Source organism: Coptis chinensis, chromosome 3, assembly GCF_015680905.1.
Source record: "Coptis chinensis isolate HL-2020 chromosome 3, ASM1568090v1, whole genome shotgun sequence".
In the NCBI taxonomy this organism is placed as follows: domain Eukaryota; kingdom Viridiplantae; phylum Streptophyta; class Magnoliopsida; order Ranunculales; family Ranunculaceae; genus Coptis; species Coptis chinensis.
Window position 1 is genome coordinate 23,054,013 of NC_141458.1, and position 71,876 is coordinate 23,125,888.

The 71,876-nt window shown below is 36.9% G+C and overlaps 4 protein-coding genes and 3 long non-coding RNA genes across 16 annotated transcripts; 5 read left to right on the plus strand and 2 right to left on the minus strand.

The window, feature by feature from the left end:
* The first annotated feature begins 8,165 nt into the window (after positions 1-8,165).
* On the plus strand, positions 8,166-8,549 carry LOC147508676 (uncharacterized). The gene has a single exon (XM_086597521.1). It carries the CDS (start codon positions 8,166-8,168, stop codon positions 8,547-8,549), a length of 384 nt encoding a protein of 127 aa, XP_086453647.1.
* Positions 8,550-12,940: 4,391 nt separating this feature from the next.
* LOC147508677 (glutamate receptor 2.8-like) lies at positions 12,941-19,096 on the minus strand. Of its 2 annotated transcripts, none has more exons than XM_086601071.1 (5): positions 18,684-19,096; positions 16,926-18,235; positions 16,488-16,800; positions 14,278-14,687; positions 12,941-13,749 (listed from the first exon to the last, which is right to left on the minus strand). In XM_086601071.1, the coding sequence occupies exons 1-5, from the start codon at positions 18,949-18,951 to the stop codon at positions 13,207-13,209; spliced, it is 2,844 nt and encodes a 947-aa protein (XP_086457197.1). In that variant the 5' UTR covers positions 18,952-19,096; the 3' UTR covers positions 12,941-13,206. The 2 variants fall into 2 exon arrangements, with proteins under 2 accessions (XP_086457197.1, XP_086457196.1); XM_086601070.1 differs by having other exon boundaries at positions 16,926-18,238.
* Positions 19,097-23,137: 4,041 nt separating this feature from the next.
* Positions 23,138-30,563, plus strand: LOC147508678 (RNA-binding (RRM/RBD/RNP motifs) family protein). 4 transcript variants are annotated; one of them, XM_086601074.1, is made up of 9 exons: positions 23,138-23,371; positions 23,974-24,131; positions 24,215-24,290; positions 27,841-27,970; positions 28,132-28,246; positions 29,550-29,641; positions 29,810-29,879; positions 30,034-30,116; positions 30,231-30,563. In XM_086601074.1, the coding sequence occupies exons 1-9, from the start codon at positions 23,326-23,328 to the stop codon at positions 30,325-30,327; spliced, it is 867 nt and encodes a 288-aa protein (XP_086457200.1). In that variant the 5' UTR covers positions 23,138-23,325; the 3' UTR covers positions 30,328-30,563. The 4 variants fall into 4 exon arrangements, with proteins under 4 accessions (XP_086457200.1, XP_086457201.1, XP_086457198.1 ...); XM_086601075.1 differs by having other exon boundaries at positions 23,201-23,371; positions 23,952-24,131; XM_086601072.1 differs by lacking the exon at positions 23,138-23,371 and adding an exon at positions 23,514-23,870 and having other exon boundaries at positions 23,952-24,131.
* Positions 30,564-36,704: 6,141 nt separating this feature from the next.
* On the plus strand, positions 36,705-39,461 carry LOC147508679 (uncharacterized). 4 transcript variants are annotated; one of them, XR_015216405.1, is made up of 8 exons: positions 36,705-37,047; positions 37,184-37,290; positions 38,033-38,175; positions 38,286-38,355; positions 38,437-38,553; positions 38,986-39,048; positions 39,135-39,181; positions 39,445-39,461. It is a non-coding gene; the product is annotated as an uncharacterized LOC147508679 (long non-coding RNA). The 4 variants fall into 4 exon arrangements; XR_015216406.1 differs by having other exon boundaries at positions 38,325-38,355; XR_015216407.1 differs by lacking the exons at positions 38,986-39,048; positions 39,445-39,461 and having other exon boundaries at positions 38,033-38,355; positions 39,049-39,420.
* A 28-nt stretch (positions 39,462-39,489) lies between these two features.
* LOC147508680 (uncharacterized) lies at positions 39,490-39,856 on the plus strand. The gene is made up of 3 exons (XR_015216409.1): positions 39,490-39,578; positions 39,662-39,730; positions 39,816-39,856. It is a non-coding gene; the product is annotated as an uncharacterized LOC147508680 (long non-coding RNA).
* Positions 39,857-52,586: 12,730 nt separating this feature from the next.
* LOC147508681 (uncharacterized) lies at positions 52,587-57,038 on the minus strand. 2 transcript variants are annotated; one of them, XR_015216411.1, is made up of 4 exons: positions 56,983-57,038; positions 54,251-54,542; positions 53,222-53,261; positions 52,587-53,116 (listed from the first exon to the last, which is right to left on the minus strand). It is a non-coding gene; the product is annotated as an uncharacterized LOC147508681 (long non-coding RNA). The 2 variants fall into 2 exon arrangements; XR_015216410.1 differs by lacking the exon at positions 56,983-57,038 and having other exon boundaries at positions 54,251-54,742.
* Positions 57,039-58,705: 1,667 nt separating this feature from the next.
* On the plus strand, positions 58,706-62,558 carry LOC147508682 (uncharacterized). 2 transcript variants are annotated; one of them, XM_086601078.1, is made up of 3 exons: positions 58,706-60,863; positions 60,960-61,822; positions 61,969-62,558. In XM_086601078.1, exons 1-3 carry the CDS (start codon positions 58,849-58,851, stop codon positions 62,325-62,327), a joined length of 3,237 nt encoding a protein of 1,078 aa, XP_086457204.1. In that variant the 5' UTR covers positions 58,706-58,848; the 3' UTR covers positions 62,328-62,558. The 2 variants fall into 2 exon arrangements, with proteins under 2 accessions (XP_086457204.1, XP_086457202.1); XM_086601076.1 differs by having other exon boundaries at positions 58,706-61,822.
* Positions 62,559-71,876: the final 9,318 nt, after the last annotated feature.

Consider the following 71,876-nt stretch of genomic DNA (forward strand, 5'->3'; position numbering starts at 1 on the left):
GTCTTACGCCTAGTAGTGCACAACTCTTTAAGAAACTTAGCATGGTGAGGTAACTTTTTAATCGCTTCAAGAAAAGGTAAGTTTATCGTTAGATTTTTAAAAACTTCCCTAATCTCGTCAAAATTTGTATCCTTGTTTAACATAGCTAATTTCTGAGAAAACAATGGTTTCCCTCTATATTTAGCATATGGATCAACAGGATGGTTAACCTTACTTTTCTGTTTCTTAGGCTGTAATTTAACTGGTACCTCTACAGGGGTAGGATCTTCAGTTTCTGTTTCGGTATCTAGTGTAATATCTGGTGTAGGGACTACTGGTGAGGTAACTATAGACATAATTACTTTGTTATCCACCACTCTGCCTGAACGGAGAGTGGTGATGGAATTTATCTCACCTACGTTTGCATTTTCGTTACTAGTATTACCGTTTCTTCAAAGGCTGTGTTTGGTGTTTTAGGATTAGGTATCGTTTGTCCTGGAAACACACCTTTGGGTTGTACTTTCTCTTGAGCTAACTACTGTAAAAAAAAAATTGGATGGCTTGTAAAATTTGTTGTTGAGATTGCATAAAGGTATCAAAACGATCCGGTTGTGGAGTAGTATTTGCTACTGGTTGTGTGACAGGAACTATGTCACGTTGATTATTAATGGGTGGATTTTGGTAGTTATTATTTACCGGAACAATACCTCTATTAGTATTATAATTATTATAATTACCCTGACCTTGTCCTTGTCGTGGTTGAGCTTGGTTGTTATAATTATAATTACCCTGACCTTGTCCTTACCTTGGTGGACCTTGGTTGTAATTGTTTGTTGGTCTAACATTTGGGTTAAACAACCTTAGAGGTTGTTGATTATTCCGCCAACTGAAGTTGGGTTTTGCCACCAAGCTGCGTTAGGTTCGCTATTAATGGAACAAACATTATCTTGTTGTGATTGTTGTTGTTTATAGGCGAGAGGACAATAGGAGTCAGGATGCTCTGGACTCAAACAGAAATTACATGGATTGGAGTTGACATTCATGATGGGGATAGGCATTTGTTGAACAGAAATCGCATCTACCTTTTTAGTTAGAGATTCGATTAAATTTTTAAGTTCCGGATTGGGTTTCATCTCAAACATACCGGCGGCTTTAACTGTTGTAGAAGAACTAGCGGAACGGGAGAATTCGTTACTACCCACCCCCGTTATTATTACGCTTAGTTTGATCTTCTAAAAATTTATAAGCCTCTGAGGCTCCCTTACTTAGGAAACTACCCCCATTCATTATGTCAAGGACTTCTTTATGGTGGTGTAGAAGTCCTTTGAAAAAGGCATGAACTAGCGTGTCTTTCGCGAGGTTATGGTGTGGACACTCTATAAGAAGATCGGTGAAACGATTCCAAACCTCTGAAAATGATTCATGAGGATTCTGTCGAAAGAAATGAATCTTGGAAAGCATTCCATCGGTCTTCAGTGGTAGGTAAAAATGTTCCATAAATAGTTGAACAAGTTTAGCCCACGAGTTCACAGAATTAGGCACTTGGGCAGTTAACCAAGATGCCGCCTTATCGACTAAAGTGAAAGGAAATACCCTTAATTTAATTTGTTCAGCACCAACCGTAGGATGGTGGAATGTAGTTAGGACTTGGTCAATCCTACGCATGTGCTGATAAGGCTTTTCATGGTCTAACCCATGAAAATCGGGTAACAAATTAAATATATTTGGGGGAATTCGGAAATCCCCCACTGGGTCTGATAGAACGATGCAAGATTTAGGGCTATCGTTCAAAGCTTTGTAAAAGTCAGAGAGAGGAGACTCTCTTTCTTCAGCCATTATTCCAGGTGGTGTGTGTGGTATATTAGCTAGAGGTGTAGTGAGTGGTATACTAGAAAGGTGTGTTTGTTGACGTTGCCGGTTGATTACGTTAGGCGTTTTTCTTCGGCCTGACCTTAATCTCATCCAAGGCTAAGTCAATCTTAATGAAACATAATAACACTCCAAACAATCCTGATATGCTAGTATGAACCTCTAACAGGAGATGCGAGGTATGGAAGAAAAGAGTACCTGAATGTCTCCTTGCTTCGCTTATGAATAGCGTCTTGTTTACACTGAAAACTATGAAGAAATGGAAATTTGAAACAAACCTATGGAAATTGGGCAGTTTCAACAGAGGGCGCAGGTCACGCTCAGAATGGGCCTAGGTATGGCGTAGGTCGCGCTCAGGTCAAGCTGGAGTTCCAGGCATTTGAGCGCGGGTCGCGCTCGAAGTTAGCCTTGGTAAGGCGCAGGTCGCGCTCAAGGAAAACCTCATGGTCCAGGCGCTTCAGCACAAGGGGCACTCGTGTTTTGCCTTTTGCAAAGGCTGGTCGCTACTTCAACTAAAAAGTGGAGTTCCAGCGTTTAGGCGGGTGGCGCCCAATTTAGTTTGCCCGGTATGGTCGGCTCATCCGTGTAATTCTGCAAGGAAAATTTTCAATGCTGAAATGGACAACCACAGTGAGAATCAAACAAGGGTGGGTGGGTTATGGGACTTTGGAAAACTAACAATTCTAAATAAAACAATACTAAAGGGAACTAAGATGGGAACGTCGCCATTTGATAATCCGATAAAATTGAATATAATTCTACTCCGAATAAACGATAAAATCTAAACGGAAGTAAAACTAAAACTTTTATGTATACTATTTATCAAAGATTTATACTCTCGATACTATTGAAGTAGAGTTGGAATAGAAGATTCGTTCCACTCCTAGTTCCTTAGCATTCAAGTTTTCTACGACTACCAATCCTACCAAAGTCAATGAGAGTTTTACGAATTATACTATGATGCAATTTATACTAACAAGATAATGGGATTCAACTACGAAATGCTACGGGTTGAATCTATGATAAGGAATTAGGGGGGATTGATTCCACCTTAACTCGACTTAATTTACTAACTACAAATCGTCGTAATCCGAATTGAACAGCTTTCACAAAACAATTGGTTCTTCTTAATCCCTAGTTGTTCATGGTAATCTCTACCAACTAACATCTAGCATGTGAACGATCAAACCCATTATCATGGTGAACTAATCATTTCTAAAATGGAATGGAAATTACGACTACTCTACGCTAACACAAATCAAGCTTCATCAAGGCTTCTTCAACCCCCTCTAATGGGGGTTTAGCCTAGAATCATCATGTTATCATTTCCATATGCAATTAAACAAATCATCATAAAAAGATTAGAACTTTGCTTATTTAAACTCAAATGGAAACTACTCATGCAATAATTGATTTAAACTAATAATGACAAATAAGTAAATTTAACTATGAAGCTAATAATTAATGGAAAACGAGACTAGATTATCAAGAACTAAATATTTTATTGATCTAACAACTAAATAACAATCATTCAATACTTTGAATTAAAACAAGAATAACAACTAATTAATTAATTGAAAAACTAGATCTAGAACTAGATTATTGCTATCCTAACCTAATTGATAAATATTTTTTTTCCGAGCCTTGAATCTAACAATGGTTCATCCTCTGAATGCTAAATGCAATTCTTGAATTCTAAAAAATATGTTTGTTTTTCTTTAGAATAACAATAAATCATTCGACAATTTTACTCATGCTATCTATTTTAAACACTAACTTGATTTCTTGTTAAACAAAATATATATTATATTTGAGGAGAAGAGATGGATTATCGAAAAAAAATAAATAATAAATAAATTTATTTAAAATATGCTTTCACAAATATATTTTAACGGTTTATTTTCATATTTTGTTTATTTTCAATATATATATATATATATATATATATATATATATATATATATATATATATGTAATTCTATTTTTAACAAAGTGGATATCATTCACCCAAAAATGAAAAACCATGACGCCAACATTAAATTTTGAAGAACCTATTTTGAAGCCATAAAATCAAGGTAGGAAAGTAGATGGGTTCTTGAGATTGGGTTCCTAAGAAAGGGCAAGAAGGGACTTTCTTGTTTCAAATATTAGAATTCAGCATTCAAGAAATTTTGGTTTAATAGCTGCTTGTACCAATGAATGCTTAAACTACTTAAAAAAAACAAACAAGTTTTGAGCCTCTGAATTCTTAAAACTTAAGTTTAAGAGGCTCTGAATGCTGAATTCAAAAAAAACAAACAACCCCTAAGTCTTTTATGTGGAAATGGAGGAGACCAGATCCACATTTACGTGCATGGGCTGAGGGTCCATATTTTGGGCCGGAAAATCGAGCCCAAAGCCCAATTTCTTCAGTCTACAGGGCCCTTTTCAACTGCCTTTAACTTTAATAGGCTTTTCGTCCACTTATGCTCCTCTGATTCGGTCAATGTTTAGACCATTAGAGAGCTCTTTCCAAGCCGGTCATTTTAACATAAGGTACGCCCAATTCCGAGGCCTGAGTCCAAAGATACGATCTTCTTCGGAAGTTCTCACGACTTTTATATCTTTGTTTTACGCCCGCGTTGACTCTGACTTTTCAGCTTCTGACCGGGCTTTACAATGGCTTTTTCTCCTTGAATCTTGGCCTTTAATCACAGAACTTCTTAGCAACCGACATTTACTTCTTTATATCGCCAAAGTGGCACATTTCTGCACATAATTGACTTCAATGCCTGAAATACATAAAAGCACGTAATTAGCATTAACTCTTATTTATTACTCACATAATTAGTCTAAAAGTATTATTGTTAAGGGGTTAAAACTACAATTTTAGGCTCTTATCAGTCCCCAAACATCCGTATGCACATAGTCAAGGATGCCTATTGTTGTATGCTTGCTTGACGTAAACTTGACTTTGCATTGCTTCCCATAGACGCAATGCTCACAAACCCCAGTACTTAGCTTCTTCAAGTCCTTCAAGAACCCTCGTTTGCACAACTCAGACAAACCCTTTTCACTCATATGCCACATCTTAGTGCACTCAGAATCATCACTACATGCCACCACTGCTACATCGCCTATCACCATACTACCTATCAAAGTATACAAGGTTCCATGTCTTTGACCCTTCATAACAACTAAAAAGCCACTGACAATCTTTAGGACTCCACCTTCCCCTACAAACTTGTAGCCTTTGGAATCCATGGTACCAAGAGAAATAAGGTTTTTCTTTAGCTCAGGAACATGTCTCACATCGGTTAAAATCCTTACTACACCATCATGCATCTTGACCCGTATAGTTCCAATTCCTACCGTCTTACAAGCAACGTCATTACCCATCAAAACGAAACCACCATCAATGCTCTCATAAGAAGTAAACCACTTTCTATTCAGGCACATATGGTAGGAACATCCGAAATCAAGAATCCACCTTTCGGCCATATAGTCTTGTGTGGACACACAGAGACTCAACTCGTCCCCTTCAAAGCCTAAAGCATAACTTGCCTCAATTTTTGCCTTACCTTTCTTCTTACCATCTCTCTTATTCTCTTTCTTCGAGTGAGGACAATTACTTGCGTAATGTCCCTTTTCATCGCAATTGTAGAACTTCACATGTGTCAAAGGCTTCTTTGACTTGGACCTAGACTTCTCATTACTTGTAGAAGCCTTTTCATGCGACCTTCCTCTTGCCACTAGCCCCTGACCTGCATTAATGATATTCTCTACACGTGTCTTCTTCATCAACTCATAAGAAAGAAGTGCACTCTGAACTTCATCAAGATTAACATCTTCTCTGTTCATAAATGTAGTCATTAAATGCTCATAACTTTCTGGCAAAGAGAATATTGAACATGCCGCTTGATCTTCATCATCCATTTCATTCCAACATTCAAATAATCCGTTTGGCGTCGACGGAACTCACTAACGTGCTCTTGCATCGTTGAACCATCCACCATCATGTACTGATAAAGACGCTTCTTAAGGTACATCTTGTTCGTCATGCTCTTGGTCATATACATAGATTCTAACTTGAGCCAAATACCGACAGCGGTATTTTCTCCCATCACATTATACATGACCTCATTAGCAGGACACAACCGGATTGATGAACAAGCTTGTAGATCTAACTCTTCCCAATCATCATTACTCATACTCGCAGCCTTTGAGTTAATCTCCTTTAAAGCCTTGTGCAAACCTTGTTGGATAAGGATGTTCCTAACTTGGACTCTCTAAATCCCAAAATTATTATTCTTATTAAACTTCTCTACTTCAAACTTAGCATTTGACATCTTGAGAGCCATCTTTCAAGTTACACACAATAACCCAAAAAACGATTTCACTTCGGAATTTTATCGAACACCTTGTCTACACATATTTTGAGCACTATAGTTTCTTCACCAAAACTCAAAATCCTAGGTTGTATACCGAGCTCCGATACCAATTGTTATGAATAGTACAATGCAGAAACAATGTTATTCACAACAAATAGATTAATCCTACACAAAGATCAATCCTTCTCACTAGACAAGACTTCAACACCCTCCAAGTAATATCTCAACACTTCTCAATATCAAATAACAAGCATATAAAGTAAAACAATTAATGTAAAGGAGAACAAACCACAAGACAAAGATATATCATGGTTCGACAATTTGCCTACGTCCACACTACAAGTTCCAAACTTTCCTTGATATCCGGAGTAACAGATTACAAGATATCTCAATTCACTCATAAAGAATGAACACTCAACTCACTAAGAATTGCTCTCTTACAATCTCTCTCTTTCTTGGTTTTGGTTAGGTTAATTTTTACAAAAAAAACTTATATTTTTACTGTTTCCAAAAAACTTTCAAAAATAGTCGAAGTCTACTAAAATACGGTGGAGCGTGGGTCATGCCCTTGTCCAGGCAAAGTCGAGGGCAAGGCGCGCTCAATCGCTTGGAAGTTGACCAAGATATGAGCGTAGTGCGCGCCTTTTACCAGTTAAAGTCGAGGGCGGGGTGCGCTCGATACTAAAGAGAGAAAACGTCTTTTTCTCTACAGGTTATAAGCTACTCACCAGTTGGTGCCCATTTTTCCTTAGCTAGCTCTCGCACTCTGTTGATGGAGACCTTTTGTATGTCAATTATACCTAAGAGGCAAAACTTACAGTACTATAGACCCCTTTTGTATGCTTGTTGGAATGGTGATGGCAGGATATTCCCCCATTTTTCTGGTAGTTGGAGATCTTGAAACTCCACACTTTGCTTTTGTCTTGCCGCATCTGCATAGGAAAATTTTCTCTGGTTCTTTCCATTTGCTTGCACATGAGTGGCTTGTACTTCTCCTTGTTCTTTAGTTGCCGATGGCTTGTTCACATAGACTGGATTTCAAACTTGTAGAGATCCATTCTCACCAAAACTTACTAAAAGTAGTAGCTAGAGATGAAGTTTAGAATAGATTTCTAAAGCCTTCATAAAGTTTTACTAAAGAAGCCTGTTTTCTATGGACAGACTTGACTCAAGATTTTTTTTGGTGTGAGAAAGTCAAAGCTTTGATCTCTCACTAGAAAAAAGCATTCTTGCACATGATCCATTTTGTTTTGTTATAAATTTATAATAGATAGTTTGTTGTTGTGTCAGCAGATGCATTAGCTTCTCTCCAAGTGTTGAGATCCTTACCTAATTGTATTGTCTTTTTGCACTGCTTATTATATTCCACCTCTGTTGCATCTGCCATGGTAACATATCTAAGTTAATCCTTTCTGAACTAAACTCCCTAAAAGTCATCAGCATTCATACTTCTCAAAGCTAGATGTAAGAAGAACTTAATCAACTTATCCTCCTCCCCAACCTAAAGATGACAGAATAACCACCATTCACCAATCAACTCTCTAGTGTTTATATGAGCCAATGTATTAGAAGTTGTTCTTCATGTCATAGTGAAGAGCGCGACCTGTGCTTAACCAAAGCATGATAGAGCGCGAACTGTGCCCATGCCTTGGCGAGAGTCTAGGAGATATAGCATATGCAGAGCGCGACCTGCACTTGTGCAAGGCTCAACCCGAGCGCACCCAGCGCCTCGTGTCTCTCAAGTCACACCGACTGTTTTGTTTCTATTTAATTTGTAATCTCTATTTAGAACTAGTGACCTCTATATAAACAATTGTAATCTCTTTAGAAATCAATCAAGTAAATATTCTCAAATCTCTCTCTCTCTAATTTATCATGGTATCAGCCTAATATTGATCCAAACCCTAATCCTAAACTCTATCAGCTTCCGCCTCCTCTCAATTCTCAATGGCTGGCGCCTTCACTCCCAATAATGAGTCTCCTCCAGATTATGATGATTCTTTCTATGTCCACCACTTAGATAGCTCCACGGCTATCCTCGTATCTCCTCTGTTATCAGGGGACAATTATCCAACTTGGTTACGGTCTATCTCTAGAGCCCTTCGAGCAAAAAATAAGTTTGGTTTTGTCAATGGCTCTGTAACTCCTCCCAGCACTCCCAAAGAAAAATCCAAGTGGTCGCGATGTGATGACCTTGTTCCTTCATGGATTCTCAATTCTGTTACTCCAGATATCCGTGGCAGCATCCTCTATGCCGACTCTGCATCCGAAATCTGGAAAGATCTAGGTGATCGTTTTTCACAAACCAATGCACCAAGGTTTTTCAACTGAAGGATTCCGTCACTCATCTCAAGCAAGACAATCGTCCGGTATCTGTTTATTTCACTTTGCTTAAATCTTTCTGGGATGAATTAAGTTATTTATCTACTATGCCTGCTTGTACTTGTGGTCATGCATCTATTTTTGCCAAAAAGGTTGAAGACGGTCGTTCTATGAAATTCATGCAAGGCCTAGATGCTCGTTTTCAATCCATTCGCAGTCAAATTCTCTTGATGGATCCTTTTCCTCGTATGTCCAAGATTTATTCTTTAATCCGACAAGAGGAGAAGCAACAAGAGATTCATGCACTATCTCTTCCTTCTACTCCAAATGCTGCTGCCCTGAGTACTCATTTTCAGAAGACCAACTGGGTTTCTTCTTCGAAATCAGGTCCGTCTAAACCTCCACAGCAGCCTGGTGGTTCGCAGAAACGACCTCGAAGCACGCTGCGTGCCCTCGGATCTGAGGGCCAGAGCCACCGCCACGCCGTCCATTCTGCAACCATTGTAACCGAGTTGGACATCATATTGGTACATATTACAAACTGCACGGTTATCCACCCAAGCCTGCTCAAGCTAATTCGGTTGCTATAGACTCCAATTCTCTTGTTTTCTCCATAGAACAATATAACCAACTTCTCAGTTTGCTTGATTCAGGTAGTACCTCTTCACAAGCAAACCTGACAGGTATATCTCTCTCGTGTTTTTCTAAATCCATATGGATCATTGACTTTGGTGCTACCAATCATGTTTGTTCATCATTACATCTGTTTTCTCATTATCATACTTATTTAACACATTCTACTCTTAAACTTCCGGATGGAATAGACCATTTAATTACTCATGTTGGTAGTGTTATTCTCTCTCCCCTTTTGCGTCTTGACAACGTTCTGTTTGTTCCCACCTTTCATTTTAATTTGCTTTCCATTAGTGAACTAGTCAAATCTCACCCTATCTCTGTCACGTTCACTAATGATTCTTGCCTTTTTCAAGACCAGTTAACGAAGAAGAAGATTGGATTGGGACGGCTTAATGGGGGACTCTACCATCTCCAACTAGCTTCCGTTTGCTCATCCCACAACTCCACCACAAATAATTTATGGCATTATCGCCTAGGACATCTATCTTCCACGCCTTTGGAGATTTAGCTAAGCAGTTTCCTTTCATCTCTAGTTCCAATAATGTTACTTGCACTGTATGTCCGCAAGCTAAGCAAACACGTTTATCTTTTTCTCATAGTTCAATAAAAACTATTAGACCTTTTCAAATGATTCATTGTGACATTTGGGGTCCTTTTCATTTACCATCATATTCCAATGCTCATTTTTTATTAACTATTGTCGATAATTTTAGTCGTGCTACATGGATTTATCTTATGACTGTCAAATCTGAAACTGCCATGCATTTACAATCTTTTTTTTCCATGGTTCATACTCAATTTCATTCTACAATACATTCACTCATATCTGGCCATAGCAACATTGATAATCATTTTCATGAAATCCAAGTCCTTCGATCCGACAATGGCTTTGAATTTATATCCCATAACATGCAACAATTCTTTTCAAAACATGGGGTAATCCACCAACGTAGTTGTGTTGCTACTCCCTAACAAAACGCTGTTGTTGAAAGAAAACATCGTCACTTACTCAACGTTGCACGAGCATTATGTTTTCAAGCTCATCTCCCATTATCCTTTTGAGGGTGAATACATTCTCACTGCCGGCTATCTCATTAACAAAATCCCTAGCACCTTGTTAAATGACAAATCACCTCATGAGCTTTTATTTACAACACCTCCCACTCTTGTCCATCTTCGTGTTTTTGGTTGTTTATGTTTTGTTCACAACACTTCCATTAAAAATAAGTTTGATCATTGCGGGAAACCTGGCATCTTCATTGGTTATCTTTATGCTCAAAAAGGCTATCGCATTTATGATTTATCTTCTAAGAAAATGTATACTTCCCGTGACGTGACTTTCCATGAGACGTCCCTATTAACATTTATCTTCCCTTCCATCACATCTGCCCGTTTCTCCCTTACCCATCCCAAACAATGAAACCTTCGACATTCAATCATCTCATGTAATTCCAATGGATAGAGCGCGCCCGCGCCCTGCTCCAGCCCAAATCAAGCTCGACCCACGCTCTCTTCTTCCTGACAATCTTCCCACTCATACAGCTCCGTCACCCGCACTTTTGGAAGATCCTCAGCCATCACACCTCAATCCTCCTACCTCACCTCGATCTACTAGAGTGCGACAACCCCCACCACTCCTCATCAAACATTATCACTGTCCTACTCTCACCAAGGCACCTACAGTCCCTCGTTCGGCCAATCTCCTCCAATCAGATTCTAAGGTAACATGGTCTTCCACTCCATACCCTATGGCTTTTTATGTTTCTGACACTAACTTTTCTCCTTGTCATAAAGTTTTTTTGTCTAAAGTGTCTTCTTCAGTTATTCCTACATCCTTTTCTCAAGCTGTCAAAATTCCAGAATGGAGAGCTGCTATGGCTACTGAAATTACAGCTTTGGAACAAAATAACACATGGACTCTTGTTCCGTCATCCTCTCATCATAAGCCTATTGGTTGTAAATGGGTTTTCAAGATTAAATATCATTCAGATGGTTCTATTGAACGTTACAAAGCTCGTCTTTTTACCAAGGGTTACAATCAGATTGAAGGCCAAGACTATCATGACACTTTTGCACCCGTTGCAAAATTAGTCATTGTTCGATTACTTCTCTCCATTACTGCTATCAGACATTGGGCTCTTCATCAGCTGGATGTCCACAATGCCTTTCTCCGAGGCGATTTGGATGAAACTATTTATATGATATTACCTCCTGGATTCGCCAAACAGGGGGAGAACAGGATATGTCGCCTCAATAAGTCCTTATATGGACTCAAGCAGGCTTCTCGGCAATGGTTTGCCAAACTATTTACCACTCTTATCACTGCCGGCTTCACTCAGTCTAAGTCTGACTATTCTCTATTCATTAATATTTGTGGTTCTGATTCTACATTTGTCCTTGTATATGGGGATGACATTCTGATCACGGGCAACAATCCATCTCTCATTCAGAACTTGAAGAAATTTTTAGAAGCAAAGTTCTATATCAAGGACTTGGGGCATCTAAAATATTTCTAGGGTATCGAGGTTGCTCGTTCCAAAGAAGGATTATTTCTTGTGGACATTCTGTCTGATTGTGGTACCACTAGTGGTCGTATTTCTGAGTTCCCTATGGAACAAAACATCAACCTCCATACCGATGATGGCACATTACTTCAAGATCCTACAGTCTATCGTCGCTTGATTGGGAGTCTCTTATATCTCACAGTTACACGTCTAGATATCACTTATTCTGTTAATTATCTCAGCCGCTTCATGCAGTCCCACGGACTCCACATTTAGATGATGCTCATCGTATACTCCGCTATCTTAAAGGTTCGATCAACAAAGGGATTCTCTTATCCGCTAATAGTTCTTTACACATCTCTGGTTTATGTGGCTCTAATTAGGCTGGCTGCCCTGTCAGTTGTCGTTCTACTAGTGGTTATTGCACTTTTCTTGGTTCTAGCCCTATATCCCGGAAAACAAAGAAACAGAGCACTATATCCCATTCTTCTGCTGAAGCCGAATATCGTTCCATGGCTACTCTGGCGTGTGAACTTCAATGGTTGAAGTATCTTCTCTCTGACTTCGGCATCTCGCATCCTTCTCCGATGAACATGTTCTGTGACAATCAAGCCACCCTTCATCTCTCTCAAAATCTAGTTTTTCATGAACGAACGAAGCACATCGAATTGGACTATCATTCCTTACGCGACAAGATACAGGTCAAGTTACTATCTCCTACGTTCATTTCATCCTCAGATCAGGTGGCTGACGCCTTTACTAAACCTCTCAGCAAGGACACCTTTCTAAGATTAATTCACAAGTTGGGAGTTTTTGATATTCACTCTCCAACTTGAGGGGGAGTATTAGAAGTTGTTCTTCATGTCATAGTGAAGAGCGCAACCTGCGCTCAACCAAAGCATGATAGAGCGCAACCTGCACCCATGCCTTGACGAGAGTCCAGGAGATACAGTATGTGCAGAGCGCGACCTGCGCTCGTCCAAGGCTCAACCCGAGCGCACCCCGCGCCTCATGTCTCTCAAGTCACACCGACTGTTTTGTTTCTATTTAATTTGTAATCTCTATTTAGAACTAGTAACCTCTATATAAACAATTGTAATTTCTTTATAAATCAATCAAGTAAATATTCTCAAATCTCTCTCTCTCTAATTTATCACAATGTGAGCTAATTTTGAAGGGAGAGAACCAGCAAAGACATTTTTGAAATGTATCCCAGCTTAATGGAACGTGAAAAAGGTTGATATCTGAAACTGAAGAGACTGGACACAACGCAAGACCTGGTTCAAGACTCCACACTTGAAATGTATACAACCCATCCACAATATTTTTCTTAACCAACCGAAACTGGCAAACCGCCACAACTAGGTGGAGCTGCATACTTGACAGTACAAATATTTGACAGATCAAAAACAAGAGCAATGCTTTCTTTCTGTTACATTTCTGTGTTGATACAAGTTGATGTCAGTACGTGGGACTTAGACTATTACTGGACTTGGAACAACTGTGAACTAATTGAAGTACTCAGGTCAATCTGATAGTCTTACATTTTCCATTTCTTCCAAGGCAGTCGGACTCAACCAAACGGTGTCAAGATCTATTGGTATCCTTCCTTCAAATGGCGAAGTGTTTCCATATGAGTAGGTTGATATGGTGGTGAAGCTTGGTGAAGCTTCAATGTCTCCAACCTCCACTGATCTCTGCCTCTCAATAGCAACTCTTCTGAAACCATAGGAGGGCAGGTCCTTTTGGTCATATTGTCGGAGCATTGTTTTGATTTTTGTCCAGACGGTATTATCTGAAGCAGCTGTAGTCCAAACATGTTTGTGCTTGTAGATGAAAATGACCAAGAATACAATTAAGGCAAGGCCTGAAACCGTTCCTGTGATGATAAAGAGACCCCGAAAGCTATTTAAGTTGACACTATTTGAAACAACATTATTTTTCGGATCTGAACAAGTGGTTTGCGTTCCAAACAATGCCCGGTCCAATTTCTTCATCTCACTACCATCTGATACATTCAATAGTGCTCTAGAAACATCAGCCACTAGGGGTGACCCTCTTGGAAAAGCCTGCAAATTATCCCAACAATAATCAGATGAATCAATGCAAATGTACGTATACCTTCCACTGCAAATTGAGCAATAATTAGAATCAAAACACCATTGACATCATGCACGATTCTATTTTCTTTCTCTTTGGCCATGTATGTTCTTCGTTAATAGTCAACTGAAACCATACTGTTTGAACATGCTCGTGAAAAGTAAAAGAAAAGTAACTAGAAAGGGATTGGCAGCTGAAGTAGAGTATATTTATAATTGATGACGTGCTTAACTGGTTAACATTTGACATTATTTCATCTGACGTCTGAGTGGTAATGTTCACCTTAACGTACACATAGTTGAGCTAGAACAATAGAAGCTTAAAAATCGCATGTACGAAGTTTGAGCTGAGTTTAGCAGCTAATGGTTTACTTTTTTCAAAAAGCGACATACTAAACTGAGGTAAATAAGGAATTTCGAAGATGAACAGATATCGCTCTATGCATAGATAACTTTCAGATTTAAAAGATAGTGTGGAGGGAAGAAGAGAAAACTTACAAACCCGTATCCGTCTGTCTTATTTATAGGACCAATCATCGTGTACTCATTGCAGTACTTTGCTAGAAAAGGCTTTATGTAGGGCACTGTACCAAAGAAAGCACTAATTCCACCATTATTTTGACTTCCCTTTTGTAAAGCTTTAATCATTTCCACAGGAGAGCTAAATGGCGTAATGTTAGATTCATTAAAGCTCATTTGCTTTAATATATCTGCAACAAAGGACCCTTCTTGGTAACCCACATTATCTCCATTCTGTTTAAGTTCTTCAATGCTAGCCACAACAGGTTGGAGGCTTTGCACGGTTAGCATTGACGACAAGCTAGCCGTGTAACTCGAGTTCAATATGAGCACGACAAAAATCCATACTACCACTACAAATCGAGTTAAGTTACTCATTATTCTTTCTCCTGCAATCAATGCGCACAAATTAACTGTTTATGACATATCTTAATCTAAAATTAGTTTGAATTACGTATTAAGAAAGCTAAAATTTTAATTATGGAAGAAACTTTATTTGATCTGATACAAGCTGCAAGGCAAGGCCCAAGGATGAAGAATCCACATCAATGTTTTGAAAACCAAACCGGTGATCGAACCAATTTTTTGTTAAAATGGTTCAATCATGGTTCGACTTGGTATTGATGTTTATTTAGCAAAATTTTTAATAATTACAATAATAAAGTGAATAAATACATATTTTAATTCAATATTAATTGGTATTATATATCAAAATGAATATTTTATAAAATAAACACATAGTAGTATGTTGGTTCGGAGTTTGGACTATCTTACTTAGGTGCTATGTTCAACTCCCCACATTATCAAAAAAAAAAATTATAATAAGCTTTAAACTTAGACCAAGGGTCCAACCAAAAACTCAAGTTTTAACTGATCCGAACCGAAAATTTACCAGTTCCGGTCAGACCCCGTTCAACCACGGTCCAATTTTCTAAACACTGATCCACATTTTAGATATCTATTATTTGTCATCTTCCTCTATAATGGCAATATTTTCAAATATATTAAGTACATATATGTGATTTGCAAATCAAAATAAGGTGTAAGTTCCTTAATTTACAAACTAAGCTCCCCCTTTGATGCCTCACGCAATTAACAAAATGGGTTCTCTATTTTATATGTTTTCCTATATATACTTTGATCTGTTGAAGTATTTGAAGTATGAGAGCATGCACCCCTTATTTTGCTCTTTACATGAGGGCGGGTGCCCCCTATATATTGTTTATGTATGTAAAGTCCCACGTTTCTATAAGTGTGGACTATCAATTTGGTATGCCAAACTGAACCGTATCTAGTTTTTTCTATTCTCATGTATTGGGGTACCTTAACACCCAAGGTATATATATATATATATATATATATAAAACTCTGGGTAGAGTATGAGTGAACTCTCTCTCTAACCCTATTCTTCAATGGCGCCGCTGCCCATGAATCGTATGGGCGCGTGCCTATGAATCGAGACAGAAGAACTTCAAACTTTGTTGGTCTTTTCTTATGAAAAAAATTGAAACTTGAATACTTAACTGAAAAAGAATGGATTTTTTTTTTTTTATATACTAATTTTGGGGATACCACTAAATTTAGATTTGAACCTAATGCTCTGATACCATGTTAATGGTGATGCTAGGAGAGTTGTGACATTGTTGTAATAGGGAAACCAAGAAGGAGAATGGAGAAGAGTGGAGGCTTGAAGAAGAGAGCTAGAAAGAGTTCACTCATACTCTACCCAAAGTTTCATATATATACTTAACCTACCTTGGGTGTTTAAGTACCCGAATACATGAGAATAGAAAAGACTAGATACGGTTCAGTTTGGCATACCAAACTCATACCAAACTGATAGTCCACACTTGTAGAAATGTGGGACTTTACATACGTCAACAATATATAGGTCGGGGGCGCCCGCTCTCATGTAAGGAACAAACTAAGGGGCGCATGCCCTCATACTTCAAATACTTCAACATGATCTCTTCAAACATGCATAAAGCAACATCCTAAATGCACAAAGATAAAATTAACTTGGGTGAGTTGCTAGCTAGCTAGTTGTTCTAAGACATGCATGTGGTGTATGTACTAGATGTGTGGTAAATATTAAAATGCATCAACCATCTTCTTTATGTATAAGTAGGCAGTTGCAGAGGTTTCTATTCTGAATATGCATTTTGAGTTCATGAGTTTATTTACTGAACTGTGTGCAAAAACGAGAGTTGACATTGGAAACCAGAAGATCATGCCAACTTGTTCAGAAGGCGAGCCTCTAAAATCATCATTTATCGGATGTTCAAGAACCCAAACCACAAACCCGGTGAGAATGAAGAATGCTCCACTAGTTAGCCATAAATCCGTTGTAAGAGGCTTCAAGAAGATCCAGGTGTTCTTTTTCGAATCATCTTTCAATGCTACCATCATTGAAACTCCTCCTTCCGTGTATGGCAATGTGAAGTCTGCATACATGGATCGTTTAGATGTTATTGTTGTATCCCCCACAACAGCATCAAATCTCTGTTTCCAGATATCACAAAGAAGAAGAAGAATAAGCATCAACGTTTTCAAAGAGAACGAATGAAAAATGAAATATGCCACTGTTTGAAATAATCGATTTGAGATGATACATGCGGGGGGGTTACCTCAGTATGGAGCTGATAGACCAATTCATCATTACTCCCAGAACTAGAACCATCGGCATTCATGAAGGGCACAAATTCATATGCTACAAAATATGGTAATGCTGCCATAACCAAATTGAAAACATCTATAGCATACCCTGTGATGGCTGTTTTGTTAGTGTACATATCTCGCTCCACTTTGACAATTTCATTAAAACCGGCTTTCACTGGAACTCCGACCCTGAGTTTCTTACCTCTTGTTGGAATCACCCAACCCTTGGGAACAGTCACTGACTCTCCTGGCCAAATGATAGCTCTAAAATTAGCCATTGACGTCGTATACATTTGATGACTTGGCAAGTTCAAATCCTTTGAAATTCCATGTTCAGGTATCCAGAATCCAATCTCCCTTTCTCCATTTCCAATTACATTGAGTATCTGGAGTACAGGTGACTGGAGTTGCCCGTTAATGAAATAGAAATCACCACTTAGTCCTTTGAATCTAGTTTTTGAAATAGCATCCAGAAGTTCTGGTCCTGTTCCAGAGGTCTTAATGCTTGTAATGTCTGTGAGGTTGCTTTTGGTTCTTGGCTTTTCGAACAGGGACTTTGTTGCACCAACTCGCTCGGCAGCCATAGCAAGAGTTGAGATAGTATCATATGCTCGAAGCCCATAAATGTTAAGATCCTGGTGAAACATCTTTTTCCATCTGTTTGTGAAATAATACAATTCCAGTGATGCATTAATATATGGTTTTATGCCCAAGACGCCTTGCATAGATGCAATGACGGTAGTATCCATTGATTCCAAGAGATTCGTAAGTCGGTCTGTGATAATCCACACATACCCCTCGCTCACCATTCCTATCTCGTTTGCAATTAGAAAGAGCCGAGAACCTAAAGAATCTGACATATCAACAATGAACACCCTATTTTGCATGTTCATCAGCTTATAAAGCTCTAAACGGATTTCGTCATTCGTAGCGGAAACAGAAATGACACTCTTATAGGGAACTCTTATTTGTTCTTCTTGCAAGGCGTCAATTAGATAAGGTGTGATTCCATTCCCATAGTCAGAGTTGTCATAGATAATGACGACTTCCCTCCATCTGAAAGCTTGTATGATGGAAGTAATTGCATTTACTTGAGCAGAGTCATTTTGAGTTGCTCGGATAAAATAAGGTGATCTGGAAGACACGGATAGACTTGTAGCAGAGAAAGAAATGATGGGCACATGTGCTTTGTCTCCAAGATCTATCACAATATCTTCCTCGGATGATTTTTGAATGCCAATTAAGGCTTGTACCTCTACATTCTGTAACAAGTCTATAACTGCTTTGACAATTTATAAAAAAAAATCAAAATCAAAATTCATCATTCAATAGAAAAAATCAGCAATTTCTAGTGATTATACAATTATTACGTACAAATATAAGCGCCAGAAGTCGTGCACTGCAATTGGATTGGCTTTAGAACTTTATTTACTTGATGCACTAACCAGAATTTATTGGTGGACGAGAAACTAAACACAGTGGGCACATGCTAGTTCCAACATTTTGCTAATCATTTCAAACTAATGGATGTGATTTCTGAATTTCAAAGGACCCTATATTCGCGAGATCATTTTTGTCACAGGCCGGGGTCAGGGCCTTTAACTTTTATGGTGCTATATACTAGATACAGAAAGGCTCACGACTCTTACTGCAGAATCTCTGCGGAGATATTATATACCAAAATACAAAAACTAACTATATATTAAGTCAGGAAAATAAATGAATACCAGAAAGCACAGCTTTGGCATTGTCTCCTTGAGAATCTCTCAAATGAAGGGACAGCCTAGTTCTGTAGTCAGCATTTGTGGTATAGAAATCGGAGAGTGCCATTTCCATGCAGTTCCACCCAACTCTGCCAATGGTTGAATCCATATCAAGAACCACACCAACGTGGAAATCAGATACCCCTCCGCCGTGACTAATATTCCTACCTGCTACGAAATTAGCAAGCAGAGAACAGAAAATAGAGAAGATACAGAGAATTTGAAGGGTCATCTCTGGTTTGTATTATTGAGTAATTTGAACTGCCATGTTATTATAGGAGAACTGAGGCATGGTAAGGAAGTTTACAACATTGAAGAATCTCTGACCAAGTATCAGAAAGCTGTTCTATGCTTTCTGGAGGTTTTCTTAGGTGCTAAATATCTTAGTACATATACTGCAAGTCAACCAGTGAATGAGTCCGCCATATGGTATTTTAATCGAGATTATTCAGAACGATGGATGAGTTTTCTCCCGATATATTAGTGAGTTAAGAGTTAACTATTTCACTAGTTGTCTAAAATGTGCCCGACTAGCTGATAACTGACAGCTTTGCAGACTTTGTGCATGACTGGGTGTGGTTGACTACGTGCGTGTGTAATTTAATGTGTTTGAGTCCATCTTTGTGCGAGGTTGTTTGTTCATGGGTGTGCCAATTTTCATGTGTATCTGCAAGTGATTCAGATTTTTTGTAATGCCAAAGTCAGCACATCAGAAGCTGAATACATTTATATCATTTTTAAAACATTGGCGATCTCATCTATTGACTTCTCGACCATTTGAATACACTCTTCAATAGAAAGCCAAATCCGTAATATTTTTTGGACACAGGATCCGGAATCCGGATACATGCCATATTCCAAGGAAACATGCAGACTAAAAAAATTTGATCCTTTGGAATTGATATTGTAAGAGTAATCGTTACATCTTTAAGGATTTTTGGCAAAAGTCACCCTTGAACTTGCCCTGATAACCACTTACCTCCCTAAACTTATTTCTAAGCGAAAAAAAACCCTCAACTTGCTAATGCCAAACGCAGCTGTTAGTTGGGTTGCTACCGTTAGTAAGATATGACGTATTTCGTTCGATAGATTACGTCATATTTAATTTTTCTAGAGTGGTGTGTGCCCCTTGATGAGTTGGATAGTCAATGCAAACTCAGATTAGTCAAGTTAAAATTCCCAAATTGAAACCCTAGTTCTCATTTCTCAAGTCAAAATTCTCACGCCCACAAAATTAAAACCAAGCCCAGCCCAATAGCCAATAGCTTCAGACGAACTCTTCTCTTCTCCAACTCCAAACCCTATCACAAATTCCAAACCCTAGTTTTACATATTACAAGAGGGATTCTAACATAAAAATAGATTATATACTGCAGTATGGTAGTTAGAGATATATAACTTAAGTTGTCATATGCATAAATGGTATTGTTCGGCTCTATGTTTCCAAACAGAAAGTTTGAGTAGTCTGTAGATGTATGTTGTAAAAAGTGACATAACATATAAGTATGACAGTTATAATGTCATATATACTCGTAAAGTTTATATACGACAAGAGTATGAACATTCATTGTTCATAGTCTAAAATTGGACTATGAACAATGAACAATGAATGTTCATAGTCCTATGCTCTTGTTGGACTATGAACATTCAGTGTTCATAGTCTAACTGAATGTTCATACTCTATTGGACTATGAACAATGAATGTTCATACTCTTGTCGTATATAAGCTTTACAAGAAAATATGATACTATAACTGTCATACTTATATGTTATGTCACTTTTTACAACATATATCTGCAGACTACTCAAACCTTATGTTTGGAAACATAGAGCCGAACAATACCATTTATGCATATGACAACTTAAGTTACATATCTCTAACTATCATACTGCAGTATATAATATATTTTTATGTTAGGACCCCCCCCCCCCCTCCTGTAATATGTAAAACTAGGGTTTGGAATTTGTGATAGGGTTTGGAGTTGGAGAAGAGAAGAGTTCGTCTGAAGCTATTGGCTATTGGCTATTGGGTTGGGCTTGATTTTAATTTTGTAAGCGTGGAAATTTTGACTTGAGAAATGAAAACTAGGGTTTCAATTGGGGAGTTTAACTTGACTAATTTGAGTTAGCATTGACTATCCAACTCATCAAGGGGCACACACCACTCCAGAAAAAATAAATATGACGTAATCTACCGAACGAAATACGTCATATCTTACTAACGGTAGCAACCCAACTAACAACTGCGTTTGACATTAGCAAATTGAGGGTTTTTTTCGCTTAGAAATAAGTTTAGTGGGTAAGTGGTTATCGGGGGCAAGTTCACGGGTGACTTTTTCCAAAAATCCGAATTATCCCATCTTTCATTAATATTGCAATCTACAGCTTAAAATTGCAATCAGTCACATGGATATATGTTATTTGTGTAGTCTACTATGACTTTTACTAGAGACGGGGAGTTGATAAACTACTATGCAAAGTCTACTATATGGCCATGAATTAAGTGGGCTTTGCCTGAAGTTTCTTCTAAGGCTCAGTGGATTTTGGGCTCAGGTGAGAAGGTAGATCTATAGAGAGACTGCTAGATTGGGGAGCAATCAATTCAACAGAGGCTGCAATTACAACCAGAGGTTCTCAAGGGATGTAAAGCTAAGGTTAGCAGTATTATCTCTGATGGTGCATGGTCTATCCCTCGAGCTCTTCAAGTCATTCTTATGATTGCAGGGTTTAACTTAAATCCTGCATCTCAGGATATGTTTTGTTTTCCCTCGAGGTGATATAGAGTTTCAGTCGAGACAAAGTTATTTGTATTTTCATTTGTAAATTTTTGTAATGAAGAGGACATTTGTTTAATTGAAAATTTTATTGGTTTTTTTATTATCCGCATATTTAAACTATTTATGGGTTTTTGGAAGTGGAGAGTGCGTCACACCTCGGAAATCGAAGAGTCGGGAACAAATAATGTTTTTCCGAATTCTGTCGAAATTCGGGGTGTGACAATCAATGGGGCAGACCATGTGATTTGGAAGCCTGACCAACAAGGTCAATTTTCGGTTCAATCTGCATTTGAGACAATTAGAAGGAGAGCACCAGGCTCTTGGTAGTGCAAACATTTGTGGCACAATTGGTTGCAACCAAAAATCTCGGGTACACTGCTTGGAAGCTATTGAGGAACTATGCTGCCACTGATGAGTCTCTCCAAAAAAGAGGTGTTAAACTAGTTTCCAGATGCTACATGGGATGTAATGCGGCTGATACACTCCAACATATTTTGTGGGATTGTACAGAGGCAAAGAAGTTATGGGAATGGGCTGGATTTCAATTTGGATGTAACGACAATTTTACAAATTTTTCGGAGACACTTAGGCTACATAGAAGAAGCAGTTCTCTCGTTAAGCAGTTGTGGGTGTCAACGGTATTAGCAGGCATGGTCATCAACTAGAGAAGTAGAAATCGATGCATCTTTGAAGGGAAATAGCTGAGTCCATGTCAAAGAAAAGCTCAATTGAGGACTAATATCCAATTTTCTTACTGCCTTGCTATAGGTCAGATGAAAAGAGGGGGTAGTGAGTCTCGTATCTTGAAGAATTGGGGTTTGCAAGACAAGCTAGGGAGGGCACCTAGGATTAAGGATTGCAAATGGTACCCACCCGAGGGTGATATCATAAAAGCTAATGTCGATGGGGCTTCTTGTGGTAATTCTGGCCCTTCAGGCTATGGTGTGTGCTTTAGAAATTATGAATGTCTGTTCCTAGCGTGTCTTTGCAGGAATATTGGTCATCAGACGAATTTCATAGCTGAATGTAATGTTTAGCAATTCTAGAGGCGGTGGAGTATGTTATTAAGAGAAATTGGAGGAAGGTATGGGTGGAGTCAGACTCGACATCTGCAGTTAATGTTTTTGGAACTTCAAGTGTACCTTGGTATATGAAGCAGAGATGACAAAGATGCATAACTCTTTTAGACTATTGCAAATTGACTCCAGTTTGGAGAGAAGCTAATTTCACAGCAGATCAATTGGCAAAGTACTTGGTCAGTTTGCAAGACAATGATCAAGTTGTTTTTATTGTAAAACCCTCATAGATAACCAAATGGGAGGTTCCAGAATATGTTTATTATAGGTTTTGTTAAGTTCTTATAGTGCTACTGTGTGAGTAGACTGTAAGTAACTCCTCATGTACTCTCCTCCCCCCACCCCCACCCCCACAACCTTTCATCAATACAAAACCCCCCCCCTACACAACCACCTTTCATCAATACAAATTTTTGCTTACTAAGAAAAAAAAATGTTATTTGTATAGTGTACGCCCCCAACCAACCACCTTTCATCAATCCAAATTTTTGCTTATGGAGAAAAAAAAAATAAAAAAAAATAAAAAAAATGTTATTTGTGTAGTGTACGTAAGAGCACATTTAACGATCGTAGTGAGAAAAACAAATAAAAAAATTGAAATACCCTTTGAGCGACTATATCAAAGTTTAGATATAGTTAAGGAAAGAAGTACAATTGTGCAACCTCATTTTTTTCCCCTCCCTTACTGGAATAAAATCTAATTTACTCGGTCAATCAAGCACAACAGACGGCGGTCGTTCAGTTATACATGTGATGGTGAATTTTCTTTTCAGGCATCATCAAATTGCAAAAGTAAATGGTATTGCTTCTAAACTTCAAATTAATGTCAACGCGATCTAATGACGTACTGTATTTAAAATGCTAATGGATATTAAAATATCTCTATTGTCTATTTCTTATAAATGTTATAATATTAGTAAAAAAAAAAAAAAAAAAAAACTATTCTCAACTCCCCCATAATAGCAGTGACCAACCTTCCTGGGCTCCTTTGCAGCCAACCTGGTATGAGTGGTATGACCATTCTAGCCTTTATCATTAGTTACGAGATGGGCTTTATTCTTAACCTGTCTTACGTAAGATACTTTTAAGGTTTAAAAACACCCGTGTCCTAAAATTGAATTGAAGAAGAACAATAACCAAATATTAAAAATAAAATAAAATAATTCCCAACACTAAAAATAAAAAAACCCGCCATGGCAGGAACTGGTATTCATCCATTCCATCACCAATGGCAACAACAACCACAACCACAACCACAACAAATCCCACCTCAAATACCAACTCCCACTACAGACGAGGTAAACGAAATAATCTTTTTTTTTTTTTTTTTTCTCTATCCTTAAATTACTGACTTTGTGTTTTATTTTTGATTTTTTAAGCTGCGTACAATATTTATATCAGGTTTACCGGGAGATGTAAAAGAAAGAGAGTTGCAAAACTTGTTAAGATGGTTACCAGGTTATGAAGCTTCACAAGTTAACTTTAAAGTAGAACCACCAATGGGCTTCGCTTTATTTTCTTCTTCTCATTTTGCTATTGCTGCTAGAGATGCTCTTCAGGTATAACTATTCTTTTATTATTAATTTTGCTTTTTGTGTTTTTTATAGTTAAGTTTATTTTATTGTTGTGTTGGGCATTTTAGGATATGGTTTTTGACGCGGAGTCTAAGGCAGTGTTGCATACTGAAATGGCGAAGAAGAATCTTTTTGTGAAAAGAGGTAAGGTTTTGTTTTTGATATATATAGTACAATGTATAGAACATGTCTTATATTGTTTGTGTGTTGATTGCGTTCTATGTTGAGAAATAAAGAAACGATTGTGAGAAATGTGTGTAAGTGAAAATTTAGTGAGAGGAATGTGTTTTAAAATATCCATTTGGAAGCAAAGGAAATATGGCTAGAAATAAAGAACGAGTTACGAGGTTTTCAAGGAGGGATATATTGGAATTGAAGAGGAAAGCAAGAAATATCTATGATTTCTCTGTACGCATTTTGTGTATAATCCGTAGAGAGATGGAATTGAAGACATGAATGTTTTAAGAGATAATGGGTTTGGATTTCATTCAAATAGAATTGTCATAGTCTATCTGATGTTATTTAAACATGCTAGGTTACAGTTTCAGAAGGGGTATGTATGTTTGATATTAAGTGTTATCCAATGCTGTACTTGATTTATATTAAATCATCACACACAAATGGTTTACACAACAAGTTATAGTAAATTTTATCTTAAAATTCCAAATTAAGTGAATTCCACATCCCCCCCACCCCCACCTCGGGTTAGAGAAATTTATTAGAGCCAAACGTAAGATAACGTACATATAAAAATAATTAGTATGTAATAAATATTTTTTGTATCCAAGATCTATGATAGCTTCTTAACTGATATCAGACTAGACCTTGGCTCTATCATGAAGACTCATGAACTAGGTGCCTTTCCAGCACACCCCATTGGGCTTTACACACAGGGTGTCACAGTCCCACCACCACTGGAAGGAGTCATTCTTGTCCGAGTTTTTTGTCCCCTCTAGCTTACATAGTACTCGAAAGGTATGTCTCCGAAGTCCTTAAAAATCTAATCCCTCTGATGAGTCCTTTTAGCGACAACATGACCTCCTAGTGCTATTGTTTGGATATTGTGGAAAGAGAGAAATAGTAGGGTCTTTGAGCAAGTGGAAAGGGATTTGCACAGTGTTCGAAAGGGAACAAAGTGGAGTTGCATCATTGGGCATGCACTAATCCTAGTTTCAAAGGGGTGACTTATCAAAAATTTATTTGTAATTGGAACACTCTTGTATTGTGAAATGGGATTGTAAATGGGATGGGGTACTTGCGGTACCTTGTAGAATCTTGCTACAATAACCAATAGTTGTAAACTCGTGTAAATTATGAAATCTTAATGAATGAATTTTATCGATAAAAAAAAGCTACTAAATGACCTCCTCATGATCAGCCTGATGCTATCAAAGTGAAGTCAGCTCCGGTTTACCATATAAACAATAATTAATGTCTGTTTTTACTGAAATGGTGAAGAAGCTTTTTATGAAATGACTCAAATGAGGTGGGGCTTTATTCTATTTAAGCATAGTACACTATAATGTAATATTTATATTAGGCATATAGAGAACTTTAATTGAAGAGGAACGAGGGAAGAGACAATGGCGTCAAGTTGTCTAAATGAAAATTTTTCCTCGGTGAAATTTATTAAAATACAAGGATGAAGAAAGCATACAGCGAAACATTTGTCAACTAGCTTGTTACCCATCCCCATATGGAAATGTTGATACTGTCCCAACATAGCCAACGATGGTTTCAAGCCCATCATGGGTGTTGGTTTTTCCTCAAAAGGCCTGGACATTCATATGTGATAGATCATTACTGTTATCAAGATCTAGGATAGCTTCCTAAGTCCTAACTGATATGGGACTAGACCTTGGCGCTACTGTCAAGACCCATGAGCTAGGTGCCTTTTGAACATACCCCATTGGGATAAGAGACAGGGTATGACAGTTCCACCACCATAGGAAGGAGTCGTCCTCTCGTCCCTGTCTCAAATTGTTACCCTTCTAACTTACAAAGTATTCAAAAGGTATGCCATCAAAGTGAAGCCAGCTCTCTTCAAGCTGAATACCCAGATCCCATGCTGATTGCCTATTGAGGAGATTGGGTCTGTATAATTACCTGTGAAGATAGATTGCTTTGAACTTGAAATTTCTCTCGGGAGATTGGACTCCAAGTATACTCTTTGATCTTCCAAAAGAATGGAGAACAGACATGAAATTGTTAATTGAGTTATCGTTTCTATCACAGACTATCGGAAATGTTCTTTGTCCCGATATTAACCAGGAAAGGCAAAGGCAGGGATAGAGTCTGCATCAGTGTTTTGGATGCATTTGGACATAGATATATGAAAAGCTACTGATGAGAATATGCATTACTACTAGAGAAAAGGGTATAGGATAACAGAAATATTAAGGAATAATAGATGACCTTGCTCCTTTATGAATGACATGATCAATGTACATCTACTGGGCCGATGTCTGTTGCATCAGTAAGTCCAAATTGTTGAATTATGTGTCTTGATCATTCTAGTTTGTCAAATATCTTGTATTTGAATCCAGTTCCCATTTAGTCTTCTTGCATCTGGATGGAATCACGTTTAATCCACTTGGTTCTGAACCGAGCCAGACCTGTTTTATAGTTAAGTCAACCTAGAAGGTCCCACCGATATGTGCCATTGTCTTTTAACCATTTTTTTTTATCAAGTCTGACTCCTCTAAAACAGGGTACAGGGATTCAATCTCTGCAACTGTTACAAAAATAAGACACCTGTCCCACTTTAACAACCCGACTAACTCTGTTTGACTTTTTTTCTTGTCAGTTTGCATTGTTAGTTTTATTACCCTTTTAACTCTGTAGAAAAAGTTCATGTATCAAAAGAAACTTTCTTCCTCCTTTAAATCTCCATCTCCATCTCCTACCCCCCTCAAACTGTGACTCACCGATTTCATCCAACAAGCATGGCCAATTAATTCATTTGGTCATGTGGCAAATGATGGAATTAGAAGTGTAAAGTTTTTTATCTGGAAATTTAAATCTGAAGAAGCTTTAGGTAAAAAAACGAAAGGAAATCTAAATGATGAAAATCCAAGGAACTTGAATTCCAAAATCACAATCTCCACTAGAAATTATCTCCGACAATGACATTTACAAATGGAACAAGGTATATAGAGAAAGAAAACCATGTAGGAGAACAGTTGGGTTTAGAGAAAGACAAAGAAAAGCTTCAAGTTTGGTTAAGTGACATTGACACGGATACGCGTGTCACATCCGTCACTGATAAGAAGTGTCTGACACAGTGAAATATAAAAAATTGAGGTATATCACATACAATATGTGTCCGTGGTGTGTCCGATATGGACATGTGGATACATATCGGACACGGATTATATTTAAAATATGGTGTCTCCCTCTAAACTAGAAGTTTGGGGATTTGTCGTTGTTTTTCTTTAGAGTTTGACAGGCATAACAGAGGAAGACGAAGGGTTAAGGGGCTTTTACTTTATACGTGAAATCTTTGGTGTTAATACAAAGTTAAATGCACAAAAATAACAAAATAGCACACTAATTAATGGAGTTAATGGTGTTGTTAAAGTGAACAGGTAGCTTGATTTGAAAAGCAGTTATAAAGATGTACCCAGATTTAGAGGACCCGGACTCTTATTTATCATTTAGGTTATGCTTAGTTTTGTGCTAATGCTTATTGTAGGAGTTGTAGCTGATCCGAACTCCATCGATCAAAGTAAGCGCTTGAGAACTGGTGGTGACTATACGCATACAGGCTTCCCAAGTCCATCTCCTTTCCACCCTCCGCCAGCACCTGTTTGGGGCCACCAAGCGTAAGAATCTACTTCATGTGTTATCCTAAATTTCAGCAGTTAGTTTTGTAGTGAGTTAGTGGCATATCTTTTAGAATGCTTGATATTATTGAAGATAGTTTATAAATTCACTTAAAAAAACTTGTCCTTCAGTTAACAGTGTATCCTTGGAATTGATTCAGGTACATCACTCCACCTCCTCCTCAATATGATCCATATGCAGCCTACCCAGTTGCTCCGGTTCCAATGCCAACACCTGCTCCATTACCAGCCCCTAGCGGATATGCACCTGTTCAGGTGACGACTGTAGTCTATTTTTCTTCTGTACAATTCTAGTGCTTCTGTTCATGTTTTTGTGCTGTTTTCATATATTCTTTGAGGAACTCATGATTTATAAGTAACTGCCAAGATGTTAAGTAACTTAGCAAGTTAGCAACTAGCAAGCATTTTTTGAGGAGCTCAAAAAAAAATTACTTGCTGAACTGTTAGATATTCAAATTGAAGTTCAAGCTTTTTTTTTTTTGTATTTTCTAATTTAGTTGATATTTTGATGTGAGGTTTATCATTTAATTCAGTTGTATTTTCTTCCTGACAATTTGATATTTTGATGTGAGGTTTATCATGTGATTATTTTTTGAAAACGAGCAACTTGGGGAAAAAGGCGCTGCTCAAATATTTAGTGTCGTTTGCCTTTGATTTCCATGGGCAAACAAAACTCAATCTTGCTTTGTATGTTGCCTTTTGCCTTATTGGAGAGAGGTGTGAAGAATTGTTGTGAAAAATGCATTTTAGTATTAAAATCAATTTTTTCATAGGTTTTTGACTGTCCATTTTTTAGGAAAAAACACTTTATTCTCATTGTCAATGTTACCTCGAGCGTGGATCGCTAGGGTAATGCAGAGCCGGAAATGGAATATGAAAGTGATAAGTTTTCCGGAACACTGAACAATGGGGATATGATTATACCGATAGTGTTATTTGGAAAAGAATACTGTAATTTTTTTCAAGATCATTTAATTAGTATCATGCATGTTTATATTTTCAGGAAAAATGTAGGAATTCATAATTAATTATTAATTATTCTGTATGTCCATAAAGAATTATAGTTAAACAAATTAACCCTGCATTGTTCTTACCACTTAATCTTACCATAAAAAAATTTCTACCCTTGTTTGTAGTGTCACTGGATCACCTCTCTTTTACCCACTAACTCTCTTCTTAGCTATCTTATCCAAGTGACAAAGTCCATAGACTGCAACATTTTTACGAGTAGAAAGATATAGAAACGACTGGAGCAAATCATTGAGTAATCTTCTTTTTTCTTTCGGTTTATATTCCACATCGATTGGCTTACATTCCACATCGATTGGTTTACATTCTGATAAAAAACGCACCACAATTGGGAATGTGCAATGTAGATAAAACTGCTCTTGTGTGGTTGAAGTCTTGTAAAACTGCTCATTGTAACGTCAATATTCTTTTGTGACATCTGTTTGTGTCTGATTTCTTGCTTAATACTCATCTCACATTCGTGCTTGATCGCTTTATGATTTGGACAACAGAACTTGATTATCATTTTTCTTTTATCTTTTTTTTGCAGAACAGTAAAGATAATCCTCCTTGCAACACCTTATTTATTGGGAATCTTGGTGAGAATGTAATTGAGGAAGAACTGAGGAACCTTTTCAGTGGGTATAGTACTCTCTTTTAAATTCACTCCCTATATTTCCATATCTGGTGTCTGGCACCATCAAATTCACATGGCCTGGTGTATTAAAAAGTTTGCAAGTCCGAACGACTTTCTGTCTCTTTAAATCATTTATGTACTACTTTTTGAATCTGTATTTTATGGTGTCACAGACAGCCTGGTTTTAAGCAAATGAAGCTCTTGAGGCAGGAAAGAAATACTGTTTGTTTCATCGAATTTGATGTAAGTAGTAGTTTTCTTGTGAGTTTGTAGATAGACTGGTTGTGTTGTTGCAGATGATTAAACGCCATGTATTTACGCCTTGGTGAATGGAGATGTTCTTTTTCTTGCAAACCCATTTCCTTATTAGTGGAAACGTTTGTGGTTTTTGATGCAGGACATGAGCAGTGCTACAATGGTCCACCAAAATTTGCAGGGAGCTGTTATTCCCAGTTCTGGACGTGGTGGGATGCGGATACAATATCCTTTGATATACTATGCAATTTTATTTCTCATTCTAGTGACTTTGAAATAGTTAATTTAGAACTACTCACCTTTGATTTGTTTCATATGCCTTCCTTGACCTATGATTACATACTCGAAGAATCCTTTTGGAAGGCGCAAGGATGGGTTCAACACTGCTGGAGGCCCTGAAGCCAATGGAGCTCCACTACAGACTACATTTAAGTAGTTTGAAAGGGATGCACTCTGCTTTATATACTACTACATGTATAGGGTGCATCATGCTGTCGTTGCATGCATCCATTTCATATTGTCATCAGGCATCATTAGCATGTTTATGTGTGGATTATTGCACATGATAAAAACATGATGTACCGTTTGGCCATGTTGCATGCGGATATTTATTGATGGCATGCATCTGTTGGCATCTGCGAGTCCTTGATGAAAGTAACTCATAGCCCTTCATTGTATCTTATTTGGAAGTGATTGTGCATGGGTCTGTAGATCTGTTGGATGTTATGGTCTTGTGGAGGTGTTCCATCTTCCCATGTTTAGCATCAACATTAGGATGGTGCCATTAGTCATATCATCTTTTTTAGTTCGTTTCTTGTATGATATCATGATGTGCAAGGCAGTATACACGTTCGACCATGTCATGGCATATCATGGTGTATTCAATTATATAGAGACATCCCTGGTTGGCGTTTGTTGTCTGTGTCCACATCTTGACCAAACTTTTACCAATTTCACCCATTATCGTAACTCATTTCTACAATTCCACATCTATATCCTCTGGCCTTTATGACTCTGCACCTTTATTGCATTGTGAATTCAAAAATCCTCCAATAAATGATCCATATTACTCCATTTCAGATTTCACCTTTCCATCTCTATTTTGTTTTCATGATGCATAAATTTTCTTCATCTTGGCCTGTCGTTCGTTTCATGACATAACTATGACTATCAATTCATATTCTTGTTCCCCATGACCATCGTCTTCATTAGTTTCATCCACATTGATCTATCAATTTATCATTAATCCATATTCCATATCCAATCCTTTAATTATAGTAGGGAACTGGCTAAGATGCTTATGACATTGAGGGTATTTCGAATTCGTCACATCCCTATTATGCTAAAGATTGTTCGGAAACATGCTGCTTTCTTATGCAGGGTTTCTCGTTCTGAAGGATGAAGAGCTGCTGCCCCTTAGAAGGTTCGTATGCTGAAGCTTTTATACTGCATCATCTCTACTTCGAGATGGTCATATTCTAGCCATGGGAGAAAGTCCGTCACCAACCAAAAAAAATAAAAAAATAAAAAAAGTTGCAGTCACCCTTGAGTCCTGAACGGATAGTTAACTCCATTTTTGACATTGGTAAAACGTGCAGTACCCGGTGCCATACTCAAAATGTTATGTTAAACTAGCTCTACTGATACTACTATTCTGCAATTCGTTTTATTGCCGAAGTACATTCTGCGTTTTGGTTATTATATGATGTTCTGGTTTCTTGATGTGGTGATGTGGTTCTCTTATCACAAGGACAGAAATGAGAAGAAAAATTAAAGTAATGCCATGCTCAAAGATGAATTATATGTTGGAAGATACTTACGTGCTTCTCAAGTTCTGCAAAATCGTGCTTACTAGAACTCAAAGGTCTGATGATGAATTAACCTTCCAGTTGAATATCTAGGATGAATAAATGAAATCGAGCCATGGGTTCATGATTTTATCGTGTGTTAGCTTATGAATTGGAAATGCTAATGGTCACTTGGACATTAAGTTTTCAAAACTCAACCTGGACGAAACCTACGCATTCTCATACTAGAGTTTCTTCTCTGGCATATATACTCTGGTGCTACCCTTTTTGGTTTTGTTTTTCATTATTATGAGTTCACCACAACATCCCCTATTGTTAGGGGAAGCTTCCACCTCAACAGCAGCAAAATTAGAATTACTTCAACAAAAAATGAAGAACCTCTTTACATCAAAAAAACAAGTGGTGATTGAATGTCATAATGCTTAAGAACATGCTGATGAAAAACGGATGGTGGTGGGGAAAATGTATGGAGGTTATCCAATCATAGTAGCTGATATGGGGGGAGACTTTCACCAAATATGGCAAACTAGACGGCAAATTGCCATGTAACTCATCACCAAAGAGCACATCAAGATCACCTTTGAACAAGAGGATGAATTACGGCATGTAACCAGCAATGGGCCTTACCTGATACATGGCCACATTCTCTCCATCATGAAATGGGTAAGGACTCAGCACATTGAAGACTATAATTTTGATATGGTCAATTTATGGGTTCAAATATGGGGCCTTCCAAGAGAACGCATTAACAAAGAAAATGTCAGAATTATTGGAGCGGAATTGGGAAAGGTTTCTGAGAATGTATCCTGTCTACTTGAGTTCAACAAACCAATAGCAAGGGTCCAAGTCCTATTGGATATTAAGGAGAAACTCACTAAGGATCTAACAATCATGCTTGAAACAAGAACTTCCTTCCATGTTAACTTCAAATATGAAAAATTGGGTATTTTCTGCTACTTTTGTGGGGTTATATGACATGATCATTATGCTTGCCGAATCATAGCACAGTATAGATACGATTTGATTAAATGTGGAGGTTCAGGCAAAGATGTGAAACCAAACTTCGCAAGCATGATGAAGGCCAACAAATTCTTCAATGGGATAGCATGTAAGGAAAAACATATCGTAGTCATCTCTAGTTCACCAAAGCAACCTCGGGTTGATGAGATTTTGGCTCCAGAATTGGATGGGTTTTTCAGTCATGGGAGATCGGCGGTGACACGTGGATGTTCAGAAAGATAGCATTCTAACATGGCACCGAGAACCAACCTTGAAAACAGGAATAGAACAGTTGGAAATTCTAAAGGGGCATAGAAGATGGGCCCATCTGGAACTGTAATGGTAACAAACATAGAGATGTCTATGGAGGTGGACTCAAGGCCTTGCTCGATTGGGCCTGAAGGGTCAGAGAATAAAAAAACAAGTTGGGCCCATCTTGTCCTCAGAGAGTATAGGTTTGGTATCAGGAAGCACTCATTTTATGCTGGTCCAAGCCCAGGACAATCCCAATGGACCTCAGATAATGGGGAATAGAGATGTGGATCTACCCACAATTCCCAGCCCACCCAACTCCATCCAGAAGGAGCTGGAATCCCCAAGCACAAATCATCACACGCAGACACCTTATCATAATTGCAGAGATCCTTTGGAAAACCAACCTGAGTTAATCTTACCCATTGTAGAAGATGGAAAGCAAGGTATGGGGACTGTATTTGCACACTGTGTTGACCAATCCATTATTTTTCAACACACAATACTGGTTAGAAAAGATGGAAAAGCTTTTAAGCAGCTGGCGGTTTGAAACCCTAGAATTGCTAGGAGAAATAAAGTTAGATCGACCTATCCCTTTTTGTAAACCATACCCACAATATTCAAGTTTCTGTCTCTCAAGCCCAGATAGTAGTAACAAAAGAAAGATCTCACACTTAGGTCTCCCTATGGCTGATAGATCGAAGAAACAAGAGGAAATGTTGGGCAGAGGGGTAGAAATGCAGTCAATAAATCAAAGAAAGCTAAAATCTTGGCTGAGGAGATGAGGAGGAAAGGCAAAGGAAATGATCTCATTCCACGAAATGCTCACATTATATCCATTTCAAGTGAATCCACTGAAACATATGGAGATCAGGAGACGAGGATGATCCCATATCAGCAAGAGATAGAGCAGTATGACTCGGATGAGAGTGTCTCACGAGACCACCCCTTTGGCCATATATGATTCTACTATGAGAAACCCCCTTGCTAGGAGGTTGAACTTCCAAGGTCAAGGAACTGCTCTAGATCCAAAAGAAAATGAGGATAGTATTTGGGAACACTATGCAAGGTCAGATGGTTAGTCTATGGACATGTCAATCTCAAGTGGCTCCATCAGCATAACTCACAAAGGCTCCAATTATGCAAATGCTTTAGAAGGGTTCGCGGTGACTATCCCTACACAATTACCTTCACTTCAATGACGATCTATGCCTAGAATTGCCGGGGTATTGGTTCCACCACAGCGGTTCAACATATAAAGAACCAAATGTGGGTTTATTTTGGGAGTAGATATAGTTTGTTTGTCTGAAACTAAGGCGGATCGTAGGCGCATATTAGCTGTTAGTAAGATGTTAAAGCTGGGATGATGTTTTTCTATACGTGCTGAAGGATTGAGTGGTGGATTTTTTGCAATCATGTGGAAAGAGGATGTGGACCTGGAAATACTTGGGGCTACAAAGAACCAAGTAATAGGTAAAATTTCAAACTATTACAATAAGGTTTCATTTTTCTTCTTTTTTTTCTATGGGGACCATGTTCCATGCCACTAAGGAAGGGTTTGGGCTGAGTTGATGGACATTGCTCCCATAGTGCCTGGTCCTTGGTGCCTTTTTAGGGATTTTAATGCCATTTCATGTTTAAATGAGAAAGTGGGTGGTCGTAGCAACTTGACTAAATACATGCTGGATTTTAATAGCTTGATCAATGATCTTGGTTTGGTAGTGAGTTTAGGTTTCAAGGGACCAAATTTCACTTGGAACAATAATAGAACTCTAGGTGCACATGTACAGGAGAGACTTGATCGTGCTATGGCCACCCCTCAATAGCTAACTTGTTTCCCACATGCATATGTTAAGACTAATCCATCTTTTGACCATTTAGCTTTGTATATTTCTCTTAATAGTCCTGAGGAAAGGTGTTTCAAACCTTTTAGATTTTTTTAGTATGTGGTTATCAGATATTTCATGTAAACCTTGTATTGATGATGCATGGAAGTCTGTTATGCATGATCTGTCTGATGTAAATGTGATAAATAGATTGCATGCTACTAAGGATATCTTACCCTACTGGAATAAGAATGCCTTTGGGAATTTCTTTCAAAATATTTAAAAAAAACCCAAAGAAAACTGGAAAATGTCTTATCAAAGCATTTTACTACTGCTAATCATAATAGGGCTAAGGCTCTCAAAGCCAACTTTCTTGAGTGGTATGTGAAAGAAGAATCCTACTGGAAACAAAAATCAACAAATCATTGGATAAAGGAAGGGGGAAAAAATACTAGATTCTTCCACCTATCCACCATATATAGGAGGAGAAACAACAAGATTGAAAGGATTAAAGATAATGATGTAGGTATCTAGCATTTTGGTAGAGCTGTTGTAGGTGAGGCTGTAAATGATTATTTTTCGATATATTTTCTTCTGATTGCCCTGATGTTAATAGTAACATTTTGGATTTGTTTCATCATGTTATTTCTGATAGAGAAAATGACCTTCTCACTGCTATTCCATCTTATGATGACACATGGCAAGTGGTTAGGAAGTATGGGAAGCTTAAGGCTCCTAGGCCTGATGGTTTCCAAGGAGTTTTTTTATCAGAATTGTTGGGATATTATAGGGGATTGCATTACTGCTTTTGTTCAAGACTTTTTCTCTTCTGAGAAGTGAATCCTAGTTTCAATGAAACTTATGTAGCTTTGATCCCTAAAGTTTCAAGTTCAGGCCTATTAGCCTATGCAACTTTAGTTACAAGATTATCTCTAAGATCCTGGCTAATAGACTTAAATGTCATATAAACAAGATTGTTTCACCCTTCCAAGGAGCCTTTATAAAGGGGAAGAGCATAGGGGACAACATTGGTTTGGCATGTGAGGCTTTTCATAACCTGAAAAAAAAAAATAATAATAATAAAAAAAAAAAATAAAAAGGTGGATGCCTTTAAAAATGGATATGCCTTTAAAAATGGATATGGACTATAGGGTGGAGTGGTCCTTCCTTGATGACATATTTGAAAAACTGGGTTTTAGTGAGCTTTGGAGGAACTTGATTTAACAATGTCTTACAACTTGATTTAACAATCTCCTTCAAGGTTTTATTAAATGGATCCCCTCTTGAAAAGATCATCCCTGAAAGAGAGCTTAGGTAGGGAGATCCCTTATCTCCCTACCTGTTTATTTTGGTCTCTGAGGCTCTGTTAAGGATGCTAGTACAAGCTGAGAATAAGGGAGAGATTCAGGGTATTAAGATCAAGAGAAACTCTCCTGCTATCACTCACCTTTTGTATGCATGCACTACTACAGAAATACATATATACCACGGTAGGTATGAATTTATATACCACTGTTTTTGTAATAACAGTGGCTAATATTTGTATACCACGGTAGATATTCATCTGATTTTTTGGATCTTAGTTTGTACCACTAATTTACAAAACCGTGACATCACAGTTAGTTTATACCACGGCACATTCATTTTTCATTTTTCAGTTATGGAGTATCCCACGGTTTCCTAGCAAACAGTGGTTTATATTTCGACAAATTATAATCCCGAAAGGATAGAACTTGAAGTTTATCAAAACAGAAAAAGAAAAGAAAAAATAAAAAGAAAGAAAGAAGTTCCACTACCAAAAAAATGACTTTACCCGACAGAGTCCAGAAAGATTACCCGACGGTTTATAACCATAGGAAGTTAGTTACCAACACCTTTTATCCGTCAGGTATTAGTTGGCCATCCGTCTACTGATATTTCGGGGGTATTCCAATTGTTTTATTCTATCCGATGGTTGCACGAGAGTTTTTAGCTATCGGCTAGTTCGACGGGCTTTAACCATTGTTTGTTTCGAACGGTGGCAGTACTTTTTAACCGTCGGCATATCTATTCAATTATCAGGCGGCAAAGATTTCACTTCCCACGCCAAAATTTCATGAAAATTTAAACTACCCTAAAATTAAAATAATAAAGTCGACTCTAAAACTGCCGAGTTTTCAGCTTCTCCTTCTTCTACTACTATTTGCTTCTACAATAGCTGCTGATTATGTTACCATTACCTCGTGAAACTCTTGAATTTCATTGCTCGTATTACAAAATCTAAGGCAATGTGTAAGACGATAGTACTTGTTTTCTTTGTTCATCTCATCCTTTTCCTCATGTTGATATATTTATTTACTACTGCGAGTCCTGCTCTGATTTATCGTCTAGTAATTTGTTTGTCAAAATTCATAATAATGTTTTGTAGGCTGTTTGCTCGATACAACAAATCTGTCGGAATATTTGACATACACCGCCCTGGTCGAGATTTTGAACAGTATTCAACTCTTCAAGGCAACAAAGAGGGGCAGTCAGGTACTTAGGCTCAAATTGATTCCTCAGGATTAAATTTTCTTTATTTTGTTACTTTTTTGGTAAAGGTTAGATTTATTAATTAGTGAAAATAGAACAAAAATGATGTAGTAGGACTTAAACATGTTGAGACACAGCAGGGGCATCACAAGCAATTCATCTTTGGTTGTCACCTCATCTTCGTATACCCAACTGGTCGAACTGTGTTGCATTACTGGCATCTTGTTTCACCTGTTAACTTTATCGAGCTATGGGTGATTGAGTGATTCAGGTCCTCTAGGATTAAAGAAAGCTTTTTTAGCATTTTGTGCATTGTCAACTCAGACTACATTGTTTGGTTCCTTTTAGATAATAACAACAGCATTAGATAGATTCGTGCATACCAAATAAATAAAATATGGATTCAGAAGTAAGAAATGAAAATGGGAGATTTTTTTTTATAAAGAAGTAAAGATTTCTCTGCTGGAATAAGTTAATACCAAATACAGCAAGACTCAAGAGCACTGTACTATTTAGTTTTCATGCACTTTGTGATGAGGTGGATATCATTCTCACCTCTGTAATATAGACAGGAACAAGTATGTAGTCTGTTGGTGTCTGAGGGAGGTACTAAGTGGGGGGATATTCTGACCCTACGACAAATTTTTTTTTCCTTCATTTAACTTTTATAGATACAATTGTTTTCTTACACGTGTTTCTAAGATGAATTACATGAAATCACGATGAGTATTTATTCTTGTTCCAGGTATCATATCTACAATTGCCTTTTGTCCGTCAAATACTGGAATGCTTGCTGCTGGTTCTTATAGTCAGACAACTGCAATATATTCTGAGGGCAATGTGAAGCTTTTATACGTTTTGCATGGACAAGAAGGTGGAGTTACACATGTAAGTGAATACTATCATCCTTTCCCCCTGATATTCATCATATATGTGCTGCCTATGTTTTTTTCCCTTCTGGTGGATGCATTTTTGAAATTTGATTGTATGGTTCTGAGGTGTATATTGGTGGTATTCCGCATGATGCTTCTGAGAAGGATCTGAAGGGCTTTTGTGAGTCAGTAGGAGGTAATGTTTATGGTTTTTATGGTGGTTTTACCTCTCTTCATTACGCCTAAAGATTTAAGATTGACATTTTTGCTATTGCAGGTCGGGATGATGAAAGGCAAAGACTCACAGGAGAATAAGGGTTATGCGTTTGTTACCTTTAGGACTAAAGATTTGGCTGCTAAGGCCATTGAAGATCTGAATAATACTGAATTTCAGGTAATATTTTCACTTCAATGACTAAATATTTCTTTCTCTGAATCTGCCACATCTTTTTTTTTTTCCAGGTTTTTGTTTTTTCTATCTATATGTAAGTAGCATGGATACTTCATATTTTTAAAAAAAAATGTGTTCAAGTCTTCCAGATGGCTTCCAGTCTTCCAGATGGCTTCAAGTCTTCCAGATGGCTTTATCAATGTCTTGTATCAACTCTGTCTCTTCATCTGTGTCTTTGTCCTTTACTAATGAAGTTTTAGTTGCAATATACATACAATGTGATGAATTTTTGTGAGTGCTACTTAGAGAAATATGCTATGCAATCAATCTGGTTTGTTTACTGGTTTTGTTCTGAATACCTACTTTGATTACTTGTTCGACTTTGTTTACTTATGCTTGTGTGACCACTTTTTCTTACATCTTGGTTCTTTCCAGGCAATATTTAGTAGCATAAAATCTCCAATCACTAAGGATATGAGACCCATTCTACCCCCACAGGTGCATTCATTTTTCTCAGAATGTTGATCTGGTTTGTTCTTGTGTTTTTGCTCTCGCTTCTAAAGCTCCACATTACAAAACTGCAGACAAGAAGCTCCAACATCCAATTTCAGAAGGAGTTGTACGAGACTGTGTAAGCAAACATCTCTACTCATCTGCAATTTTGTTGGCAGATAAAGTTGTCGCATTCACATCTGACCTAGCTGACATTTACATGCAAGCCCAAGCTCTTTTCCTCAGTCATCATTACCATCTCCCTTTCCATCTCTTAAACGCCTTCCAAATTGTCCTCCGCGATATCCGCTTTCACTATCTTGCCACCAAATGCCTAGTAAAATATAATATTATTTTAATTAGTATATAATTATGCGTGTCATTTTAATTGGATGTGTTTAGGAAGAATTGAAGGAGGGGACCCGGGGTTTGGATGTTGGGTGATCACGAAAGTTGATGAATATGGGAATGCTATTGGTTTGAAAGATAGTAATGTTATGTACTTGGATAATGATGGGGAAGACCGTGAAATCAATGTAAGGGCTTTCTTTATTTTGAGTCTTGAGTTTACTATTCAGTTGATTATGACAATGTTTGTTTTTCTTGGTTTACAAATTAGTTCAGCAATATGTTTTTTACGAGGAAAGGGAAATGAGGAACTGGAAAATCGTGCCGAGGCTCCCAAATGGTGAGCTGTTGTCATGCTATCTTGTTCTTTGTATTTGATATACATAAAGGAACTAATACAATTTTGAATTATGATGCTCTATAAGGTACAAAGCTGTTATCAAGGCTGATCCATTATGTTACGAGGTATATAGATGTTAAGATTAAGCTGCGTTGAGTCTTTTCAATCATGACTAGAAAATATAATAATTGATTTTTATTTTCATAGTTGATGTCACATCTTTCTAATGATTATGCACTTTATGATGTTATCTTATATTCCTTGGTGTATTTCGGGCTTTGGAACGCCTCAATCACATGCTTAAATCAAGAAGGGTAATGTCGCTCTGTGGACTTCGCTACGGTTTATGATATATTGCCCATCTTTCTACTCATTGGAATTTGTATCCTACATCCTTCTACACCTTAGAACTTGTGAGAATAACAACGCCACGGTTTAGCTTGCACCTTGAAAAACAACACGTCCGTTGGCCCTCAAAAGAAAAAGATCAAAGTGGAGAATTTCAAAAATATTTTGAAATGACTTCGTAAGTTAGTAAAATATTTGCATAGAGAGATTTAATTGGTAAGATGTTACTTAGAGCCTTGGATGACGTAGCTTTTCTATTTATTTATACTTTGTTAATTTCAAATTACTTGAAAGAGACCCTTTCCATTTGAAAAACACATTGGTGCATCTAACAAATTGCTATGGAGCTTGGCCATTCAAATGAACTCTATCTAATGGCTTGTAATTTGGTGAAGGATTATTCTCAAAAAGTGGGTAACCTATCTCTACTATGCAATTTTGCTTGTTTTGCTCCCCATGAAATTTTCATTTTGTTTTCTCTTTCTTTACATCGATCTTTCACTAATATCCACTTCACCATTTTCAAAGCATTATCATATGGTTTGTTGTTGGTTGATATTACTATTATATTAAGAAATATGGTGAATCGTGATGGTTTTTCAGTGACAACTTTTCCTTAACAAATTGATCTCTAGACCCTTTATAATTGTCTTAGAATTTTGGGATGCTAGTTTGCGAAGAAAGTAAGGGCGATTACTTATGATATCTCCTTATACTTGTTAGTTGAGTTGGGGATCCCATTCCCATCCCACCACTTGGGGCAAATTTGAGAAGGTTCATCTTCACTCCAATGTCTTTACCAACAGCCTCGATAATAGACCTCATCCCAAAACGAAGGTTTAGCGGTTTGAGATCCTCCACTAGATGTGCATCCACAATTCCGGGATCCCCAATTCCTTGTAGATGATGGTGGCTTCACCTAGTGAGACAAGCTCGTATCAATAGCCTCTTTTCTATATGTATTTTTTGTGCCCGTGTAAACGACATACGAACGCGCAGAACTACCACTTTCATTCTGCTCAAGAGATTCACTTTGACTATCAACTTCTTCATGGTTGTAGTAACTGTCTTCTTATAGTGCTATCAACTGAGATAAATTGTGAACGGGTATCCTATAGTGGTAGAGTTGGTATCCAGGAAAATGGGGTGTTTTAGCGGGGCTTTAAATGAAGATGAGTTTTAGCTATGTTCGGACCCTCTAGTTTAATTCTGATTTAGTCTTACTTTTTAATTTATGAAAAGGAATTTGAAGTTTGTTTTCTTAGTGCACTCAAAAAAATTAATGGAAGTTTTTTTTATTATTATTATTATCTTTTTTGTAATGTTTGATAGTTTTTTGTACATTTTGGAATTTGTTGGGAAAATGGAAATGGTGTAATGGTAAGGCAAGTCGTGTAAATTTTGTTATGCAGGTTCGGTTTTTAAGTGGAAGATTGTTACTAGCATTATTATTAAAATATATATATATATATATATATATATATATATATATATATATATATATATATATATATATATATATATATATATATATATACCATGGTTTGGCATAAACCGTAGTGTTTAGTATAACTATATACCACGGTATTATAACACATACACTAATATAAACCACGGTTTTAATAACTTATATGCCACGGTTACTCGTTGACAACCGTGGTATATCATATACAAACCACGGTTCTTTGAAAAACCGTGGTAACCGTTAAACATATATACTACTTTATTATATACCACACCACCTATTGTCACGGTTGCATAATTGGTAAATATATTTATACCACACTTAAAAACAGTGGTATAAGTGTCATTCTGTAGTAGTGGCGCAGATGACTTGATTATCTTCTCCAGAGCTACTCCTGAAGATAGCAGCAACTTAAAGACTATATTACAAGAGTATTGTGATGCCTCTGGATAACTGATTAACTATGACAAATCTAGCATTTTATTTAGCATAAATGTTAGGTTTAGAGTTAAATTTAAGCAGAAAAGGTTCTAGAGAATGAAGCTTTTTTATTCTATGGATAAATACCTTGGAGTCCCTATCGTGTTGTCTAGGATAAAAAATGGGGATTTTAACTATCTTGTTGATAAGGTGCATGACAAGATTAAGGGATGGAAAACTAAGGTGCTCTCCCAGGCAGGAAGAGCAACCCTAATGCAAGCTATGGCTTAGGCTAATACCCCTCTCTATGCCATGTCCATTTATCTTCTCCATGTCTCCACATGTGACAATATAGACAAAGCTTGCAGAGATTTTTTCTGGAATGGTTCCTATACTTCTAATAGTGTTCACACCATTGGGTGAGAGCACCTGTGCAAACCTAAACAAGTGGGAGGTTTAGGATTTCAAAAAGCTAAAGATATGAACATTGCTATGCTAGCAAAACTACCTTGGAAAGCTACTATTGACTTAGAGTTTATGTGGATAAAAGTTTTAACAAGTATATATGCAGGAAAAAGTGGATTAGGGATGTGCTCAATTTAACTGGGAAAGCATCATACTTCTAGAAAGGAATCCACAAAGTGTTTAATCTTTGGAATATTAGAGATGGTTTAACCACTTCAGTACTCCATGACCCCTGGCTTTGCAAAGATGGTAGGCCTATCACTTTTCAAGAATTGGGAGTTGACCACCTAGAACTTGAATCACTTCATGTGGCTTACCTGTTTATAACCAATGGGAATGGATGGCATATTGATAAACTGAACCATTTTTTCCAATCTCTCATTAGTCAGAAAATCCAAGAGGTGGTGGTGAGACCAAATGGTGCTCACAAAGATAAGATGAAATGGTTTGGGGATGGTAAAGGGGCTTTTACTGTGAAGACTGCCTATAAATATCTAAACCAGATGAATTGGGAAGGGCAGTCTTCCAGTTTTAGCTCAAAAACCATCTCTAGAATCTAGAAATAATCAAGTATCCCAACACACAACCAATTATTTCTTTGGAAATTATACAAAAGATCCTTGCCCATGGGGGATTTACTGCTGGAAAGGAAAATGCATGGAGACTTTGCACGCCCTTTTTGTTTTCGCACCATGGAAACAGATGCACATCTTTTCTTTGGATGTGAGTGGATTAGGAATGTTTGGTTTGCTTCAGCACTTGGGATTAGAATACAACTTGGCAGTGGTGACACTGTCAGAACTTGGTTGGACCAATTTATGCTTTGGTGTTCTAGTAAAGAGCCAAACTGGGATCTTTTGCTATGTGATGCTTCACTATATCTGGGAAGCTAGAAATTAAGCAAAGTTCGAACACAAGCTACCCAATAGGGCAAGGCTGCTAAAGGAATGCTCCACTGTGACAACAAGCTGTTGCATGGCTTTCAGAGAAGCTATCCCTAACCCTACTGCTAATTTCCCTATAACAAATGCTTTAAATGACATATTCCCAATAATTCCTAATGATAATATACTGATTAGGTTTGATGTTGCCTTCCACAGGGACACTGGATGGGCAAGTGTTGGGTGCATGGCTTGGAATGATGTAGGAGAGCTAGTGGGAGCAGCTGTTAGGAGATTCAAAGCTATTGAACCTGAAGAAGTAGAAATAATGGCGAGTGAAGTGGCTATCTTACTGGCCTGCTCTCTGGGTAGATACATTTTTGTGATACAAGGAGATTATGTAAAGGTCATAAAGACTTTCAATGGGGGAGGGTGCAAGTGGCACTTGACTGCATTACATTTTGTTATAACAAAACTTTTAAGTAATTTAGAGTATGCATCTTTTAGTTGGTTGAGTAGGAATGAAAATGAAGATGTTCATCAGTTGGCTAGGTGGGCTATCCACTAGCTACCTATGAAAGACCTTCCAAAGTGTATGTTGGAGATTAACTATGTTCCGTTGTGGTTATAAGTCTAATATAAATAAGGTTATCAGAAAAAAATAATAATAAATAAATAAAAAATGGAGAAAGTTAAAATTTGGAGAGTTCATACTTTAGGAATTTTGGAAGTTTTAAAAAGGACTCTTAAAAGAAAGTGATTTGTGGCCGTAGGATCTCACCAAAACTGCTTTCTCCAAGACTGCCCTTAATATAAACAAGAAATAAGCCAAAAGGCCCAATTTCCAATTTTAATCATAGTCTAGGACAACTGGGTTTTGAAACCATTGATAAGGACATTTTTTAGCTTATAACTACTAGAAAAACCAGATTTCACGTTTTAATTATTAATAAGGACAGAGTTAACTTTTTTATTTTTTACTCTTTCCAATTTTACCCTTCTATATTTGGTATGCACTGACGTCTGTGCATACTTCGCATACCAAGAAGTGGTATGCACTAACACTTGTGCATACAATTTTCTTTGTGATGTTTGGTATGCACTGACGTCTGTGCATACCTCGCATACCAAGAGGTAGTATGCACTGACACTTGTGCATACCATTTTCTTTGTGATGTTTGGTAAGCACTGAAGTTTGTGCATACCTCACATACCAAGAGGTAGTATGCACTGACACTTGTGCATAACATTTTCTTTGTGATGTTTGGTTTGCACTGATGTCTGTGCAGACCTAAGGTGGCATACTAAGGTGGTATGCACCGACACCTGTGCATACCAGGGTACTATTGTCTTTTTCAGACAAAAGTCAACTATTGTCCTTGAGAGTGTTTTTGAAATGCGGGTGAGTTTTTTGGTTCATTATTTCAGAATTTTGTCCTTTTTAGTTTTGTCCCCTAATATAATATAAAAGCATACAAAACCAAATTTGTTTTAATATATACTAGAATTTAACCCGTGGCTATGCCACTCGAGTCATTACGGGTGAATTTAACAAAATAAAATCGTGTCAATTTATTATTTTAACCCAATTTTATTGGGAAAAAATCAAGAGTGTTTCCACTATTATTTTACATTTAAATTAAACTTTTGTGCATCATACATACTCAATTTCACACGACAATATGCCTATAAAAGTGATGCACCCACAAGTGCTTCAAATCCCATGAGTAAATATGCTTTACGCCAACAAAACCTGAATAGTTGTTAAGTCCCTTTATAAGAATTAGAAAACTAAATAAAAATTCAATAGCAAACTCCTATAATCCAAGGTATATATTGCTATCAATAAGAACTTAAAGCTCAAGGGTTATACAAACACTGTTGGAGTACTATTAGGCTCTTAGTGAGAACTTGTTGCACATGTGTATACTTAGAGTGAACATTGAAGCACACCCCATCCGCGTCGTTAACCAAGCAAATGCAATTTTCGCCAATGACAATCTTCTTGAGAGAAATTTTGTGGGTCTTTTGCCTTACTTGTTTTTAATCTTGCTAAATACATAGCGAGATTAGCTTATTCATGTGCACATAATTATTATCATCAATAGTTTTGCAGATAGTCCTGCGGTAAAACATGCTTGGATCAAACAACTAAGAACCCAAATTGATATAAAATGTTTCCTACTAAAAGACATTTTTGCAAGTCTGCGATCTAATGGACTGCCAAAGAAAGTGTCAATAGCTAACAACAAAAGCAGTAACTAATATGAACTGTTGAAGTAACAAAAAGTTCTCAAGTTTTCTTGATTTTATCAACATCAAAAGTTTGAAGACAGTAGCTAAATGAATTCAATGCATTTAATTAATCACGTACATTACACAATTACTACAAAAATGCATAAGAGATCATATGTAAGATGCACTACAAATTATGCCATTACATTGAACAAACAAAGATATTTCAAATGACCAATATAGAGCCCATGGAGCTTCAAATAGGCCCAATTAAAACATGGCTACTGTAAACAAATTTATAAGTATGCTACTCAAAGATACTACTGTACTGGGAATAGTTCGATCTGTCACTCAAAGATTCCACTGGGAATAGGTTTGCTACTCAAATGAACTTCCAAAATTTGCTCTTAATGTCTCTAATACCCAATTTGCAAACTTCAATAGGTGGGGAATCTGTCAGTTGCCAAAATATTGTCGTCCCTATTTCTTTCGTTGGATAGTTCCTGCATAACTATAATAATAGTGAAAGTCATAGATCCATTAATAAGTAAAAACAAAATGGATTCTTGCTAAATACAGCATATATGCAACCAACACTACTGCGTAAGAAGCTAAACACAGGCCACAACCAATGCTCAAGACAACATGGGGCAGTTTATTAGCTTGCTATTAAGAAGTGAGCCCAATTGACAATGAAATCTGAACTTCTGTGTAGCCACTTCTTACAATTGAATCTTAATCACAAAGCCATAGCCAACCTTTCACAATGCAATGATGAAAATATAATAATTTGTGTAACGCCCGTATTTAAAATACGTATTTATTTATTTATTTAATATTTGATTGGATTGGATTTGGGATATGTGGGCTTGGTTTCTGGGCCCGAGTATGCATTGGGCTTGGGTTTCAAACCCAAGTATATAATCACATTGTTCTAGAGAATAGGGTTTTTAGAGAATAAAATAATAAAAATGGAGGCGGCTTGTTTGCTCGAGCGTTGGAGCGCGACGACTCGGACTCGGAAGAATTCGTAGGAGCTGTTAATACAGGTGAGTAGCTATTTTTGCTATTTCACCGGATTTATAGTTTTTCGGGTATCGGTGTATACTGCCTAAGATTTCTGCCTATTGATATTGTTCATTATCCTGTTTTATTCGACGTCGTGCGTGTCGTATTTATTAAACTTTGTTAAATATCGGAATGTTATTGAACTGTTGATGCCCTTCATTAAAACTGTTGGAACGGTTCAAGCTTCGGAGCTTTGTTAATGGAGGCGCGAGCTCCATGAACTGTACTGCCTTTTATTATGTTGTTTGTTTTGGTGAAATGATGTTGGGTTGTAGTGGGAGGTTGGAAGGTTGAAATTGGATGAGGCTGTCGAAGCTTTGTATCCGGCAGTAATGGCGTCGGCAAACCGAAACCGAGAAAATGTCCCGATTGTTTGGTTAGAACTCGTTGTTGGGATGGTTAGGATGTTGTGGCGTTGGGGGGAATTTATGTTTGGTGCTGTGGGGAGCTTTTGAAGGGTGTTAATGGTGCTGTCGAAGCTCCCAAATGGTTCGTTAATGGCGGCTCGCCCAAACACTCCAGTACAATAGTTTAAACTGTGTTTCAGTTGTTTGTGTTAATGGATTGAGGAGTGGTTGTAGTGGGGTAAGGTAGGTGTGTAAGGGTTGTAAAAGAGGTAAGATTGAAGCTTTGAGAAGTCGTTAATGGCGGCGAAAATCAGATCTAGTTTTGAGGAAGATGGGGGATCAAATGATTTGGGGATTTTGTTTTTAGTAAAGTTATAAGGTTTTCGATTTGGATCAAAACCGTGGGATTGAAAGGGGCGGATGATCGGAACTGGCGGTGGCCAAATCGGTGGCTGCTGGTGAAGGGAGAATAAGAACTGTTGATCGGTTTGGGCTTGGGCTTGGGCCAAAGCCAATGGGTTTCGGTTTTTGGGCCTTAGCTTATTAGTTGTTGGGCCCGGTTTTGTTTTAATTTGTGGACCAGTTCAGTTTAAAATTTTTGGGCCAGTTTCTAATATTGTTTGGGGCCAGTCCCTAGGACTTGATGGAGATCCAAACTGGGTCTTTAAATGTTCAGACTTTCGGGTTCTAAGGTTTGGGCTCGGCTAGTTGGGTCCGAACCGTTTCCTTAGTCATGAGCCCATGAGCCATGCACTTTTGACCTTAGCCATGAACCATGGCTATGACCCTGAACCTGTCGAACATGGAAACGACAGTTTGACTTTGACAATGACAGTTTGACTTCGACCATGATGTGTTGACTTCGACCATGATGTGTTGACTTCGACAATGATGTGTTGACTTTGACTTTGACTTTGACTTTGACCGTTGACCATGGAATGTTGACTTTTTACAGTTTTTCATATATTTAAGAATATGGACAAATGTAGTAATAAAATATTGTCGAAAATGGTATAATTTGGTTGTCAGTATCTAGGAAAGATTTGACGTTGATATTGTGTATATTTTGACACGTGATGAGATAGAAACTTTAGAAGATATAATTATTCCTAAAACGCTACAAAAATGTTATGCGGTATGTTTGGAGCTATTGTGACGTTATGGGGTATGTTGAAATTGTTGTTCTGTTAAAGAATATCATATGATAAAATATTGATTAAATACAATATCTTTGAGAACTTTATATAAACGCTCCATTATTATATATGTGAGATGCTACTATGAGGTAGTATAGTATTGGTGAATATTTTTCCCACGGGATTGTGGGTTAGTGCAATAATATATTGGCACGTGAAAGAATGAAAGTGGTTATGAGATATAATTAAGATATTTCTAAATATTGTGGCATAGTGCAATAAGGTATTTGACCTGTACGTGATATAGTGGAATTATTATGAATCATAAATGGATGACACTTGAATAAATTACGTAACGAAAATCCTAAAACCTGACTACCACAACTCATGTGATTTGCCCTGTGTGGGCGTATGTGATATGATCGGCCCTTGTGTAGGGTGTATATATAAGATGTTGATTGACCCATGTGTTGGGCAATCGTAGCCGAATGGTGGCTTGATTATTCCGTTCGCAAAATAGAACGAGACGCGCGATATTTTATGCCGAATAGTGGCAGTACTTACATAATGGCTTTCGTGTGAGGGTTACCCGTGTCGCGCATCCCGCCAGGGAGGTAGTTACGCACGGAGTGGTTCATTATGTAAGGGGAGGCATGTGGATGTATATGTTCGGCGTTGGGAAGCGATTGTGGTAGCCAGGGAAACTAGGTAAGACATAGATATGACGTGATTTTAGGGACACGCAAAGAAAACTTTAATTAATATAATTATGGTAATATGTTGGTTAATGATATACCTTTAAATATATGATTGTATATGGCTTTGCAGAAGGGTGGGTCCAACTAATTACTTGGGCAGAGATGACCCACTCTATAATTGAGCATGAAATGAGGTAAGTATAGAATATGCTTGGTTGGTTATTTGTTTAGTTCGAACCTAAGGCGCCTCGATGGAGGAACTACTTGCCTTATTTATTATGCGTATAGTTTGTTGTGTGGTTAGTGGGAAGTTAAGGCACCTCAGTGGAGGAACTACCTGCCCTAGTTATTGTACTTAAGGATGTTGTATTATTCGTTGAAAGTTAAGGCACCTCAGTGGAGGAACTAACGGCCTTATGGATTGTGTATTTATTTGTATAAGAATACGTTGTGTTTTAGAGCTACTCACACCAGCATTTTTATAATGCTGACCAGATTTGCATGTTTGCTTATCGGGTGTGTTCATTAAATGAACATAGTTGATAAGTCTTGACAGGTTTAGTGTTGAAGAAGATTGGTTGCTGCTTGTGGTTTGCGTTAGCGTCGCATTTCAAGATAGGCTTTGTTTTCCCTTGAGGTGATATAGATTTTCAGTTTAGACAAGGTTATTTGTATTTTCATTTGTAAATTTTTGTAATGAAGAGGACTTTTGTTTAAGTTAAAATTTTTATTGGTTTTTAATTATCCGCATATTTAAACTGTTTATGGGTTTTTGAAAGTGGAGAGTGCGTCACACCTCGGAGATCGAAGAGTCGGGAACAAATAATGTTTTTCCGAATTCTGTCGAAATTCGGGGTGTGACAATTTGTCAATTTGGTTACGTTCGTTAGACAATCCAAGGATATAAACCATTAGCTTCCAAACTTCTTACCCAAATATGCAACTCAATTGTATCTGATGAAGAGGGTGCTTTCTTGCCTACCTTTATCTTCTTGTTCCGATCTTAGTGTGAGGTAGTCTTCATGTGTCACATTCTCAAAATGTTGGTTTCAATTCAACCCACAATCCTTTGTACCTGGATTTAACATAATTAATAATTGTCAAATGATAACTAAATTCATATACTGTGAGATACGGTTATGAAGTCCTAATAAGTGCACACAAAGTCACAATATAAAGAGGTCGAAAACATCTAAGAAACTACAACCTTAATATAAAATTGATCGAAACTAAAATATCATATTAGAAATTATGAGGATTCAAAAATCTGATAAGAAGAGAGGATACTGATCCTCGATACTCGAGGGATGATATCATAAAAAGTAGAAGTTCTACTTGTGCCTTGACTTATACTCTTTTGGTTGTTGTTGTATCCTTAACCATGCACTTATGAAACACAATAAACATGGGAAATGAGTCCAACACAAACATTTGGGATTGGGAAATGATACATTCTTCTATATTTAGTCTCCCATTCAACACGTTTTTACAACTACAAAATGCACAAAATTAAGCATACATCTACAGACAAATAAGACATAGTTTTTCAAATATAAATAGTGAAAAATAACTTTTCCACTAACTTACTTGCTTCCATTATAGCTAATTCTTCACTCTTACATTTTCTTGTAACTCAGACACGTTCTCAGTCATGTTGACTAAAAAAGTTCCCATTCAACAATACGTTCCATTGATTAGTTCAATCTTGCAAAAGAAGCGTTGAAGTCTCTACACTATGTACATACCGAAATGAATGTAGATTCTTTATTGTTCTGTGCATAGAAATAAACTTGAACAATTAGAAGAAAATGACGTTAAAATGTACTTGCCTTCATAACTGTCGTTTAATCCCGAAGAATCTTATTCAATAGAAAAGATTTATTCACGTATCAATGGATTTTGCCGAAATCCCCGCCCATCCCGCCAAAATCCAAATTGAGTGTTAAAGGCATAGTTTTCATTATGCCCATAAAACTATGCACTGAACCACTATGTAAACTAAATACAAATTAATATTACCTGTTGAAGAAGAGACTTAGAGTGGTGGAAAGAGCATGACGCAGTGGACAGAACTGAGATAGATAAATCATGTTAAGAATTCTTACTGAAGAGAAGAAAATAGTATTGAAGAATATTACTGAAAAAACAGTGTGGAAAAAGCAACAAAACTCACTGACAACGAAATAATGAGATTTTTTTACCTTAAACTGAGGATTGCATCGGGAGATCCTTGCACTCAAACGTAAAAAGGTGAGATATTGGTAACTAAAAGTGATTTGAAGGAAAAAGAGAGATTGGCCCGATGAAGGATTCTTATTCTTATTTCCTAATTTTGTGGGTATTAGTAAGTGTTATAATTACAGTTAGATCATCCCAAAATTGCTTTCTCCCTGACCACTTGATATAAATACATAAAAAACCAAGTTGTTTTATTATATAGAGGATTCACAACACCAAGGAAATACTCTCCGAAGAGTTTGTCGATAAGAAGGCTATGATGATTAATATCATCAGTACGTTAGAATTTAGATAACTTTAGATAAATTTAGATAAGTTAGAATTTAAATAAACTAGATAAGTTTCATAAATTCTAGATAAGTTAGTAGTAATTTCTTTGAGTACGTTTTCATAAAGATTGTTTCCTAATTGGTATCAACTTACTCTTTAATTGTGTCGGTCTACCGTCAGATGTACTGATTGTATTAACTATTAGCCATCCGATGTAGGCTTCACACAAATCACTTAAAAACCAAGCTCTTTTATTATATAGACTAGAATTTAACCTGTGGCTATGCCACTTGAGTCATTATGAAATGAACACACGTAAATTTAGTATTTTACAATCTACACTAACTTTTAGAACAGAGTTACCCATGTTTTCTGACATTTAAATTGAATGCGTTCGTGTCATTATGATACCCTCGAGTCCTTAACTAATCCGTGGTGTAACTCAAGTTACTATGGGTAACTTTAGTGATATAAAGGTGAAATTCATAAGAGTTTTCATTTTTTTATTTATTATTATTGTTTTGACATTTAGACAAAACTTGGAAAAATATAGAGTTAGCATTTTGATTAAAACTTGAGCACCATAGCACCACATCTGACAAATTTATTTTTCCATATACAATATAAGCATTGTACCTTCGACACATACAACACCTTTAGAAAATGTAAGAGCTAAATATTTGGGAAAGAAAATAAAAGAAAAAAAAAATACATTCAACAGGAGCATCTTCTATGGTTCATAATATCTATTATAACAAAAATATAGTTATTGTCTCAATATATGACCCAAAAATCAAGTTATCATCATTGGCAGAATTGGCAAGATGTGCATTGAGTCTTCTTTCATAAAATCTGTCACTCAAGTGGCTATAACAAAAAGAACTATTTATTAGAAATCAATTATACAACACTCAAAACCTCCAAACTTTATTGATGATTTTTGGTATATATAAGCCAAACTTCTTTCCAAATCTAGTAACAAAGTGTAATGCGGATAAACTAAACCAGTGTAAATTGTCTAAGTAGAAAGCTATGACAACACAAATATTGGAACCATAGAGTACCGAATAGAGAAAGACTTCAGTACTTTAGAATTTCATAAAACCGTGAGGCAGAGCCAACCAATACACACAACCATTCTTTCATATCAAGCACCAATGAACTCTTAAAGCTCTTACTCTTACTACTTCATCCACTTTCTACCACCACGATACACTTGGTAACAATCTACATTTATCTCAAGAGCCAATCATTTACTTCAAGCTCGTATGTTTCACTGGCCTCAATGGGTAAGAAAGGAAGTGACGCGATAATAAACATGACATGTTTATAAATAGTAGTAAAGACGGTAACACTTCATAAAGTAGAATAATACACAATACAAATCAATATCTCGAATTGACAATTGGTCCATACCATAGTCATCGTTGAAGTTAATGCTTTTACGGATGTCATTTACATTCATCATATATATACCAAAAAAATTATTGAGTCATGCATTAACTCAACACCAAGAAAAAATAATAATAAGGTTAACAACTCACAATACTTAGGGCTAACTCACAGAAATGGAGATTTATAATACCTTTCAATTTAACCACCTTTATTTCCTTGGTCTATTAACAATGCCAATGGGAAAGAAAGCTTCGTTAAGTGGAAAAAAATAATTTCAGCAAGCAAGTGTGGGACTCATGTCTTGGCTCTCATGCTTGGTGCATGTTTGTATGTTTTTAAGAAATTTCACTTTATGGTGATTGAAACCCTCTTACTGCACATTCATGATCTGACTTGCACATATGTGAGCTTTACAAAACACTGCATGTGCAAAAAATCGCAATCGGAGACAAATATTATTACTTGGGTGGTTTTATGACACCATTGAAATAAATAAATAAAGAAAAACAAAATGAAATAGTTTACCTGCTTTGAGTTAAATGGTTTGAGCTGACAAATGGTTAACCTGAAAAAACAATAAAGAAGAGTAAGGGGGTTTTTTCTTTGAAGTTCCAAACTTTGAGGCATATAGTTGGGAGGTGGCTTGGTAATAATGGGAAGTGTCAAAACATGTCAGAATCCCATTTTTTTTGTTCCAATTACATGCACTAAGGGAAAGATACAATAAAACTACTATATTTATCTGAAAATTTATACTTGATCCAAGATGATTTAATGCGACTGGAACACTGAAATGGAAACACAAAGTTAACAGAAAAGAAAAACAAAAACAAAAAAGCTTAGGGAACCAAAAGCTAATAAATTAACAAGCACAAGGGAAGTAATAAAGTAAATCTTCCTCTGATCTATATTTCTTTAGCTATGACATATGAGGCATAAACGATACATAAATATTCCATTGATTAGTTCAATCTTGCAAAAGAAGCGTTGAAGTCTCTGCATTTTGTACATACCGAAATGAATGTAGATTATTTATTGTTCTGTGCATAGAAATAAACTTGAACAATTAGAAGGAAATGACGTAAAAATTTACTTGCCTTCACAACTGTTGTTTAATCTCGAGGAATCTTATTCAATAGAAAAGATTTATTCACTGATATTTTACTACTCCAAAAGTCCATTTTGTACTCAAGTCAGTATTTTCAACCACAAATTCAACCTCAGATTTTATGCAAGTTTTTTAACAAATTAATCCCATATATAAACTTGGACACGTTCACTTAGTGAAAGATCTAGACCTTTAACACAAATGTTCAAAAACAAACAAATGAATAACCCCTAATAATGAAGTAAATACCCACAAGGTGTCCATGCCATTATTAAAACTCTATAGATCATTGTCATTTTTAAAAAGGTCAACCATAAAGGCTTTCCCTTAGTAAAAAGAAAAAGGGACATTAATCATAGTGTAGTTTAACTGTTTAAGAACATATTTAAGGGTAGAAAAATTGAGAATCTCATTTCGATGTAACTAAGAACTGATTCACGTCATACCTGAGAAAGGGAAGACAAAATAGAGCAATGGCAACAAAGTTTGCTTCATGCCCAGTACTTGACAGGAAAGAGAGTTCTAGCAATCTGTTACACTTTAAGCATCCAGGCTTCATGAACTATGGTAACTCCGAAAATCCATATGTCATCGCAGCAACTACAGAGTCTTATTCCACCTGTTGTAGTCTCATGTACCCTTTCTTGATGCCCTCCTCTACGCCTTCCAAAATCACCAAACACTCGGCCAAACAGCTTGTTAACACCAATATTCATGCATAGCACTTGAAGTATGGCACTGCAGTTACACAGTAATAAGTGCGTTTTCAAAATTCTGATCTCTGAGTCCCTCTCTCTCTCTCTCATGCCCCCATGATTCTAATAAAACAAAATGGGGAGTGAAAGGATCTTTAATTAGGATTGAAACGTTCCTACTTGGTATACAATTCGTTCGTAATAGTGTGACTTTTGATTTTTGATTCTTTTTTCCCCCTTAGATTGCAGCTTCCTAACCATTTTAATACTACCGTCTTGACACTACAGTTTCACAATAATATGTGCAAATGGAAAAAATTAAACAGATTTTTCAAAGACATGATCTTGTAGTCCAGAGTCAATGCTCATTACAACAATGCATATAAATGGCGGTATAAAATTCGTGCAAAAAAAGACCTAAGAATCACACTGATTATAATGTTACCATGTTAGGCCAAGGACAACACCTGATTAATGTATGGTCAGTTCTACTCTAACATCTTCATATGTTTCTTTGTTTAACCTCTTCTGTCTTGTGATAACTAAGAGAGCGTACAAAAGATAAATACTAAATAAATCGAAGTACCGAAGCAATCATTAGATTGAATAATACTAAAAACATACGCTATACATACCATCCACAATAGCAAGGGATGATGGTTTAACTCGGATCATACTTTACTTGCTGCAAATCAAATACCGCAAAGTTTAACTATAATCTTGTAACTCCACCTACACTATCTTCCCTAAATGCTAAAAGTGGACACACCAATGCTAAAAGTCAATAGCTTGGACCAATTCTCCTCTCGTTGCTAGACTTAATGGCTCTTTTGTATTCGTAGCACATCACTATTATCTTCCACCACATCAAATGATATATTGTCGGTCCTTTCCATAATAGGTCTAAGCCCTTATGTTATCATAACAAACCTAGAACTACACTAACTTTTTGACTATTCCTTAGTCTTGTCTAAGATCCATTAGTATTTACTAATCTAATGTTGTTAACTCAGCAGGTCGTAGCTCCGAATACACTTTATAATCCTCTCCTAGCAACAAAAACCATTCTGCCATGAAGGTTAGCCAGTGGAGTTATTGTGGTTAATATCCCAACACATATTTTACAACCTGCACGCTCCACAACTCTATCATCATCTCACTCATCAATCGATCTACACTTTAAAGATTGATGGAATTGCTTGGTGTCTAAATCTTCTCAGATTCCTCTCTAACCATCCAACTGATCGACCGATGAACACAACCATGGACATGCATACTGACATCCAAATGGAGCTTTCATTATGCATAACATACATCTCACTGGAACTGGTATACTTTACTTTATTAACCACCATTAACAGAAACATGGGAAGAACATCCTAGAAGATGATTCAAGGAGTAAAAAACAATCAACTATTACTACATACAATAGTGGAACTTAATTTTAATACAGGATATACCATGTTGAATAAAAAAAATTACAAAACATCCAGACACCAATGCAAATGACAACAAATGGATATTTCATCTCTTTGCAAAGAGAAAGCAAATATTACAAATTCATGTAAATGGGAAAATCCCACATCCTATAAAAGGGGGGGGGGGGGGTTGAAAATGGCATTGATATAATGTTCTTGTTGCTTAATCGAGCTAAAGCAAGGGGCGTTACGAGTTATGCAATAAATAGCTCAAGAAATAAGATATAACACATTTTATTAGGATAGTAATATTTGAATTTATATATATCTAATTCACCTTGGGCATATGGTCGTTCCTCAACCTTAGCAAGCAGATCAGCTAACATAGATAAGGGACTAAAATGCTTATCCCAAATCAACAAATATAAAGCTACTATAACCTTATTAGCTAGCCACACCAGTCATAGTAAATGCAGTAGCAAAAACTGCCTACATTGCTACAAAACCATAGAAACTAATAATCAAGTGAACTATTGAGCTACAATACAAAACCCTAAGTGCTCACTTGGCTTCTACCACGCGCTTTTCTATTTCTTTCAATACCAAGATAACCTATGTTACCCTTTGGAATATGCTGCCACGGTATTTTGGAGCAAGTGGGTATTTCAATTTCAATATGCTTGCAAGTAACTTTAAAACACCAAAAGGAGTGTTATATATCTTTCATCTAAAAAAACATAAGGACTGAAAGTAAATATTGGTTGTAAGAAATAATTATTTTTAATGTAGATCAATCACAATAATGCATGATTGTTATAGTCTAAGGTTTATGGATTCCCTCTTCCCTTCTTGAATACTCAATACTTATTCTCATTAAGGATAACATAAATAACTGTTCAACAATAGAGATAGTCAGATAGATCAAATATATGCATAAAAGTACAATGTTTACTAATGACTGTAAGGCTGTACATGTTAATAATTTTCACAAATATCAATAGAAGTATGGCTACATGCCCCTTCTTTGAGCTAGTAATGGAGTTAAATCCATTGAAACTTACTAACCTTGACAGATAGAGCTGAATCAATTAAATGCCAAAGAAGCAGTCGTGATTTATCCTATGCAAAGCAAAACAATCAACATCAACAAACAAAAGAGACCACGAAAATTGGAATTAAACATTTAACGAACAATTAAATAATTGCGAACCTTGAGAGAGCAATTTGAGAACCCCGACTAACTTGTAAATCGCTACTTGGATTGAACAAATGAAATGGAAATGGAAATGCAAGAAAAACCTTCATAGAATCGGATCTTTGTTTGAGGCATAAGATGTGATTAGTAGAGACAAAAAGGTTTATTGGTATTATAGACGTTTTTTATTCTATTCTTAACAATACATTAATTCCTATGTAGAAAATAATGGTAGGAGTTTCTTTTTTCTGATAATATTATAATAATGCTAGGAGGTTTATCGAAGGCTTTATTAGTGATTAAAGAACAATGGTTTATTAATGACTTATGGTGGGCGTTATTTAGGTGATTAAGAATAAAGTCAGTCATAAAAAAAAAGTGACTACAGTTGTTTGGGTGGGCAAACGTTTTAACTTTTAAGCGTAAAGTGAGAATACACAAGCAGGAAGAAGTGGCATCAACAAATAATAACAACCAATGTAGTATTGGAGTTCGACAGTAAATTATGATCAGGGGATCAAAGCTAAATTATAATAATTTAGGCATGACACATAAAGAAAACAATTTGACATCAATATCCACTGTCAAACTCAATTGAAAACAAAAGTACAAAACAAATGCATACACGGAGCAGATGAAAGAACAGGGTGGTCTGTGGCTTTCTCATCACAACTCAGTTGTGAGCAAAATTACTGTTGGTTTTCGCATTCAAACCCAAAATCTTGAATCTTCATCGGAAAAGTTAAAAATTCGGAACAAAACTGTTAGTAAAACGTACAGCTCAACCAAAAACCAACGTCCATGCTCTAACATCAAACAATAATCCAACAAATCTATTTACTCTAAAATTAGGGAAAAAAACACTAAATTCGTACCTCCTGAAGAACTTGCTTCCCGAAGACGATTAGAGATCAAGAACAAATTAGAAACACTAATGGCGAGAGATAGAGAGAGAGAGAGAGAGAGGAGTTTTATATGTGCTGGATAGCCTTAATAATATAGGAGAGTTAATAGCTAATAGTTCATTTAGTTGATAGAAGACGTAGAAGTTGATCAAGACTTGATTGGTTTTCTAAAACTGATGGCGAGGTTTGGGGATTAAGCACCACTGCTGAAGCAAAAATATTTATAACATCATGCAAAAATTCAATTGTATGAATTTTCAATCTCCGTGCATTACGTTTTATTTTTTTTTTTTCATTTCTTTCCATAGTTATACCAAGCCCAAAGCCCACGTGAAACTTGAGAACATCTTCACACACAATTTTGAGATTAAATGAGAGAGAGAGTTAATTGCATTCACTTTCGCATTCATCTAACATCCCACCAATTTGTGTATCGCACATTTAACATCCCAATACTATTTGAAAAACATTTTCAATTTTGTTTTATTATAATAGATAACTAAAGAAAAACATTTTCCCTCAATTTTTTTTTATTATAATAGATAACTAAAGAAAAACATTTTTCTCCTCCAGTATTATCGGCATTAGTATGAACGTTTAACACGGGTGGTTCTAATAATTTAGAAGGCAACTGTCCGTGTGAACACGAGGCAATGATGGCAGACATTCCAGTAGTAGTGCGCAACAGTGAACAGTCATCACTTTCTGCCGTTGAATTCCGCGTCCATTTAAGTTCAACACTCTCTCTCTTTTCAACACTGTCTTCTTCATTCTTCAAAACACTTTCAAAGGTAAGTCTTCATTACTTTCTTCACTATAAACTCTACAACCATGCTCACTTACCTGTACACTCCATTTTACTTCATTTACTTTCTTGTTTTATTTCCACTTCCAACTTTTTCTTTAAACTCAGAAACTAAACCTTTACTTTCATTAGCTAAAACTTTAACTTTGCCTAGTTCAGTTAACTCTAGCTGGAACTCTTCAGATTCCACTCCATGTCAATGGGTTGGAATAGTGTGTGATAATAGGCATAGAGTCATTTCATTGAATCTTTCTGGTCAAGATATTTCTGGTCAACTTGGACCAGAAATTGGACAGTTAAGATTCATTGAAGTAATTGACTTTGGAACTAATAATCTTTCTGGTTCAATCCCTTTAGAGGTAACTAATTGTACTCAACTTGAGTACTTAGATTTTTCTGCTAATTTTTTCACTGGTAAGTTACCTGACAAGTTTGAGAATTTGAAGAAGTTGCAGCTTTTTTCGGTTTTCGGTAACTTTTTAAGTGGTGGGATTCCTAGTTCATTGTTCATGATTCCGAATTTGGGTACCCTTTATCTGAATTCGAATAATTTGAGTGGTTCTATACCACCCAATGTTGGAAATGCGAGTAAGATTGCACTTATGTACTTTTATGGTAATCAATTATCGGGAAATGTTCCAGTTTCGATTGGGAATTGTACTGAGTTGCAAGAATTGTATTTGAATGATAATATGTTCAGTGGGGTTTTTCCGGATGGTGTAAGTAGTCTTGAAAGTTTGGTGTATTTGGATGTTAGTAGGAATGGTTTTGAAGGTAGGGTTCCTTTTGGTTTGGGGCATTGTGAGAATTTGAGTATGTTGGTTTTGTCTTCTAACCATTTCAGTGGTGAAATTCCGCCGGGGTTGGGGAATTGCAGTGGTTTAACGATGTTTGCAGCTATAAATAATAGCTTAACTGGTCGCATTCCGTCATCACTTGGACTACTCAGTGAGCTTTCGGAGCTTTTTCTTTCCGAAAATCTCTTATCTGGTAAGATTCCACCTGAGATTGGGAAATGTAGTTCTTTGACAAGCTTATTGCTTAATAATAACCACCTAGAAGGGGAGATTCCAAATGAGTTAGGGATGCTGAGCAACTTAAAAACTCTTCAGTTGTTTGACAATTTTTTGGTCGGAGAGATTCCCGTAGGAGTTTGGAAGATTCCAACTCTTGAGGTGTTTCTTGTTTATAACAACAGCCTCTCTGGTGAACTACCTGTCGAGATGACTGAGCTTCGTCACTTGAAGAATGTTACTTTGTTTGGCAACCATTTCTCTGGAGTCATACCTCGTACGCTGGGAATTAACAGTAGTTTGGAGTTGTTGGACTTCATTAACAACAACTTTTCTGGTGAAATTCCCCCTAACCTTTGCTTTGGAAAACGATTGTCTGTTCTGAATTTGGGCCAAAACCAACTTGAAGGTAGAATTCCTTCAGAGGTTGGAAGCTGTCCGACTTTGTGGAGATTGATTCTTAATAAGAACAATCTCAATGGTTTCATACCAGATTTCTCACTAAACTCAAGCCTCTCATTCATGGACATAAGCAACAACAAGATAAATGGAACAATTCCATCCAGCTTGGGGAACTGTCTGAACCTTAGTTCTGTTGATTTGTCTGTGAATAAAATTTCAGGTTCAATTCCCCCAGAGCTTGGAAATCTAATTAAATTGCAGCGTTTGGATCTCTCTCGTAACCAGTTACATGGCCCGTTGCCCCAGCAGATCTCAAAGTTGGTGGAATTATACTCGTTGAACATTGGCTTCAATTCCCTGAATGGTTCTATTCCTTCTAGTCTAAGGGGCTTGACCAAGTTATCCACCCTGATAGTGATGGAAAATCAATTCACTGGGGGAATTCCTGATTTCTTGCCAGAACTAGAAAAACTTTCTGAGCTACAACTTGGTGGTAATATTCTGCGAGGTAGTATCCCACCATCACTGGGAGAGGTGAAGACACTGGCTTATGTTTTAAATCTCAGTGATAATAGATTAACAGGTCACGTACCACCGGAGTTGGCGAAATTGAGTTCGCTACAAAGGTTAGATATATCTAAAAACAATCTTTCAGGTAGTTTGGTTACAGTTGGTGAGCTCGATTCTTTAATCGAGGCAAATGTTTCATTTAATCTATTCAGGGGTTCTGTACCAGGATCTTTGTTGAAGTTGCTGAGCTCCTCTCCCTCTTCGTTCATGGGTAACCCAGGTCTTTGTGTCCCTTGTCAGTCAGGAAGTGGTGTACCTTGTGCTGGGAACTTCCAAATCAGTCCTTGTCATGCTGATTCATCAAGTCATAAGAATGGTCTCGATAGAATAAATATTGCAGTGGTAGTGCTTGGAACATCTCTGTTATGTTTTCTTGTTGTACTTCTTCTTGGCTGCATATACATGAGATGCAAAAAACCTGACAAAGGGATTGGGATATTTGCTCATGAGGGTCCATCGTCCCTACTGAACAAAGTAATGGAGGCAACTGAATATCTGAATGAGAGATTTATTATTGGTAGAGGAGCCCATGGAACAGTTTACAAGGCATCGTTGAGTCAAGATAAGTCGTACGCACTGAAGAGGTTAACATTTACTGCTCAAAGTCGAGCAAGTGCAAGCATGGTAAGAGAAATTGAAACTGTTGGGCAGATCAGACACCGGAATCTGGTCAAATTGGAGGAGTTTTGGTTTAGAAAGGACAGGGGGTTGATATTGTATAATTACATGGAGAATGGTAGCCTTCATGATGTGCTGCACGAGATCAAACCGGCATCAATACTTAGATGGGATGTGCGCTATAGGATTGCAATGGGAACTGCCCAAGGATTGGTCTATCTTCACTATGACTGTGATCCTCCCATTGTGCATCGAGATATCAAACCTCAGAACATACTCTTGGACTCCGATATGGAACCTCATATATCTGATTTTGGCATTGCAAAACTCATGGATCACTCCTCTGCCTCAAATAATTCCACTACAGTTATGGGGACACTTGGATACATTGCACCAGGTATGACACACATTTGTTTTTTGTTAAATTCGCTCTCTTTGTTTAATTGCATTCTTGAGTTAATGTTGCACTGAACTGAGGTAAATGAGGTGATCCTGTTGTCATCTGAATCTAAATTAACTTCAATTTGTAATGTGTTACTGCAGAGGCTGCATTCGCACCAGTTAAAACAAGGGAATCGGATGTATATAGCTATGGGGTGGTTTTACTTGAGCTGATAACAGGGAAGAAGCCTTTGGATCCTTTGTTTCTAGACCACATGGATATAGTGGCATGGGTGCACTCCATGTGGAGCAGCACTCAAGACGTTGATTTAATTGTGGATCCAAGTCTTGTAGGGCAATTTATGGATCAAGGAGTTGTCGAAGAAGTGATTGATGTACTCATGGTAGCTCTGCAATGTACAGAAAAGGAACCACGCGAAAGACCCACGATGAGAGACGTAGTAAAGAAACTGGAAGATGTCAAGAACGAAGTTAGTGCCAAGCCTAAAGAGTGTTTGTAGTTCCTTGTGACCTGTAGAGTAACATATCCTTCAAAATATTTTGTAACATTGGAATGGTAACTGTGTTGCACTATGAAGCATAGTGCCCCAGCATCAATCTCGTCTTTTCTTGCTCGACATGATTGTGTTGTAATCTGACTATTTTCTATGTAAATGGTGACGAAAGTTGTATATTGTTTAGAACTTTGAATATCTACTAAGGTTATATCAGAGCTTACTTGATCAGTAGAATGATTGTAAGAGTATCCCTTGACTGCCTGTTACCCTTTTTTTCAATGCTGAATGGAATGCAATGTGATAACAAGAATTTTACTTGAGAAGTTGTGTTTAGTGCTTCTTTTAAAGTCATTCCGGTTATCACCTTTCTAATAGTTACGTGGGTGTACAAGATTAACTTGCCAGTCGAGCCAGTTCTGATCGATCCGTGACTTTATTAAGTTGAAAAGATAGATAAATGAGGCTCTAATTAATTAAATGTTTTATCAAATTATAACTCTGACCACGTGCAGATTATTCAAATTCCGCGTAATGACTATTTTGATACTGACTAAACACCTAATGACAACTCCAAATGATATACGGTTGACTTTAATTAGGTTCAGCGACTCAAACATTTATCAGAATAGAATTCCATGACGGTTACAGAGATTTACTGAAACAGTCTCCTTGTTAGTTGTTAGTGCCCAATATAGACACTTTTTACTTCGTACTGACAGGGTGACAGTGCGCCGTTCAGTACATTGTAGGGGTGAGCAATGGGCCGGGTTGGGCTAGCCCGGCCCTAAACATTTAAAGCCCTTCAAATATTAATGCCGGATTGGCCCGATTCTAAAGTCAACATAGGGTTGGCTTCCCGATGATTTTTTAGAAATAGATCAGATGGAACTAGCAGATCAGCTTGAGAATTATATTATTGATATGATCGATACTAAGTTTTTAAATGGAATTAGCGGCCTATAAAATTGTTGAGACAAAGAAAGACATTGTTTAGTACCCAAATAATTATATTATTTATTTGTTGAAGTTTAGATATTAATTTTATTTTGGTTAAAGAACGCTAGGAAGAGGAGAGACCATTTTTTCCATAATGAATATCAAAAAATAATTGTATGTTCGGATGACGGATGAATGGTTGAATGATTGTTTAATAACATACATTGAAAAGCCAAGTTTTTGATAACAAATGTCTTTAATTGATCTTTAGCAACGCTTCAAAAGATGAAGAAAAGGATGACAAAAAGAAAGTCAGTTCTGGACAACTATGAATAAGTATTTGTTTAGATTGAATTATTTTTTATTTTCTTATTTTTTTTATATTACAACTTATTGCAATTATTTTATATGATTTTTTTATGTTCAAAATATACTTGTTTTGTGATAGGGTTTGAATTTTTAGTTAAAAAAAAATTAGTGTATTATTTTTTTTTATGTTTGGTTTCTGGGTGGCTCACCCTCACTTACATTCCTGGCTCCGCCCGAGCCGCCAATGTACTAGGGGTGGGAATTTGGCCCTAATTTTTTTTACAAAAATTCAAACCCTATCCTGAAAACAAGATATTTTGAACATAAAAAATCATATAAAATAATTGCCTTGTATAAATCCCTAATTCACTAAAAATACTTATTCATAGTTGTCCCTCAGAGTTTAGGGAGCGTTGCAGGATCGACTCGGGGCCCAAAAACTAATTCAACCCTAATTATCCGCATCGATTACCGTTTCACACTTTCACTATAAATACACATACCATAATTGTCTAACTCTTTGTTAAATATTTTCAATTAAAATAACATTGTCTTTTGTAATTTATCACTTACACATTCGGGATAAAGTCGAGCAAAATGGATCAACTTTTGCTTATTGAAAGTAGCAATCAACTCACAAAGATCAAGACATGTCATGCAAAGAAGTAAATAGGAACACAAGTACTATTGGGTTTTCTATTTGCTTTTTGGTACTGTTGCTTTTTTGGCATACGAGATAAACAAGTCAAATTTGTACATCAAGTACAACACACATCACATGACATTAGCACATCCCTTTTGTTTCGCTCAGCACATGCCAGTATGCCACCCTTTTCCCCTTTGTTTCGCTCAACACAAGCCACCCTTTTTTTTGCTCCCTTATCACTTGCGCCATAGCCTGCTACAATATGAAACACCTTTTCTCTATTAATAAAATTTTTGGAGAAAAAGAGACAAAACCCAAAGAAACAGAGAAAGAGAGATGGAGGAAAAAACCTTTTCAAGAGACACAACAAGAGTTTTCCTTGAGAGAAAGAGAGCACTCTTAGACTTGTTAATGCGCTGACCTGATGAAGCATCATACTTGTGAAGAAAGCCAAATAGGTTCGAGATAGATCGCTTTGAATCATTACAGAAAAGCCCCGTCTCTCAGCAGTGTGCTTTCTATTTTCAACAAAGCTGGTGCTGCCTTCATCGAGTTTTAAGGTTGTTTGTCTGCCCCCCTGTGGAACTTTGGATGGTGGCGGAGTCGCGGAGACTTTATGAACTTCGGACGGTCACTGATAGCCCTAATTTTTTTTTTTTTGTGAAGTTGAGGGTACGCCAGGGTGTACCCTGGCCCCTTTGGCTCCGCCACTCGGCACTACAACGGTACCAATATCTTGACCGCAAGATGGTGAGTGCTTGGGGAGCAGGAAACGTAAGATGAATAAGCCTGCTTATGTTTGTTGTTCTGCAAGCAGAGTAAGCAGGGAGATAGGGAGGCGTAGGAGAGAATGTAAGTGAAGAAGATGAAAGAACTGAGAAGCAGAGATCAGAAAAATAGGACAAACAACAAATTATTGCAATAAAATGCTTATAAGTTTTAAATACAAGAAAATATCCAGATGACCAATTTTGGGCCAAAATCACTCTCTAGGACAGCCCTTTTTCTTTTTATTTATTTATTTTTTGATAGTGATGACGATGTTTTTCAAAATCACTCGCAATGATTTTCCGGTGAAAATAGCCCCTAACAACAAATACTCCGGATTTGGAAATAAATGTTTTCCAATTTTACTCTTTCTGTTGTTTTGGGGGTTTTTTTTTTTGGTAATGGTAGGTTTAAATTATATTAAAAGGTGAAATAGAAAACATACAAAAAGATTAGAGGGTGCAACAACCTACTCCCTTCTAAGGTTCAATTTAAATAGTTAGGCACTAGCTACTCCCATTCATAAAGACGGGGTAGTGATATTTAATCAAACTTAAAGAACCTTTGAAAAAGGTGCTTCATATCTGTGTAACCAAGAAGGTTTTCCCTCAGTGATGATTGTTGTCTTTACTGGAAGAGCAACTCCTATTTTGGCTAGTGAATCTGCACTGCCATTGCCTTCTCGCCAAGTAGTTGTAATCTTCCGGTCTTGCAACTTATTCAAACAGTCTTGCCATCTTGCTTGAAACTACCAAGGGATTTGGTTATTACTAAAAGTAGTAGCTGCAGGTTCAGAATTAGTTTCCACCCACAAGTTCAATCGACCCTTCTCCACTTCTTTCTCTATGCCTTCAAGTATAGCCCAACATTCTGCCCTGGAGTTTGTTCCCACACCAATGTTTTTGGTCATACTCATTTTAAAATCCCCCATATGTCCTCGATATGTAACTCCAATACCCGAGGGTCCTGGGTTTCCACAAGCAACTCTATTTGTATTGAGTTTGATGATATTCGGTTCCGGAGGGATCTAACAACATTGTTTAACTTTTGGTGCAGTCTTGGGTCTGTGATTAACAGTCCAATATCTTAGAATGCCACTCTCATGAGGTGAGTTGTAACTAATCCCTTTTGATAGATTGCCAGCTAGCAGTGATCCTTACTTGAGTTTGACATACAGTTTACAATCCCACAAGTTAGGCTTCTTGTTATTGACGTGCACTCCATTTCTCTGCTTCCAAATACTGTAACGACCATTCTAGCTACAATGCACAAGTTCCAAATGTGCTTCACTCTAGGACTCCAACTATTGTTCATTTTCAAAGCATCAGAGAAGCTTAAGATGGGTTGACTGAAATTGAAAAACTGTCTGATCCATTGCCAGATTTGTTGCGCAAATGGACATTCCCATACAAGATGTTTCTAAGTCCCATAACTGTTATTACACATTCTGTAGCAGGAAACAAGTTGAATCCCAACCTTTTATACTCTGTCATTAGTCGCAGCACCCTTCTTGATAATAATCTTCCAAGCAAGCGGCATAGATCTTGCATGTATATGGCCATTCCAAATGAATTTGCACCAGCTCACAATAGGCTTCTTCACCCGAATCTCCTCATAGGCTGATTTGGTAGAGAATTCACCTTTTAAATCTGAAGCCCATATCATGTTGTCCTCAAACTGAGAGCTATATTTGTGAACTGAATTCACGTTTAAGTTCAAACGGTCAATAATTTGCTGAATAATGGCATGGATCTACTAGACGTCATCCACTAGGAGATCGCAAACCTTGGCCATGCATCATATCCCTTTAATTCTTGAGTACTTAAATTAAGCATCTTCTTCAAAGAATTATTTCCGAACCAATTGCTTCATTCAATTCTCCATATATCCACTTTCTCACCATAACCAACAATCCATTGAGACCTTGAGGCCACTTCTTCTATAACTTTTGTTCATACCTTATGTTGATGTATGAGCAATGATTATTCATACCCAAATAGGTGAACATACCTCATACAACATGTTGATGCATGAACAATGATTGTTCATAAAAAGTGATTATTTATAGCTCATGTTGAGGTATGAACAATGTTGATGTATGAACAGTGATTGTTCATACTCCAATAGGCGTTCTTACTGATTATACATTATGTTGAAGTATGAACAATGAATGTTCATATCCCAAATAGGTATGAACAGTGATTGTTCATACTATATACACCAGGTTGTTTCGGTTAGGCCGGGCCGTTTATAATTTCCCATCAAGGGTATACTTGACATTTCATCTACTCAAGCCATTTTTTATTTCACATCAAGAGTATATTCGACCTTTTATTTACCCCATCCTTGTGAGTGATTAAAAAAAATGGTGGTTTTGAAAGTGATTTTTTCATCTGTTTTGTCCTTGAGAGTTACTCTTTGTTTTTAAATATAGCTAGTCTAAATTTGAGTTGGGTTTCTAAGAAGTGAATAGTGATACTAAAGTGTTGAAAAGAGTTGTTTCGTTTATTACTATTTAGTATCACAAACCTTTTTTTCTTAAATGGTACCCAAATTTCTTTTATCGTTTATTAGTACCACGTACTCTCAATTTGCTAAAATTTAGTACCTAAGTTCACTTGTCGTCTCAATCTGTTTGATTTCCATAATGGCGTGCTCACGTAAGCTTGGTTGCTCTAATTTCTATCACTAAATAAGCCAATTAGCTTGGTTGCTCTAATTTCTATCCCACCAAAAAACTTTTACGGCATCCATGTAACTAATTGGTTTATTTAGCAATAGAAATTATAGCAACCAAGCTCAAGTGAGCTCGCCGTTATTAGGGTTGATCACTGACAAAAGAGGAAAAGTAGATGTGAAAACAAGTTGTTTAAACATGCTAATTCATTCTAATCAATAATAATAATACTCTCTAAAACAGTTGTTATATGGGAGTAATCGCTTTTCGATCCACTCTTGCTTGTACATACTTGACACAAATCTAGACTAAACAAACAATTCATTAATGAGAGTAATAATATGCTATGAAAATAGTAAATCTAAGGTACGAAAACAGTAAATTGATGAATGATAAAAGGATTATAGAAGGTTAATCCACCACGTAATTCGATTGGCTATTAGTTTAGTCATCGAATCGCTTTTCGTGATCCCTAGTAAACAACCTACATCTCTATAGTCATTGTTTGACTAGCATGAGAGATTAGCAGCCCCACAAATCTCTTTGATGAGGTTTCTAATATCTAGTTCTCCATTATAAGCTCTATCTCTAGGCACTCACAACGAAGAACTTGAAGTTCTTATGCAAAACAATAATAAAACTAACTACTAATCATCCTCACGTGGCTTCATAAACCCCCTCTAATGGAGGTTTTAGCCTTGTGTCATTGGATGTTTTGTACTAAAACAATAACATAAAGACATTAAAGTAAAAAAGAGGAATTAAATTTAACTACAGTTTGTATTGAATGGTTTTAATGGAGGCTACACTACAAAACTTAACCCTAAACTACACTAACCTACTTTACACTAAATAAAGGGGTGCTAGAAAAAAAGTGTTAATTTTAGCCTTAACCCTCTTTATATAGGAGAAGATTATGGTTACATTTTCGTGCATGGGCCAAAAAGGGAGACTTTGGGTCTCTAATGTGAGTCCAAAGTCCATTAGGTTAAGTCTAAAGGGGCCACTACTGCTAGAAATTATTTCAATGTCTTTTTTGTCTACTTTTACAGCTTTTATTGGGGCAAGACTGGGTCCATTGGAAATCTGGTTCCAAGTCGGTCGTTTTGACATAAAACAAATTATTCCGAAGTTCGAGTCCAAAGATATGCCTTTTTGAAGTTATGATGGTTTTTTGTCCTTTTTCTGCCCGAATTGACTTTGACTTCCCATCTTTGACTTGAGAAGACTTTTTCTTCTTGATTCTTGGGCTTTAAATATAGAACTCTCTCAGTAATCATCTTGACTCGTTTTCCATGCAAAATGACATCTTTAAGCACATAATCAGCTTCAAGATCTGAAATACACAAAAACATGTAAACAACAATAACTATTATTTATTATAAACATAATTGGCCTAAATGCAATATTATTAAGGGGTTTAAACTACATTTTTGGTTCTTATCAATCACCAATAATCGAAAACCAAGAAACCGGATTGAACCGATCAGAACCGACCTATTTTTCGGTTTCTAGCAGAACCGGTTCAGTTTTCGGTTCTTAAAACTTAAAACCGAAAGAGTTGGTGCGGTTCTCAGTTCTATGTCCCGGTTAACTGATAGAAACCTAACCGAATCGTGTTTATTTATTATATATATCTATTCTACATTGTAATGAGGCCGAGGCGTAAGCGAGTAAGTGGGAAGCCGTAGAAAATCTATTCACACAAAATGACAAATTCGTTCACACCATTTAAGACGGTTTTGTCTCCAGTTTCCAGCTGAAATTACCATAGAGTAAGCTAAATATCATTGTAATATTGATGAGATTTTAAGGCTAAAAGGTAAATAAGAATGTTGACTTTATGATTGGCGTGGGCCAGCTTCTTTATTGAGATGTTTCTATCAATACAATCTCTTTAGACGATTTTGCCCCTATTTGGTATCTTAAATTACAAGATAAATATTTGGATATCATGCTAATAATTGGTATATTTTATGGGCAAAAACATATGTAGGATTTTTTGAAAAAGTTGGTCAAAGCAAATGAATTGTGCACGTTGCATAGCCACGTGCTCAAAACTAGTATTGTTAAATTCTTCTATATCTAGTAAAATGGTACTTTAGCCAGAACCATTAGATTAGATTTAGGGTTATACTAACATACCCCCCACCAGTAGTTGTAATTAGGATTACTCCCCACCCCCATTATAACCTAAATTAGTGATTCCTCTCCAAATTAACGGTCAAACACAGTCAACTAACTTTTCCGTCATTTGACTAGTCAAAACACATGAAATTACATTTATACCATTTTACTCTCCAATATATATATTTTTTTTATAATTATTCTATAGGCCCCACAAAAACAAGTGTTTTTTATTTTTTTAAGAGTGAATTAGATTTCCACCCCCAGCAACTTTGCCAATTAGACTTCCACCCCCAGTTCTTTCAATATTAGACTTCCACCCCTAACTTCACACCAAAATACATTCCGTCGCTTTCTTTGCGATGCAAGTACACATCTACCCCTCACCGTAAAATGACAAATAAACCCTTTGACTCCCCAAGACCAAAACTCATCCAATTGCCACGTGGCATCATCACACCCATCTAACTCCATCTAATCCAATGAACCTAAATTTTTTTCCCTAAATGACGCGTCCACTACCCCCCCCCCACCTAAAATTCCCAAAATAACCTCTCACTCAAGTTTTCTCAATGGCCACGCAAAAAAATAGCCGTTTGGTTCTAAAAACGTGACCATTGTTCATTGTTCACTTAGAACAATGGTTCCGAACATGGAAGAAACTCAAAGGGGAAGAAGAACTGGAAGAAAGAAAAACTGAAAAAATGGGAGGTGGTGGAGAAATAGTCGCGTCAAAAGCAACGTTGGAGAAGGTTTTTCCACTTTGTACACTTGCGTGTTAGATTATTAGTTCTTGTTACTTAGAGTACTCTGTTACTTATTAGTTCTTGTTACTTATTTGTTAAGAGTACTCTTTTGTTAATTTTAGGATCGTGGTTGCTTCTCATGGGAAAGCTTGATCATTGGATTCAGAATTGTCCCCTCGAACGGCTCTCCTTGCAAGAGATCGCGATGTTGGTCGTGTTGTGAGAACTTCACAACAACCTCATTCATTTGGTGAAAAGTTTTTGAGTTGCCCAAACCCAAAGTGCCGAGGCTTTCAATGGATGAAGGATGCTCAAGGAGTCAATCGAAAGCAACAAACTTCAGCAACAACCCTAGTAAGTTGTTATCGTAGATGGGGAGCTCTTATGTAGGGAGTTCTAATGGGAAGTGGAGAGTTTCAATTGAAATAGAAATGGATAATTTGTGTGATGGGTTCGAGGCAAATGTGACTGTGAAGGGAAAGAGAAGGGTTAAGTTTGTAGTTTGTTGAGTACTCTAGTTTGTTAGAGTACTCTTAGTTTTTATCGATATTGTTGTTTTGTTTTGGATGTTTTAGATTATAATCTTGTAAGAGTCATCTTGTAATCCCCGCCAAGTTTAAGGTTTTAGTTTTGCCGTTAGTTTTAAATGTTGAAGTGTAGTTTTAGTTTGGTAATGAAGTACTCATGAAGTTTTAGTTTGTTAATGAAGTTTTAGTTTGTTAATGAAGTTTGAGTTTTGAGTACTCTTCGAAGTTTTACTCAAGTTTTAGTTATGTTGTAAATGTTCATTCAATTTCAATCAAGAGTACTCTTCAATCAATCAGTCTTCTTCTCAAATATGTTGAAATCTGTATGCAAAACAAGATTCAGAGGAGGAGTATGTTTGTCGGTCTTCAATCAATTAGTGTATGTTTGAAAACAGAGGAAAGTAGTAACAAAAAGAGTAAAAACAAGATTGCGAGAAAATAGACTAGAAAAAACCAAAGAAAACTAACACCTGACTCTAAACATTGAAACTAGAGTACTCTTGACTCTTGAAACTAACTAATAGGACAAAACATTGGAACTACCATAGGAGTACTCACCATAGGACACTTAACACCGACTTGAACTCCTAACTTGACTCTAAACATAGATCTTCAAACATAGAATGCTTGAACTTCAACCATAGAGCACACCATGAAACAGGGACAAACTTGAGATTACTTCTTCTTGTAAATTTGGACTTCTTCTTGCATCATGGACTCAAATTCTTCTAGTGCCAAGACAATTTCTTTAGCTTGACGTGCAGGTGATTGTGATGGACCAGGTGATTGTGATGGTCCTGGACCACCTACTCTTGA

Coding starts and splice junctions, on each gene's coding strand:
- LOC147508676 (XM_086597521.1), top strand. CDS start 8,166: ATGGCTGGCGCCTTCACTCCCAATAATGAGTCTCCTCCAGATTATGAT.
- LOC147508677 (XM_086601070.1), bottom strand. CDS start 18,951: ATGACCCTTCAAATTCTCTGTATCTTCTCTATTTTCTGTTCTCTGCTT. Junction 14,688..16,487: donor AACTCTCGTTTTTGCACACA/GTTCAGTAAATA, acceptor CATTGATTGCAG/GAGAAAGAATAATGAGTAAC. Junction 13,750..14,277: donor AGACAGACGGATACGGGTTT/GTAAGTTTTCTC, acceptor GATAATTTGCAG/GCTTTTCCAAGAGGGTCACC.
- LOC147508678 (XM_086601072.1), top strand. CDS start 23,766: ATGGCAGGAACTGGTATTCATCCATTCCATCACCAATGGCAACAACAA. Junction 24,291..27,840: donor GAATCTTTTTGTGAAAAGAG/GTAAGGTTTTGT, acceptor TGCTTATTGTAG/GAGTTGTAGCTGATCCGAAC. Junction 28,247..29,549: donor GCGGATATGCACCTGTTCAG/GTGACGACTGTA, acceptor TTTTTTTTGCAG/AACAGTAAAGATAATCCTCC.
- LOC147508682 (XM_086601076.1), top strand. CDS start 58,849: ATGCTCACTTACCTGTACACTCCATTTTACTTCATTTACTTTCTTGTT. Junction 61,823..61,968: donor ACTTGGATACATTGCACCAG/GTATGACACACA, acceptor GTGTTACTGCAG/AGGCTGCATTCGCACCAGTT.